Raw genomic sequence first — 60,948 nt, 5'->3', positions numbered from 1 at the left:
ATGTTGCGTAACTATAGACAATTACACAAATTATGTAACTGAATATGTACAACAAATTGGCATTGAACGTTTAGCAATCGGAAGGTCTGGACATAAATGGTATATAAAACTGTATACACTTAACAATACTAATCAAATGGGAGTGCATACGTCGGTTTCACACTTCAAATACAACAAACAGGATATAGCATAAACACTTGTTACAATTAGCATAATTAGCGTGAAAAATGTATAAAAGATGAACCTAGTGTATATAAAATAAGGAACTTTATATTATGCATAAAACTTGAATATTGAAACAATATGATAATACAAATAAGCCAAACATTGGAAGCAAAACGAGTAACCAACTCACAAACTGGAGATGAAAACAGCATAGAATTTGTTAACAGAAAACATAAATAGACATTCTGGTAACAATTATGTTTGACACACTTCAGATAGAAACTGATGCGAAGTAGCATAGACATTAGACACATTGAACATAAGTGGCACGCGGAGTATCAAACACATGATCATAGGCCTGACATAAGTGACTTAACAAGTAACATAAACAGTTTTGTGGATCCCACAGGGAATCATGTTCAGCTATGCTATCTAAGTCTTGGCTTTCAAACAGCGGCGTCTCCTTGGAGAATACTTGAAAGGCAGCAGTTCTGCAGGAAGGGGGGCAACCATGTTGTTGCGATGAAAAGTAAGGTAATGCAGAACAAAGGCACGTTGGTCCATTGGTTCATCCTGAAATAGCCATAATATCAAATTAATGGTAGAATAAAATCTGAGGAGTAATATATGCAAGATTAGAAGACTAATTTAGTGACATACCGGAGTATAAAATTCTGATAAGTCGCCATCATCAAAATCGTAGTAGCGGAGGAAGTTTGCGACAAAAAAACCACAATCATTTGACCCTGGTGTCATGGTTGGACAATTGGGAAGGAGCCCAATCTTGTAGTTGCCAAACTTTGGTACAGTTGACTCAGGTCGAGCTTCATGTAAGGCAATGCTAAGTCTTCTCATTATTAATCTGGACCAAGGTATCTTCGTTCCATTTATCATTATTTGATCATTATGGATTTGTTTCCATGTAGTGCCTCCAAGCAATGTACCATAAGAATTTGAATCTAAGATGTCTATTCGACGACGTTCAAAATTGATTGCATAAAGGGTCCAGTGACTTCGGCGTAGCATAGGAACCAGGATCTGTTAAATATATATGTAAAATTATGAATGATTTATACTATGCATATGAAAAATTAAAACTAATAGAACATAAAACTAGTGACCAAAAGAACATTCTAACATTTGTACAAATGAAACTGATAAGAACTCACCAATTTAATCTGGTTCAGAACATCATTTGAAGGAAGGGTCGGTTCAAGATGTTCTTTAAGAAGTGATGTTGTGAAGGGCTGTGGATTTGAACTGTGTTGTTCAAACTCCTCGATATTCAAAACGGTCTGGATAAAGAAAATAAATTGATTAGTATTATATATTTATACAGTAAGTGTTGCAATAAGGTACAAAGTTGTGGAGAAAAAATTACCCCAACGTTGACATTCAGTATTAGAGTGTTGATTACAGAATCTGGATTGTATAATACATCATCCTGACGAATACAGTCGATAAATCCCTGCATGAAAGTATTCTCAAGACATTTGTTGGGACCAAACGACTGGACAACATCAAGGACAGTCCCTCCAAATCCTCCAAAATTAATGATAGACCTGGGGAAAAAACTTTGATTACAATTCTTCTAATTATACTTAATTGGAATTTGAATAAATAATACATACATGCTCGGATCTAGTTTTCCTGACAAAATGAACTTAAGCAGGTTCCCACTGACAATCTATAATGGAAACAACTGAAATTTGAGTAAACAGTAACTTGTATGCAGAATAGAATATATGCATTGTATATATAGTTTGTATGAGAAAACTTACATCATTTAATACTTTGATATGATCAGTAGGAACATGGCTTTCCTGGTCATGTTGCTGTTTATCAGGTGTTGGAGCAGTTGGTGTGGATACTGGATCATTTGTTGGAGTCATTGAGGTAGTGGGGGGTTATCTACATTTGGAACATATAATAATATAGTAGTTGTTACTGAAATATAACTGCATTATAAATGTATCGTTATAAAAAAATGGTTAAACATACACATTTGCAAACTACATCAGTATACTATCAGGATGCATAAATAAAATACAGTTTTCAAAAAATGAAATACACTGAAAAAATATGTTGCTGCTTGTATGAGTATAAATTAATATATAATTTGTATATACAAAACTGCATATAATAAATTATTTGAGATCGTATAAGTATATATTATTTTCCAGGAAATAATTCGTGAACTTGATTAGTTTAAAAAAATAAACATAAATACTAAAACCTTCTGGCTGTGAATCGCGCTGCGTTGCAGCTCTCAGAACTTCATCGATCATTTCACCAAATGTTTCAGAGAGTTCAATCTGCTTCGAAACCATCATCTGATGGCTCAGCTGAAGGGAATCACAGTATTTATCCACCTCTTTGTCATGAGCATCAAACAATGATTGAAACATTGGACGCTGCTGGGAGGGCAAACATTGCAACTTGTTGCCAATCAAATTATTGATACGTGGCACATATATGTTGAAAACGGCAGAAGCAACACGTTTCTGAACGGCTACGAAACTGTATAAAGTAATATAGAACAGTTAGCAGTAATAATATTTTAACATCTGCATAACAGGACAAAAAGTTGTTTATGTCTAACCTCTGCATATCCGAATGGTTCACCAGTTTTACGGGGGGCGCCTGTCACCACGAGCCAACTCTTTTATGGTCTCATTGTCAAAAAACTTAATGCGTGGAGTACCATATTTGTTAACAGGAGATGCAGGGTGATGTAGGTGATCAAGGTAGTAAATCTGAAAAAAGGAATGCACAAATATATAAAAGTAGTACATAACAACTATTTGCATATCATATATATGCACATTAAACAAAAAAATACTTACCAGAACAATGAGTGAGCATCCATATATTGTTGCTGTGATGTTTGTTTTGTTCCTTTTATGCCAACGTGCGGCAGCATCACACAAATCCGTGTAAACTAGTTGACACCAGTCAATATCAGACATTCGGGCCATGTTTGAAGTCATGAGTACCTCATTGTTTGTAATGCCCCAAGAAGCAGAAGGAAAAAGAAGCCGATTGAATAGAATCAGAAAAAAGCATCTAATTGATAGCTCATCATCGTTGCCAAGCACTATCTTGTCTTGAAGCTTGACAACATCAAATTCTTCTTTACCAACATTGAGATCACGTCTCAGTTTTGCAGCAGCATCCACTTCACCATACCAATCAGTAAACTCCCTGCCTCCTCCAGCACATGGCAAACCCAAAATCAGATGAACCGTATCTTTTGTTATCTTCAGTTCCTTGCCAGCCCCTGGGCGTATGGTCATGTCATGTGGGTCCAATTTATCCATCAACCACCTGATGAGTGATCTGCTCTCTAAGGCATCAGTTCGCAAATCAAATATGCTTGAAAATCCCAACCTAGCGACAGCATCGCGCTGCCGATCGCTCATTATCCAAGATGATACAATAACATCATAGGGAATGCAGCGGATGTTCAGTTTCTGGAAGCATAAATGAATATGCATTAATACACAAAGTATATATATAGTTAGAACTAATGATACAATATTTACAAACAAGGGATAATTATTACATGCTTGTAAATAACTAGTCTACAACAATAAAAAAAAGTAAACACCATATTTGTTGATAATAATATACATAAATTTAAAGTGGGGGAAAATACAAACATGATTGGACACCAAAATTAACACATGAATAAACATAAATATATACATGTTACCTGTGATTTTCTAGGAGTCTTCTGTTTAGGAGAGTTTTTTTTGTAATGATCTTAGACTTTGGACTTCTTTTCACGCAAGGAACTTGAGGAGAAGGTACTTTTAACTTCTTTGCACTGATTTGTTCTGAAGGAGAAGGTGAGGCAGATCTGAATTGGCGCTTCAACGATGGAGCATCCATGAAATCGTCGTCGGACAGTGTGGATGGAGCAGGAGGTTTTCTTTTTAAACGACAAGCTAACGCCTTTCTGCGAAAACGATGGATTGGGGCTGGCTGTGGCTCATTCTGCTCCTGATTTTGGGGAATATCATCTTGGTGAGCTGAGCTGCTGGATCTTGTACGTCTGGAAATGTCTATTGAAAAAACCTCCTGACTGGATTCAATGGTTAATCTTTTTGGATTACTGGGCGGGCGATCAACAGACTTCATGATTAAATACTGAATAGATCTGTAGAAAAAAAAGTTGTTTTTAAATACATTGATTTATGCATGAATATATGCCAAAAAAAGAACTAATTTTTACTATAACTATCTGAAATGCATACTATATAATGCTAAGTGGAATTACATAACTTAAACTACCTTTTACATTTATGCGATAGCATTTAATGAACAATGGTTATATACAAGCATAAAGATTGATTTAATATTTCATATAATTGTAAATGGATCAGGATAAAATAAGAGCCTTTTTGCATCAACTAACTATACAACATATTTTAATAACTGGTTCATAGTAATAAAAACATTTAGCTCAAATAACATGAATATTTAAATAACATTTGCTTAAATAACAGTATCTGTATGTATTTATATATAATGAACAGGAGTGTAAACTAATTATGCAAGTAAATATAACAATTCAAATATGCTTAATATATGTTCATAAACTTGTGTATGAATGAGCATACACATTACTGCCAATATGCATATATATCAAATCCAATGAGTATATTTTATATATAATAAAACAGATGTGTACACAAATGATTTAATTGAATGGACATAAAAAGTACTGAGGATATGCATATAAATGAAATAGAATAAGCATATTAGATAATTAAATAGATGTGAAAACAAATCATTAGAGTAAATGTGCATAAAGAATACTGACTATATGCATGTATAATAAAACAAATGTGTAAACAAATGACACAGGTGAATGTAGATAAACAGAACTGGGGATATGCATATATATCAAATACAAATAAGCATATTTGATAATAAAATAGATGTGAAAAAAAATCATTAAAGTAAATGTGCATAAAGAGTACTGACTATATGCATATATAATAAAACAAATGTGTAAACAAATGACTCAGGTGAATGTGCATAAACAATACTGAAGATATGCATATATATTACATACAAAAAGAATATATGTGTTACTTGGGTTGTATAAGAGTACTCTCTGCTAACTCATCAGTAAATACCTAATCCACAGCCTTTGTCTAAATCTATGAATGTCGGGCGATAGTGGGAATATAGAATAAATACACATGCCTTAATATCGGGGACCCTGTAAACAAAAAAGAGATGCAATGCGCGATGCAATGACCCGATTACAGTGATGTCTAAGCGGATACAAATCACACATTTAGCTGGAGAATAAGGGTTACAATCAAATCCACTTCAATCGACCGATAGGCTTCAAGAAATCGACGACAAACTCGGGGTATTTCAATGTTGGATTACCTGGAACTTCTTGAATCGGGCTCCAATGCTGGGAGATTGAAGGATGTAAGGTGGAATGGAAGGGCGCTGGATTGGAGCGGCGGTGGATTGGCGCTGCGCTGGTTTGGAGGCGCGGAAATCGCCTGGGGAGTCGCCTCCGACGAAAGGAAAATCTGCGCGGCTGGGGTTTTCTTCAAATGGGCGCTGGTTTGTCTCCGTTGAATGCGCGACTATGGTTTTAGAAACATGAAACGTGGGAGAGGTGACTGGCTGACGGGGGTAACGGCGCCGTGACTAGGACCTGTTGACTCGGTGTGGTTCAACCAAAATGACCATGTTGACTAGCCTGGACTTCCTCTATTATTGGAAGTCCGGGGCTCTTAATATATATATATATATATATATATATATATATATATATATATATATATATATATATATATATATATATATATATATATATATATATATATATATATAGGGTAAACAATTGTCAAAGGATCTATGCCCTTTGGCAAATTTGCATGTCGAAATGCAGCAGGATTCAATATGTCAGGAAGTCCAATCTTGCAATTTGGAATGGATGAAGTCGAAGAGGGGCTAAGGGCTCCTCAACTTCCTAAAAAAAACTAAAGGCTCCTCAACTTCCTAAAAAACCAAGGGCTCCTTTGGTGACAAGGAACTGAGAGAGAATAGAGGAGATTGAGAATTGAAATATTTTTTCTCTCAACCCCCTCTGATTCCCTTATCACCAAACCTTAAACGAAAATACACATGATACAAGGGCCTGACTGCAAAGCTGCTCTAGCTCAGAGACCAAACAACACACAGCATGCAAAAGTAATCTGGGGAAAACCGAAGGCAATTATTGTCCTAGATGAACAAGAGCAAAATACGGTTTCAAAGTACAGGAGTCGGGCACGTTTGCATTGCACCCCGTTATTATCCTACAGACTCCACAGATTAAACACACACACACACAGCATGAACAGAAGGATCATGGCACTCTAGTCTGGATGGAACATACAGGGGGGTCTAGAGGCTCGCTGAATCGACGCCGCAGCAGCTCCTCGACGGCGAGGACGCGGGCGCCGCCGACTACCAGGGCCTCACTTCACAGGCCAGCAGTAGCACTCGCCAGCGCCCAGCGGCCGGCCTAGCCTATCTGCCTATGTGAGGTGGACGGTGCACTGGCTCTTCCGCGGCCCGCCCCATTTCTCCTGCTCCTCCAGCTGCAGCAGACAGTGGAAGAACCGACCCCCGGCGGTGAGATGACAGACAAGACGGACGGACTCAAGGTTCAAGAGCAGAAGGGGGTTCGCTCGCAAACCTGCTCGATCATGAAGTGGGGCACGTGCACGCGCTTCGACCCGTCGGCCAGCCGCTTGCAGGGCAGCCGGGGCTCGGCGGCCGCGAACTCGTTCAGGACCTGGTTCCTGACGGCGCCGATCAGCATGTCGCGGCACCCGCTGACGTGCACGTCCTTCAGCTTGGGGCACTGGATCAGCAGCCGCTCTGAAACAGAATCGTTACGTAACGACGTTAAGTGCATGGAAATTTACTTGTTACGCGCAGCCTGAGCTTCAGGATCCTGAAGAGGACGAGAGAATGGGCATCGCACCTGGATGAAGGTTCGTGCACGCGTTGAGGTTCAGATCGACCAGCTCCGGGCAGTTCACGTACAAGGCCTGTCACAGGTGGAGAAGCGGCAATGAGCACGGAGCTGTGCAATGGAGATGAACCGGAGCAACGGTGTGTTAAGGATCACGTAGCCAGACGCAGCTATTTGACACTCACGTCGATCGCTGAACAGCCCCACAGGCTGAGCTTCTTCAGGGCGCCGTGCTTTATGATCAGCTTCTGGCAGGCAGCCTGCTGCTGCTGCTGCTTCTTCTGGACAGGTAACTTAGAGCAGAACTTGATCCCGCCGGTCAGGTCGCCGAAGTAGGATCTCCCAGCTTCAGGCTGGGGGTTGGCGCATATGCTGTTGCCGCAGTCCATGAGACGGAGGAGCGGCAACTGTGCTGCAGCCACCTGGACACCAGCTGTACATCAGGAGTGAGCAGAGTTTGTTAGCATGTCTGCGGGTATGGGCATTGGAAACTTTGAACAAGTGGATGGGAGGAGACTTACACGACGTGATGTTGGGGCACAGAGCCAGGAGCAGGCGTGTTAGGGTGTCAGGGAATGCTTTGCTGATCATCCCAAGCCCGTTGTCGGTAATGCCAGATCTGAAAGATAAGCGTGCGAAATTAAGGAACCGTTTCCATGCAATGTAACTTCCCAATAGAACAAAAACTAGTAACTTTGTTAATAGGAATATAAGCGTGCAAAATTAAGTCATCAGCTTGTGAAGATATAGAAGTATCTGGCCCTCATAAGGCGGTGCTTACCCACTTAAATCAAGCAGCTCCAAGCTTGAGTATGAACGAACAATAGATGCAACAGCTGCATCTGTTATTTTTGAACCTAGAACCAAAGACAGCATGCATAGGCCCCTGGTGAAAGGAGGAAGAAAAAAAGAAGGTTAAACATGCAGTTGAGATCAAGATACAGTTGGTTCATAGCAAAGATTCCATTCAGCATAGTTCAAAAAACATTATGTAATGATCATGGCAACATGTGATGAGCCGAAAGATACCTGAGATTGGCGCTTTCTAGAGCAAACACGGCTTCGTTGCATAAGCGGATCGACGAGACGTGCATGTTTCTCAAGTTTGGGCACGTGCGGCCCAGACTATCAATTAGAGCAGCCAGGTCGGTGGAATCGTTATTCTGTTTGGGGAAGTCCAGTGATAGCTCGGTCAGATTTGGGCAGTTCATGACCTGCAAGTTGGTAGCCCACTGAGTTTATGCAAGGTACAAGATCAGGGAACCGCGTAGTGAATAGATTGCAGGAATGTCTCGACGTACCGCCTTGGTAAGGGAACAAAGACCTGACATCCAAAGTGTTGAGAGGCTTGAAGAGCTGATGTTGAGAAAACCAAGGCTGCTGCAGCCATCTAGTTTAAGAACTGACAGAGATCGCTTCTCTGAAACAAACCTAGATAGCTCATCCCTGCATAGAACAGGGAGCACTAGTTAGATACACCATAACGCCAAAACTTAAAAATGTCCATTTAACATTACTGATGTGCAGGTATCTTTTGAGATGGATTATGGTGACAATAAACCCCAAAGGTGCTTAAAGAAACAAGAAACACTGAAACTATATATATTTAGGCAATGGCAGTAAGGTTGGTACTGCACATTTGCAAAGGGATGTGCACTAGACACTGATCATAAACTTTCATGTTCCATTCAACATGCAGCAATGCAAACCATACACAATTATAAGCAAGAACAAAATGTATAGAAAGATGAATGGTTTAGTAGTGGGAGTCTTCAGCATACCCAGTTATCCTGTTGACCGCGCTATTGGCCATGCTGATATCCAGGGACTGTAAATTGGGGCAGGAAAATGCAATGCATGCCAGCATTGTGGCATCAACATCACTGAAGAAATGTAAAAAAAGAACATCTGGTCAGAACATCAATCCTCACAACTAAGAGATTGAAACATAAAGTCAAGGGCTAGAACTAGATGAACTATCCACCACCAGAAGACCCAAGACAGGATTTCAGCTTTCCCCGAATTATAATTGTGCAAGCAGGCAGAAAACATCTGCATTTTGCTCCTCATCAGAACTATAGGAATACTAACAGGAAAAACACTAGGGGCATGTTTGGTTTGTGGAATAAAATAGTTCATCATCTCATTCTTTAGTTTTTTGTTTAGTTTGTAAAATAAATTGAGTTGATCTAGCATTACCTCATTCCACTAAATTTGAAAAATGGACTAATGATGCATCACACCATCTAAAATGGGTTGATTCCTCAAACCAAACACTTTATAAATGTACCAAATGACACCCCTACTTGCCATAAAGAAGGTAACAAGTCCCTCTTAGATCAGCAAACGAAGAAGGTTGTTCTTCAAAAGGTCAGCCTAACTCTGCATTGGAGTATTTTTTTTCTATCATCTAATAAAACTCAAAGCAAATCTCTTGCTGTTCCTTCTAAAATACTTCTGCAGAAATTGCTCGAGTCTGTTAGGCAATGCAATCAGAGATTCATGAGGCTTTTACCATCACTACCGATTTATCAGTCACAAGGGCAAGTAGTGTTTCACTATCTAGATTCAACCACGCACAGATTCTGCATCGGAGATGCAAGATAACAGATCCGTGCTTCCTGCTCTCAGATCAGAGTAGATCTCACAGCAAGATGACTAGAACTCCCCTAGGAAAGTCCGACCAGATAAGATCGACACTTAGAATTCCCTCGGCAAGCGCCCGTGCCAACTTTGCTATCCATTTGCGACTTGCCCGTGCTGCAGGATGTGTATTTAGACTCCAACCAAGCACCGATCAAGGATCCACGAGCAGGATCTCACGGCACCAGATCAGATCACACCTGCACTGCACCCAAGAGCAGCCATTCAATCCCAATCCACTAGTACAGTCATGTTTAAGTTGAATTACTAGGTGGATTTCGGTGTTCGTTCGTAGGTTCCCGTTCCTCCCGTTTGGATCGAGCAGCGTTCTATAGATCGAGCTCCATGCCGTCAATTGCGCGCCGATCCACTAAAAGCGCTGCGCCGCGCCGCCACATGCATAGCATAGATCAGCTCTGGACCTGTCCTCACCTGTCCATGCGGAGCACGAGCCTGGCGAGCGCGGGGCACCGCGCCATGAGCGCGCCGACGGGCCCGACCCCGGCGGCGCGGAGGCGGACCTCCTCGGCGGCCCTCCAGACGCGGCGCGCGCATTCGCGCCAGCCGCGGCTGACACCGGCCGCGGCCGCCACGGCGCGCGGGGGCATGCGCCGCAGCACCTCCACCAGCACCTCCCCGGGCGCCCGCCGCCCCGCGCCCGCCTCGACCCACCAATCCAGCGGCGGCGGGTCGTAGTCGCCGCCGCCATCCTCCTCCTCCTCCACGTCCACGGCCTCCACCCTCGCCTTCTTCCCCGGCGCCGCGGCCGCCAGCGGCACGGCGTCCAGCAACACGTCCGACGCGGCCGGCGGGTCGTCGAACTGCAGCGCGCGCCGCGGCTTGGTCTGCGGCGGGGGTGGCGGCGGCTGCTGCTCCCCCGCCTTGTCGCCGCCCCCGGCGGCGGCCAGCCTGGGGACGGTGCAGACGTGGCCCTTCTTGGGTAGCCCGCATCGGCCGCAGTTATAGCTGCCGCGGCGCTTGGGCTGCGCGGCGGCGGGGGCGGGGGCGTCGGAGGCCATGGCGGGAGATCTGGCGCTGGGGAGTGGGGAGGAGGGGAGGGGCAGCTGGGCTGAGCTGAGCTGGGGTAGGGACGGATTGGGATTGGGAGGCGAGGATGGGGTGGGGAAATAGAGGGAGGGAGAAGAAGGCGGGAGATTGGCGCGCGCGAGCTTGGCGCCATTTCCTCCTGCGCGCGGCCCTGTGTGTTTTCCGCCGCTTTTCGCTTGCGGGGTTTTGCGGGTTGGCGCCGGCGGGCTTTGCCTTAGCTTTCGTTTCGTTTGGGCACGGGTTGCTCGTGGACTCGGTCCTCGGCTCTGGCGGGTGGCGGCGGAGGGCCTCTCTGACGTGTCGTGTGCGGTGCGAGTAATGCCGACCAAGCTCATCGCGCTTCGTACCAAACCGGTTAGGGATAGAAAAGTCCAACAATTTTTTGGGTCGTGCCGTGTCAGCCCGAAGTGTAAAAACAGTGATCTAACCTGGCCATAAATCATGTCGTGTCTTCGTCGAACCGTGCTGGCTCAAGACCGGCCCATATATTTGACCACATAAAATCAAAATATTACAACTATATAAAGTTTATAGCTTACTAAATTAAAGATATTAAACAATTATAGCATAAAGAAATTAAACATATTGGGTTTAATTAGGCCGTGTCGGCCCAAACCCGGCCCATCTATACGGGCCGTGCCGGGGGCCTGACTGGCCAGAATTTAAGGCCCGGCGCATGCCTGTCTTCGGGCCGTACTAGCCCGGCACATATTATTTCGTGTCGGGTCGTGCTTTGGGCTCCTATTTTCGAGTCGTGGTCGTGCTGGCCCAAAAAGCACGGCCCATATTCCGAGCACTACGTGCGAGTGAGCACTGCAGAAGGGTTGTTTTGGTCTCTTGGAGTTGGGTGGCAGTTGAGATTGAGCCTATTGGGCATTGTCGGTGTTTTGGACCCGCGAGGACCGTCAATCGACCAGTGAATTTATTGATGCGTGCCCCTGCCCAAATGGGTTGATGCAAGATGGAACACAAGAGAGAGAATAAGGCTTATATTATCTTGCACCAGGGTGCTCGTAGTAGGGGTTACAAGCGTCGCGAGAGAGCGAGGGCGAGAGCGAGCGAGAGAGAGGGAGAGAGAGGGAGTCTAGCCCTGAGGTGAGGCATCTGAGTCAGCCTTCACTGCGTCTCTCCTACTCCACCTGTCTCCCTCCGCTTGCCCTGTCCTTGCGTTCCTGCGTATGCGTCCCTTTGTGTGAACGTGCCTTAGGAAGACCCTGGACATCCCCTTTTATAGATACAAGGAGATGGCCCAGCTGTACAATGGGGGTGTAGCTATGTGCTAACGTGGCTGGCGGACAAGTGCCTTGAGCCCTGTACATGTGCTAACGTGGTCGTCGGAGAAGTGCCTTGAGCCCTGTGGAAGAACAGCTGGCGGTGCGGCATGGACCCTGCTGACGTTTCCTTGCTTCCGTAAGGAGCTGGGAGCCATCGACGTCATGGTGGCACGCGGGGAACCATCATTACCTGCTATCGGAGTAGTTTGATGTGACTCTGGTCTTGTTCCTTCGTAGCAAAGGGTGGCTAGTGAAAGGGAAATAGGCTTACACCTTTTCCTAATTGATTTTGGTGGTTGAATTGCCCAAACACAAATAATTGGACTAATTAGTTTGCTCTAGATTATGAGTTCTACAGGTGCCAAAGGTTCACAACAAACCAATAAAAAGGTCAAAAAAGGATTCAAATATAGAGAGCAAAAGTTAGCCGAAGGGTGCCCTGGTCTGGCGCACCGGACTGCCCGGTGAGCCACCGGACAGTGTCCGGTGCACCAGGGACTCCAACTCCGAACTGCTCACCTTCGGGAATTCTGGGAGCCACTCCGCTATAATTCACCGGACTGTCCGGTGTGCCAGCGGAGCAACAGCTACTTCGTGCCAACGATCGTCTGCAGAAGGCATTAAATGCGCTACAGTGCGCGCCAGAGTCAGAGCAGAGCCAGATGGCGCACCGGACACTGAACAGTGCCTGTCCGGTGCACCACCGAACTGTCCGGTGGCCCAGAAGACAGAAGCTCCAACGGTCGGAATCCAACGGCCGGGTGACGTGGCAGGCGCACCAGACTGTCCGGTGCGCCATGCGACAACAGCCTTCACCAAACGGCTAGTTTGGTGGTTGGGGCTATAAATACCCCCAACCACCCACCATTCATTGCATCCAAGTTTTCTGACTTCCCACACCTTACAAGAGCTATAGCATTCAATACAAGACACACCAAAGAGATCAAATCCTCTCCCAAGTCCATAGATCATTCCCAATCAAATACGGGCTGATTGGTTGCCGGCTTCGCTCCTGCCTGGATTACGCCAGCCTGGGCCAGTAGATACGCTCCCGTCTCACGTCTCCACGCATGCAAGTAAACAGATGAAAAAACACCTAGACTGCACACGTGCATACAGGTTGGACTCATGCCATGCAGGTAACCATTCATAAGCCTAAATACAGTCAACGCACAGACTGGACCTGAGCGCGGCTGACCAGGTAACCAATCAGGCGTATAATGACTAGTGAGAGAGACTTGTGTTCATTTGAGCTCTTGCACTTGGATTGCTTCTTTTTCTCATTCTTTCTTGTGATCAACTCAATTGTAAGCGAGGCAAGAGACATCAATTGTGTGGTGGTCCTTGCGGGGACTTTGTGTCCCGTTTGATTGAGAAGAGAAGCTCACTCGGTCTAAGTGACCGTTTGAGAGAGGGAAAGGGTTGAAAGAGACCCGGTCTTTGTGACCACCTCAACAGGGAGTAGGTTTGCAAGAACCGAACCTCGGTAAAACAAATCCTTGTGTCTCACTCTTTATTTGCTTGTGATTTGTTTTTCACCCTCTCTCTCGGACTCGTTCATAATTCTAACGCTAACCCGGCTTGTAGTTGTGCTTAAGTTTATAAATTTCAGATTCACCCTATTCACCCCCTCTAGGCGACTTTCAATTGGTATCAGAGCTGATGCTTCATTAAGAGCTTAACCGCTCAAAGTGATGTCGGGAGATCACGCCAAGAAGATGGTGATCGGTGGAGAGAAGACCGCTACAAGCCACGGGAAGGCTCCATCGAGGGAGTCCGCCAACAAGAAGGATGAATCCCCTTCACGCATTTGATCACACAAGAGTGGCGAGAAGAAGAAGAAAATGAAGAAGGTAGTCTACTACGAGACCGACTCTTCATCGCCCTTTACATCCGGATCCGACGCCGCGTCCGTCACTTCTAAGCGCCAAGAGCGCAAGAAGTATAGTAAGATTCCCCTACGCTATCCTCGCATTCCTAAGCATACTCCATTACTTTCCGTCCCATTAGGCAAACCGCCGATGTTTGACGGTGAAGATTATTCTAGGTGCAGTGATATGATGAGATATCACCTAACCTCACTCCACAAAAGCATATGGGATGTTGTTGAGTTTGGTGTACAGGTACCATCCGTAGGGGATGAAGATTATGATGAGGACGAGGTGGCCCAAATCATGCACTTCAACTCCCAAGCCACCACTATACTCCTCACCTCTCTAAGTCGAGAGGAGTATAACAAGGTGCAAGGATTGAAGAGCGCCAAGGAAATTTGGGATGTACTCAAGACCGCACACGAAGGAGACGAGGTGACAAAAATCACCAAGCGGGAGACGATCGAGGGGGAGCTCAGTCGCTTCCGGCTTCGCCAAGGGGAAGAACCATAAGAGATGTACAATCGGCTCAAGACCTTGGTGAACCAAGTGCGCAACCTCGGGAGCACAAAATGGGATGACCATGAAATGGTCAAGGTTATTCTTAGATCACTCGTTTTTCTTAACCCTACACAAGTTCAATTAATATGCGGTGATCCTAGATACACACTAATGTCTCCCGAGGAAGTAATAGGAAAATTTGTGAGCTTTGAATTGATGATCAAAGGCTCAAAGAAAATCATCGAGCAAGATGCCTCCTCCACGCCCGAAGCACAACCGGTCGCATTCAAGGCGACGGAGGAGAAGAAGGAAGAGTCTACATCAAGTAGACTCCACATCGACGCCTCCAAGCTCTAAGAAGGGGGAAGGACTACAAGAGCTCATCAACAAGAGCTTTCGCCAAATCCTCAAGCAACGGAGGGGGAAGGACTACAAGTCCCGCTCTAAGAAAGTTTGCTACAAGTGTGGTAAGCCCGGTCACTTTATTGCAAAATGTCCTTTATTAAGTGACAGTGACAGGGATAACGACAAGAAGGGCAAGAGGAGGGAAAAGAAGAGGTACTACAAGAAGAAGGCCGGCGATGCCCATGTGTGCCGCGAGTGGAACTCCGACGAGAGCTCCTCCGACTCCTCCTCCGACGAGGACGCCGCCAACATCGCCGTCACCAAAGGGCTCCTCTTCCCCAACGTCGGCCACAAGTGCCTCATGGCAAAGGACGACAAAAGGAAGAAGGTAAAATCAAAATCCTCCACTAAATATGCATCCTCTAGTGATGAAGATCATTCTAGTGATGAGGAAGATAATTTGCGTACTCTTTTTGCCAATCTTAACATGGAACAAAAGGAAAAATTAAATGAACTAATTAGTGCTATTCATGAGAAGGATGAACTCTTGGACACCCAAGATGACTTCCTAATTAAGGAAAACAAGAAACATGTTAAGGTCAAAAATGCTTATGCTCTAGAAGTAGAAAAATGTGAAAAACTATCTAGTGAGCTAAGCACTTGCCATGATATTATTGCCAACCTTAGAAATGAGAATGCTAAATTAATTGCTAAGGTTGATTCAAATGTTTGTGATGATTCAATTCCTAATCTTAGAGATGATAATGTTAGTTTACTTGCTAAGATTGAAGAATTGAATGTCTCTCTTGCTAGCCTTAGAAATGCGAATGAAAAAATAATTGCTAAGGCTAAAGACTTAGATGTTTGCAATATTACCATTTCAATCTTAGAAATGAAAATGACATTTTACATGCTAAGATTGTTGAACTAAAATCTTGCAAACCCTCTACATCTACCGTTGAGCATGTTTCCATTTGCACTAGATGTAGAGTTATTAATGTTGATGCTATTCATGATCACCTAGCTTTAATTAAGAAACAAAATGATCACATAGCTCAACTTAATGCCAAAATTAATGAGCATGACTTAGAAAATGAAAAATTTAAATTTGCTAGAAGCATGCTCTATAGTGGGAGACGCCCTGGCATCAAGGATGGCATTGGCTTCCAAAAGGGAGACAATGTCAAAATTAATGCCCCTCCTAAAAGATTGTCTAACTTTGTTAAGAGCAAGGCTCCCATGCCTCAGGATAACGAGGGTTACATTTTGTACCCTGCCGGTTATACCGAGCACAAAATTAGGAGAATTCACTCTAGAAAGTCTCACTCTGGCCCTAATCATGCTTTTATGTATAAGGGTGAGACATCTAGCCCTAGGCAATCAACCCGTGCAAAATTGCCTAAGAAGAAAACTCCCATTGCATCAAATGATTCTAACATTTCATTTAAAACTTTTGATGCATCTTATGTTTTGACTAACAAATCCGGCAAAATAGTTGCCAAGTATGTTGGGGGCAAGCACAAGGGGTCAAAGACTTGTGTTTGGGTACCCAAAGTTCTTGTATCTAATGTCAAAGGACCCAAAACCGTTTGGCTACCTAAAATCAAGAACTAAATTTGTTTTGTAGGTTTATGCATCCGGGGGATCAAGTTGGATCATCGACAGTGGATGCACAAACCATATGACAGGGGAGAAGAAGATGTTCTCCTCCTATGAGAAAAACCAAGATCCCCAACGAACCATCACATTTGGGGATGGAAATCAAGGTCATCGCCGTCACCAAAGGGCTCCTCTTCCCCAACGTCGGCCACAAGTGCCTCATGGCAAAGGACGGCAAAAGGAAGAAGGTAAAATCAAAATCCTCCACTAAATATGCATCCTCTAGTGATGAAGATCATTCTAGTGATGAGGAAGATAATTTGCGTACTCTTTTTGCCAATCTTAACATGGAACAAAAGAAAAAATTAAATGAACTAATTAGTGCTATTCATGAGAAGGATGAACTCTTGGACACCCAAGAGGACTTCCTAATTAAGGAAAACAAGAAACATGTTAAGGTCAAAAATGCTTATGCTCTAGAAGTAGAAAAATGTGAAAAACTATCTAGTGAGCTAAGCACTTGCCATGATATTATTGCCAACCTTAGAAATGAGAATGCTAAATTAATTGCTAAGGTTGATTCAAATGTTTGTGATGATTCAATTCCTAATCTTAGCGATGATAATGTTAGTTTACTTGCTAAGATTGAAGAATTGAATGTCTCTCTTGCTAGCCTTAGAAATGCGAATGAAAAAATAATTGCTAAGCCTAAAGACTTAGATGTTTGCAATATTACCATTTCCAATCTTAGAAATGAAAATGACATTTTACATGCTAAGATTGTTGAACTAAAATCTTGCAAACCCTCTACATCTACCGTTGAGCATGTTTCCATTTGCACTAGATGTAGAGTTATTAATGTTGATGCTATTCATGATCACCTAGCTTTAATTAAGAAACAAAATGATCACATAGCTCAACTTAATGCCAAAATTAATGAGCATGACTTAGAAAATGAAAAATTTAAATTTGCTAGAAGCATGCTCTATAGTGGGAGACGCCCTGGCATCAAGGATGGCATTGGCTTCCAAAAGGGAGACAATGTCAAAATTAATGCCCCTCCTAAAAGATTGTCTAACTTTGTTAAGAGCAAGGCTCCCATGCCTCAGGATAACGAGGGTTACATTTTGTACCCTGCCGGTTATACCGAGCACAAAATTAGGAGAATTCACTCTAGGAAGTCTCACTCTGGCCCTAATCATGCTTTTATGTATAAGGGTGAGACATCTAGCCCTAGGCAATCAACCTGTGCAAAATTGCCTAAGAAGAAAACTTCCATTGCATCAAATGATTCTAACATTTCATTTAAAACTTTTGATGCATCTTATGTTTTGACTAACAAATCCGGCAAAGTAGTTGCCAAGTATGTTGGGGGCAAGCACAAGGGGTCAAAGACTTGTGTTTGGGTACCCAAAGTTCTTGTATCTAATGTCAAAGGACCCAAAACCGTTTGGCTACCTAAAATCAAGAACTAAATTTGTTTTGTAGGTTTATGCATCCGGGGGATCAAGTTGGATCATCGACAGCGGATGCACAAACCATATGACAGGGGAGAAGAAGATGTTCTCCTCCTATGAGAAAAACCAAGATCCCCAACGAACCATCACATTTGGGGATGGAAATCAAGGTTTGGTCAAAGGATTGGGTAAAATTGCTATATCTCCTGACCATTCCATTTCAAATGTTTTTCTTGTAGATTCTTTAGATTACAACTTGAGTTCAGTTTCACAATTATGTAAAATGGGTTACAACTGTCTTTTTACGGATACAGGTGTTACTGTCTTTAGAAGGAGTGATGATTCAGTAGCATTTAAGGGAGTGTTAGAGGGTCAGCTATACTTAGTAGATTTTGATAGAGCTGAACTCGACACTTGCTTAATTGCTAAGACTAACATGGGCTGGCTCTGGCATCGCCGACTAGCACATGTTGGAATGAAGAATCTTCACAAGCTTCTAAAGGGAGAACACATTTTGGGACTAACAAATGTTCATTTTGAGAAAGACAGGATTTGTAGCGCATGTCAGGCAGGGAAGCAAGTTGGTGTTCATCATCCACACAAGAACATCATGACAACCGACATGCCACTTGAGCTACTCCACATGGATCTATTCGGCCCGATAGCTTACATAAGCATCGGCGGGAGTAAGTATTGTCTTGTGATTGTGGATGATTATTCTCGCTTCACTTGGGTGTTCTTCTTGTAAGAAAAATCTCATACCCAAGAGACCTTAAAGGGATTCTTGAGACGGGCTCAAAACGAGTTCGGATTAAGGATCAAGAAGATAAGAAGCGACCATGGAACGGAGTTCAAGAACTCTCAAATTGAAGGCTTTCTTGAGGAGGAGGGCATCAAGCATGAGTTCTCTTCTCCCTACACGCCACAACAAAATGGTGTAGTGGAGAGGAAGAATCGAACTCTATTGGAAATGGCAAGAACCATGCTTGATGAGTACAAGACTTAGGATCAGTTTTGGTCCGAGGCGGTCAACACCGCCTGTTACGCCATCAACCGGTTATATCTACACCGAATCCTCAAGAATACATCATACGAACTCCTAACTAGTAAAAAGACCAATGTTTCATATTTTAGAGTCTTTGGTAGCAAATGTTTTATTCTTGTTAAGAGAGGTAGAAAATCCAAATTTGATCCTAAGGCTGTAGAAGGCTTTTTACTAGGATATGATTCAAACACAAGGGCATATAGAGTCTTTAACAAGTCCTCTGGACTAGTTGAAGATTCTTGTGACATTGTGTTTGATGAGACTAACGGCTCTCAAGTAGAGCAAGTTGATCTTGATGAGCTAGATGATGAAGAGGCTCCGTGCGTCGCGCTAAGGAACATGTCCATTGGGGATGTGTGTCCTAAGGAATCCGAAGAGCCTCCACAAGCACAAGATCAACCATCTTCCTCCATGCAAGCATCTCCGCCAACTCAAGATGAGGATGAGACTCAAGATGATGAAGGAGAAGATCAAGAAGTTGAGCCACCTTAAGAGGAGAGCAATGATCAAGGGGGAGATGCCCATGATCAAGATGAGGAAGATGATCAAGTTCCAAGACCGGCACATCCAAGAGTCCACCAAGCAATCCAACGAGATCACCCCGTGAACACCATCCTCGGCGATATTCAAAAGGGGGTAACTACTAGATCTCGTGTTGCTCATTTTTGTGAACATTACTCGTTTGTTTCCTCTATTGAGCCACACAAGGTAGAGGAAGCACTTCAAGATTCGGATTGGGTGGTGGCGATGCAAGAGGAGCTCAACAACTTCACTAGGAATGAGGTATGGCGTTTAGTTCCACGTCCTAACCAAAATGTTCTAGGAACCAAGTGGGTCTTCCGCAACAAGCAAGATGAGCATGGTGTGGTGATAAGGAACAAAGCCCGACTTGTGGCCAAGGGATATTCACAAGTCGAAGGTTTGGATTTCGGTGAAACCTATGCACCCGTAGCTAGGCTAGAATCAATTCGCATATTACTTGCCTATGCTACTTACCATGGCTTTAAGCTTTACCAAATGGACGTGAAGAGTGCCTTCCTCAATGGACCAATCAAGGAGGAGGTCTATGTTGAGCAACCTCCCGGCTTTGAAGATAGTGAGTATGCTAATCACATATATAAACTCTCTAAGGCGCTTTATGGGCTCAAGCAAGCCCCAAGAGCATGGTATGAATGCCTAAGATATTTCCTTATCACTAATGGCTTCAAAGTCGGAAAGGCCGATCCTACACTCTTTACTAAAACACTTGAAAATGATTTGTTTATATGCCAAATTTATGTTGATAATATCATATTTGGGTCTACTAACGAATCTACATGTGAAGAGTTTAGTAGGATCATGACACAAAAAATTGAGATGTCTATGATGGGGGAGTTGAAGTACTTCTTGGGATTTCAAGTGAAGCAACTCCACGAGGGCACCTTCATTAGCCAAACGAAGTATATTCAAGACATTCTAAACAAGTTTGGGATGAAGGATGCTAAGCCCGTCAAGACACCCATGGGAACCAATGGGCATCTCGACCTCGACACGGGAGGTAAATCCGTAGATCAAAAGGTATACCGGTCGATGATAGGTTCTTTACTCTACTTATGTGCATCTCGACCGGACATTATGCTTTCCATATGCATGTGTGCAAGATTCCAAGCCGATCCTAAGGAAGCTCACCTTAGGGCCGTAAAACGAATCTTGAGATATTTAGTTTATACTCCTAAGTTTGGCCTTTGGTACCCTAGGGGATCAACTTTTGATTTAATTGGTTATTCGGATGCCGATTGGGCGGGGTGTAAAATTAATAAAAAGAGTACATCGGGGACTTGCAAGTTCTTGGGAAGGTCTCTGGTGTCTTGGGCTTCAAAGAAGAAAAATTCCGTAGCTCTTTCTACCGCCGAAGCCGAGTATATTACCGCAGGCCGTTGTTGCGCGCAATTGCTTTAGATGAGGCAAACCCTTAGGGACTATGGTTACAAATTAACCAAAGTTCCTCTTCTATGTGATAATGAGAGTGCAATCCGCATGGCGGATAATCCCGTTGAACATAGCCGCACTAAACACATAGCCATTCGATATCATTTCTTAAGGGATCACCAACAAAAGGGGGATATCGAGATTGCATATATTAACACCAAAGAACAATTAGCCGATATCTTTACCAAGCCACTAGATGAACAAACATTTGACAAACTTAGGCATGAGCTAAATATTCTTGATTCTCGGAATTTCTTTTGATGTTTTGCACACATAGCTCATAAATATACCTTTGATCATATCTCTTTCATGTGCTATGACTAATGTGTTTTCAAGTGTATTTCAAACCAAGTCATAGATTGAAAGGGAAAAGAAGTCTTCGGCGAAGACAAAGGCTTCCACTCCACTCCATCCTTCGCCGTCGCTCCGCACCCCTCTCCATCTTTGGTATAATCTTCACTCATATGTTATTTACCATAGGGAGAGTTCTAAGGGCTTATATTTCACTCAAGTATCCGTTTTTGGCGATTCATGCCAAAGGGGGAGAAAGTATTAGCCCAAAGCAAAAGGACCGCACCACCACCATTTTCAAAAATTTGAGTTAAGAAAAGATTTATCAATTGGTGATTTTTCAATCGGTATCTTACTTTTGATAGAATTTCAATTTGGTACAACCCTTTCAAAACTAATATCTGAAACCCTCTTGAACACTAAAAGGAGGATTTGATTGAGGGGGAGTTTTGTTTAGTCAAAGGAAAAGCATTTGAAACTGGGGGAGAAAATTTCAAATCTTGAAAATGCTTCTCATAATCTTATTCATTTACCTTTGAGTATTTGCAAAAGGACTTTGAAAAGAATTTACAAAAGAATTTGCGAAAACAAAACATGTGGTGCAAGCATGGTCCAAAATGTTAAAAATAAAGAAATCAATCCATGCGCATCTTATGAGAATTTTTTGGTTCAATTCTTAGTATCCTTTGCACTTACATTATGCAAACTAGTTCAATTATGCACTTCTATATTTGCTTTGGTTTGTGTTGGCATCAATCACCAAAAAGGGGGAGATTTAAAGGGAAATACGCTTACACCTTTTCCTAATTGATTTTGGTGGTTGAATTGCCCAAACACAAATAATTGGACTAACTAGTTTGATCTAGATTATGAGTTCTACAGGTGCCAAAGGTTCACAACAAACCAATAAAAAGACCAAAAAAGGATTCAAATATAGAGAGCAAAAGTCAGCCGAAGGGTGCCCTGGTCTGGCGCACCGGACTGTCCGGTGTGCGACCGGACCGTGTCCGGTGCACCAGGGACTCCAACTCCGAACTGCTCACCTTCGGGAATTCTGGGAGCCACTCCTCTATAATTCACCGGACTGTCCGGTGTAGCACCGGACTGTCCGGTGTGCCAGCGGAGCAACGACTACTTCGCGCCAACAGTTATCTGCAGAGGGCATTAAATGCGCTACAGTGCGCGCCAGAGTCAGAGCAGAGCCAGATGGCGCACCGGACACTGAACTAGGGATGTTCCTAAAACATCCGAATTGTATCACAAATCTAATATTTTAGCATAGATACACATATAATTTAAAGCTATTTTTTGGCAATGTTATGAAGAATATTATGAAGTATTTAAATAAATTTTTGTATACTTTTTTTATGTACATTATTTTCTCCCTACAACAAAAAAGGTGAAAAAACATCCGAATCCGTATTCGGATAGACATCCGAATTTTATATCAATTATTTAAAAATATCTAGAACGAATTTAATGTTTATTTTTTGTGAAGATTAATAACCTCAATGCTAAAAACAAGAATATAAATTTACATAGCAAATTCTATATGTTATTTGTTCACAATCGAAGAAAGAAGACCAAAAAATTGACATCCGAATAAATATCCGGATCCATCCCTACACTGAACAGTGCCTGTCCGGAGCACCACCGGACTGTCCGGTGGCCCAGAAGACAGAAGCTCCAACGGTCGGAATCCAACGGCCAGGTGACGTGGCAGGCGCACCGGACAGTGTCCGGTGGCGCATCGGACTGTCCGGTGCGCCATGCGACAGCAGCCTTCACCAAACGACTAGTTTGGTGGTTGGGGCTATAAATACCCCCAACCAACCACCATTCATTGCATCCAAGTTTTCTGACTTCCCACACCTTACAAGAGCTATAGCATTCAATACAATACACACCAAAGAGATCAAATCCTCTCCCAAGTCCATAGATCATTCCCAATCAAATAGTGACTAGTGAGAGAGTGACTTGTGTTCATTTGAGCTCTTGCGCTTGGATTGCTTGTTTTTCTCATTCTTTCTTGTGATCAACTCAATTATAAGCGAGGCAAGAGACACCAATTGTGTGGTGGTCCTTGCGGGGACTTTGTGTCCCGTTTGATTGAGAAGAGAAGCTCACTCGGTCTAAGTGACCGTTTGAGAGAGGGAAAGGGTTGAAAGAGACCTGGTCTTTGTGACCACCTCAACGGGGAGTAGGTTTGCAAGAACCGAACCACGGTAAAACAAATCCTTGTGTCTCACTCTTTATTTGCTTGCGATTTGTTTTTCACCCTCTCTCTCGGACTCGTTCATAATTCTAATGCTAACTCGGCTTGTAGTTGTGCTTAAGTTTATAAATTTCAGATTCGCCCTATTCACCCCCCTCTAGGCGACTTTCAGCTAGCTAGCGATAGGGTAATGATGCCTCTCCTGTAGCGTAGTCGGTCCGAGACCGAGGTCGGGCGAGGCGGAGTCTTCTTCTGAGGCCGAGGTTGAGGTCGGGTGAGGATGTGACTCCTCCCGAGGCCGAGGCTGAGGCCGAGGCCCGAGGTCGGGCGAGACAGGGACCTTTCCCCGAGGCCGAGGCCTGGGGGAAGGGCGAGGCGGAGACCTTCCCCGAGGCCGGGGCTAAGGCCAAGGCCTGGGGTCGGGCGAGGCGGAGACCTTCCCCGAGGCCGGGGCTGAGGCCAAGGCCTGGGGTCGGGCGAGGCGGAGCTCCCTGTCGTGCCCGAGGCTGAGCTCGGGAGTGGTTGTGACTTACTGTTGTTAGTCTTGCCCATGTGGTTGGCACAGTAGCCGGAGCGGGGCGAACAATGTTGTTTCCTTGTCAGAACGATCAGTAAAAGGGCAAAGTGACTGCGGTCACTTCGACTTGCCGACTGAGGCGCGCATGTCAGGATAAGGTGTCAGGCGATCCCCGCATTAAATATGCATGCGATACGGTCGGTTGGTAGGGCGTTTTGACCGAGGTCGCTGCACGACAAAGTTCGCCCGAGCTTAGCCTCGGGTGAGACAGGGGTGTGTCTGCCGACTGAGGAGGCCCTCGGGCGAGGCGGGAATCCGGCCGGGACTACTGTCCTTGCCCGAGGCTGGGCTCGGATGAGGTCGCGTCCCTTGGTAGACAAGGCCTTGACTTGAACCTTGCTTTATCAGTCGTTTATGGTTTGTTCTGAAGATGTTTTCCAGCCGTGTTTAGGAGTATTGGGGGTACCCCTAATTACGGTACCCGACAGTAGCCCCCGAGCCTCGAAGGGAGTGTGGGCACTCGCTTGGAGGTTCTGCCGGATTTTTGCATGGGGACTGGCCTCTTCCAGTTATGTTTGGTTCCGATGGGTGCGCGCGAGCGCACCCGTCGGGTGTAGCCCCCGAGGCCTCGGAGGAGTGGTTTGACTCCTCTGAGGTCTTAATTCTTTTTGTGATGCCTCGGTTGGCCTTGTTGTTCCTTCATGCGACCTGGTTGTAGCCTGGGTGCACGGCCAGGCTCCGAGTTTTTACGCTGGTTTTGTTGACGTGGTCAATAGTTTGGCCATAGCCTGGTGCGAGAGCAGTCCCCGAGCCTCTGCATGGAGCGAGAGGACGATCAAGGACCGTCTCGACTTTTATTGTATGCCCCTTCGTTGCCTCTCCGCAAGGAGGAAGGGGGGGAAGCGCTGTGTTACCCTCGGGGGCACCGAACACGGTGTTTCCAGTGAGTTGCTAACGGGTGATCCGAGTGGACGCCCGAGCCCCGTTCGATAAGGGTCGGCTAGTGGCCCGGAGGCGCGCTTCAAAAGTACCTGCGGGTGATTTGCTGGACCGGACCCATTCGATAGGGTCCAAGGGCTCGGTGCCTCCCTCCGGTGGGATTCCATTACAAATCGTTCCCACTGGTCTCGGAAATGTCCTAGGGTACCTCGGGAGCGTAGCCCGAGCCTCGGCCATGTAACGGACATACCCAGGGTCATCCCTGACTCTGCGTGCTCTGGGGCGGCTGTCGAACCCTTCCGAGGGGCCAGCCTTCGAACCCCTGATCAGTAAAGGGCTCGGAGCCCGAGTGCTCTGGGGCGGTTGTCGAACCCCGGAGGGCGCAACCTTCGAACCCCTGATCAGTAGGAGGGCTCGGGGCCCGTTTCCTTCGCCTGGAAGGATCCTTTTTGGAATATCCCCTTTCCCGGTCCCTGTGGCAAGAGAGAGAGAGAGAGAAAAAAAGGAAAAGGATATAAATTTAAATAATGTGGCACACCTTTTTTGATGTGGTCATCATGACGGAGGTGAAACGGCGCCCGCTTCGCCTGCCGGAGGTGTCGCTTGCCCTGCCAAGGAGTTAATGCGACGGGACGGGCGATTCGCGGGGCGGCTGTTGCGCGTGCGCGAGTCGTTCGAGGAACGGAACACGGGTGCGTCGTCTTCACGTTGTGGGAGAGGGCTCCTCTGCCGCTTCAGGAGAGGATGCGAGCCTGTAGGTGATTGGACCGCTGCTTCCGCACGTCTGTTGCCGCAATTACTACCGACCCGCCTTTGGTCACATCAACTGCCATGCCTATCCTTGTGGCTGAGTGACCCGTGATCGTTGCACTTAATTGGCACAGTTGGGTCACGCGCAGGGCTGCCTCGAGTCGCGGCACTGGTTCTGCAGTCGAGAAGACGCGTCATTGGCGCAAGTGGCGGTGCAGTTTCCTTGCACGTAGCAACCAACGCGCCGGTTACATGACATGTGGGCCCGGGCCTCCATGCTGGACTGTCGGATGCGATGAAGCTGAAAGGGTGCACAACCGCGGTGCGGTTGCATGTTTCTTGCGTGGTGGTCCGCTCTTTCGCCCGCTGGTTCCGGCGAGGATGAGGGAGCGCTTATAACCGCGGGGCGGTTACATGCTTCGTGTGCGGCGGTTTGGCTTCTTCTGTTTCGGGTCAGCTCGCATGACATGTGGGACCCAGCACCCGTGTCGGAGGGTGAGAACCCTGGAGCACGTCGGTGGAGACCTTGCCCGTGACGCTTGGGGGTGCAAGTGAGGAGATCCGCCTTTAAAAAGGGATCGATCCCCTGGGCAGTAGCCATGCCTTCACACTCCTCTCATCCATCGCGCCCTTCCACCTTCCGAGCCCCTAGATGGGGTGCACCTGTGTTGCCTTCTTTTTGCTGCTGTTTGAGGAGCGTGACCCCATGGAGGTTGGCGCTCTTCAGTCGTTGCTCAGCTTCAAGGATTTTCATCATGTAGCCCGGCTGCAGTCCCCCACCGGCGGTCACCCAGGATGATGACCGCAGACCTTGTGGTGGGGAAGAGCGAGCCAGGCCGTGGCCTCCCCCTACCCTCAGCTTCAAGGATGTTCATCATCCGTGCTGGGGAGGAGGGTGCATCGAGTTGGGGCCCGCCTCCGTGTGGGTAGCGGCCCGCTCCTTCCCTAAGTGATCTGGGGAGAAGGGCGTTCGTCGTCCGTGGCGCTGGCAGCTGCCGCGTGTCTGGCTCCCTGGCCTGAGCGGCTCTGGCGCTGCTTCCGGTGCCGCCTCCTACCGCCGGGGCGGAGCGTGGCTGCCCGTCTGCCGTACGGGCGTCGGTCGCGCCACGCGCGGGTCAGCCATGTCTAGGTCCTCCCTGCGCCGCCGGCTGTACCGGGGGGTCGCACAACACGTCGTACGCCGCGAGGGCAGTGTTCGTGTTCTGGGACGGTCCCATTCTCGTTCCTGTGGCGAGGACGGGAGTGAGGACCTGCCAGTGCGCTTTGGGGCGGCCGCCGTTCGCCGGTGCGGTGTTGGTGGGCAGGTGGCCGCTGTCGTCGGTGCTGAGGTGGTAGTCGCCATAGGTGAGGCTTCCTCCTGCAGAAGCGGTTGCCTCCGCCGACGAGACCGTCAGTGCCACCTGCGCTTCGGACCTCCGACTCTTTGGCTTTAATGGCTGGTTCTCGTCCTTCGTGGGCGAGAGCCTTTTCGCAGTAGCGTTTGCCCTGAGGCCATCGCTGCAACTGTCTAGCCGCCCGAGACGGAGGTCGTTGTCGCGCTGCTGGTGCAGTGGTCGCCGGCGAGCCACCTGGAGTTTGTTATCCCGCAGGCCTTCTGGTGTGGAGGTTGTTCATTCCCGCGGGAATGGAGCCGGAGTCCCGTTTGTAATGGTACTTGCTTGAGAGCGAGATGTAATAGCTTTAAGTACTAAGACATCTGCCGCAAGTCGGGAAAATCGCCGAGGGTGCTGCCGACGTCTAAGTCTAGGTACCACTGTTACCCTTAGTATGTGTGTTTGTTCTTTGTGGCTGCCGAGGCCTGAACATTCGGGTATTCGAGTATAAAGCCGTGTTTCTTTCCTTTTGTTCCGAGCATTACGACTTGTTCGTCGGTAGCAGAATCACTTATCCTAGCGTGAGCTACCTTTCGCGGAAGGTGACGAGTGAGGTATTCGTATCCCGGAGGCGTAGGAGTCCCTCGGCTCGGTCGGCCTTGCCGTTCAAGGTCTCTCTCGCTCATCATTAGGATTCCACTATCGACGCAGTCGAAAGGCACGAAAGTAGTTTTGGCGGAAAACTTTTCCGAGGAAAGTTTTGACACAGAGGGGGCTTCCCCCTTTCTAGACCTGAGGCGACCGCTCGGGCCGGGACCCTTGCGGAGGGCCTGGCTGTGGTCGTCGGGTCTGCCCGGTCTGCCCGAGCCATGGCCTCACAGCAGCGTGACCGGGCCGAAGGTATGTTTTACCCGCTCTGTGACTTTGTTTATGTCTCCATTCTTCTCCTTTCGTCTGAAGAATGTTGTCCTGCTGTCTATAGGGTTCGAGACGGCTCTTAACGAGGCCGTCAAGAACTGCAAGGCGCTTGCCGAGGCAGCTGAGCAGAAGGAGGCCGAGCGTGTGGCCATGTCCGAGGCTATCTCGGCCCTTTGCCAGGCCTTCGGCCTCAACGGCGTCCCCTCGGGTAGCTCCCCCCAGAGTCATATGCGGGCCTTGGGCGGCCATGTGCATAGCAGACTCCGCGGGGCGCTGCACCACGACGTTAGGCGGCCCTTCGCCGTGCTCGCTTCCCACTACGACGTGGATCTGGAGCGGGTCAGCGAGGGGTACTGCTTACCCGACGAAGAGGAGGCTGCCTTAGCCGAGGTCCAGAGGCTTGACGCGGCTATCGAGGGCCCAAGTGCGGCACTGGCTTCCTCCTTTGAGGTGGAGATCCTTCCGCCCGTGTCGCCGTCTGAGGCCGTGCCAGATCCTGTCGAGGGTGGAAACGATGCCGAGGGTGCCGCTCCTCCCCCTGCCACTGTCTGAGCCTGCAGGAACAGTTTGCTTTAAGTATGCGTATGTTTATTGTGGCCGCTGTGGCCTAAACATTTTAATTGTCGGATTATAAAGCTATGTTTTCTTTCCTCTCGTTTCGAGCGTTAAGACTTGTTCGGTAGCAGAATCCCTTGTCCGAGCGTGAGTTACTTTTCGTGGAAGGTGATGAGTGAGGTATCCGTATCTCGGAGGCGTAGGAGTCCCTCGGCTCGGTCGGCCTTGCCGTTCAAGTGTCCTCCCGCCGTTTTTGGGATTCCGTCATCGATATAGTCGACAAGCATGAAAGTCGTTTTGGTAGAAGAGTTTTCGAGCGTTAGGACTTGTTCGGTAGCAGAATCGCGTATCTGAGCGTGAGCTACTTTTCGCGGAAGGTGATGAGTGAGGTATCCGTATCCCGGAGGCGTATGAGTCCCTCGACTCGGCCGACCTTGCCGTTCAAGGTCTCTCTCGCTCGTCTTTAGGATTCTGTTATCGACGCAGTCGAAGAAGCACGAAAGACGTTCTAGTAAAAAACTTTTCCGAGGAAAATTTCGATGCAGAGGTGGTTCCCCCCTTCTAGCCCCCGAGGGAGGGTCGGGCTTTGCCGAGGAAAGTCTGATACTTCCTTGATGGTTAGACTTTATTTATGCATGTAAAGAAAGCAGGATACATGAACGACTTGAAACATTTTAAGGGTAAAAGCGACGTAGCTGTTGGATGTTCCAAGCGTTGCTGTAGACCTCGCCTTGATCGTTGGCCAGCTTGTATGTCCCGGGCTTCAAAATCTTGGCGATGATGAAGGGCCCTTCCCAGGGAGGAGTAAGCTTGTGGCGTCCTCGGGCGTCTTGTCGTAGTCGAAGTACCAAGTCTCCCACTTGGAAGCCTCGAGGCTGAACCCTTCGGGCGTGGTAGCGTCGCAGAGACTGCTGATACCGTGCTGAGTGTAGTAAGGCCACGTCCCGAGCCTCTTCCAGCTGGTCCAATGAATCCTCTCGGCTGGTCTGGTTGCTTTGGTAAGATGGTCTCGGTCCCATAGACTAGAAAGAACGGCGAGAAACCCATGGCCCGTCTCGGTGTCGTCCTCAGACTCCAAACCACCGAGGGTAGTTCTTTTATCCACCGCTTGCCGAACTTGTTGAGGTCATTGTAGGTCATCGGCTTTAGTCCCTGCAAAATCATACCGTTGGCGCGCTCTACCTACCCATTTGTCATTGGGTGAGCTACGGCGGCCCAGTCCACACGGATGTGGTGGTCTTCGTAGAAATCCAGGAACTTTTTCCTAGTGAACTGCGTGCCATTGTCGGTGATGATGGAGTTTGGGACCCCAGATGGATGATATTTGTGAAGAACGCCACCGCCTACTCGGACCCGATGCTGGTTAAGTGTCGAACCTCGATCCACTTGGAGAATTTGTCGATGGCGACCAGGAGGTGCTTGAAGCCCCCGGGTGCCTTCTACAAGGGACCGACGAGGTCCAGACCCCATACGGCAAATGACCAAGTGATGGGTATTGTCTGTAGGGCTTGAGCGGGCAGGTGCGTCTATTTCGCGTAGAATTGACACCCTTGGCAGGAGCGTACGATCCTAGTGGCGTCGGCCACCGCGGTCGGCCAGTAGAAACCTTGTCGGAAAGCGTTTCCCACGAGGGTCCGAGGTGCTGCATGGTGACCGCAAGCCCCCGAGTGTATTTCTTGTAACAACTCTTGTCCTTGGGCGACGGATATGCATCGTTGGAGGATGCCCGAGGGGCTGCGGTGGTATAACTCTTTTTCATCGCCCAGTAAAACGAACGACTTGGCGCGCCGAGCCAGTCGCCGAGCTTCGGCCTTGTCGAGGAGCAGCTCTCCTCGGAGGAGATATTGCAGGTACGGGGTCTGCCAGTCTTGATTTGGCGCAGCTCCATTATGCTCTCCCTCGATGCGCAAGGCCTCACCCTCGGCGGCTGAGGGTACCTCGGGCTGGGCCGAGGTCTCCTCGGGTTCGGGCGCGTCATCGAGTTTCACGGATGGTTGATATATGTCCCTGGAGAAGACGTCCGGGGGAACCGTCGTTCGCCCCGAGGCTATTTTAGCCAACTCATCCGCGGTCTCGTTGTACCGTCGAGCAACATGGTTGAGTTCCAGCTCGTGGAACTTATCTTCCAGGCGTCGAACTTCGTCGCAATAGGCCTCCATTTTTCGATCGCTGCAGTGGGAATTCTTCATGACTTGGTCAATAACAAGCTGCGAGTCGCTGCGAGCGTCGAGGCGCCGAACCCCTAGCTCGACTGCGATGCGCAACCCATTAACCAAAGCCTCATACTCGGCCACGTTGTTTGACGCCGGAAAATGGAGGCGAATCACGTAGCGCACATGCTTCCCGAGGGGTGAGATGAAGAGCAAGCCAGCACCTGCTCCGGTTTTCATCAGCGACCCATCAAAGTACATGGTCCAAAGTTCGGCCTGGATTGGAGCCGTCGGCAATTGGGTGTCGGCCCATTCAGCCAGGAAGTCTGCCAAGACTTGCAATTTTATGGCCTTCCAAGGGGCAAACGAAATTGTCTCGCCCATGAGTTCCACTGCCCATTTTGCTATCCTACTCGAGGACTCTTGGCACTGGATGATCTCTCCCAGGGGGAAGGATGACACCACAGTCACTGGATGAGACTCGAAGTAGTGTCGCAACTTTCGCTGTGTCAGAATTACTGCGTACAGTAGCTTCTGGATTTGTGGGTAGCGGATCTTGGTCTCGGATAGCACCTCGCTGATGAAGTAGACCGACCTCTAGACGAGCAGTGCATGTCCTTCTTCTCGTCTCTCGACTACGATCGCGGCGCTGACCACCTGAGTGGTTGCGGCTACGTAAATCAAGAGGGCTTCTCCTGCAGCGGGGGGCACCAAGATGGGCGCATTAGTAAGGAGTGCCTTTAAGTTTCCGAGGGCTTCTTTGGCCTCGGGGGTCCAAGTGAAGCGCTCGACCTTCCTTAAAAGGCGGTACAGGGGCAATCCTTTCTCGCTAAGGCGCGAGATGAAGCGGCTCAGAGCCGCAAGGCATCCCATGACCATTTGTACTCCTTTTAAATCTTTGATGGTTTCCGTGTTGGTGATGGCTGCGATTTTCTCTGGGTTGCCCTCGATGCCTCTTTCAGAGACGATGAACCCCAGGAGCATGCCTCGGGGGACTCCGAAGACACACTTCTCGGGATTGAGTTTTACGCCCTTCGCACGCAGGCACCCGAAAGTTACTTCGAGGTCGGAGAGGAGGTCAGAGGCTTTCCTTGTCTTGACAACGATGTCATCGACGTAAGCCTCGACCGTTCTGCCGATGTGTTCTCCGAACACGTGGTTCATGCACCTTTGGTAGGTTGCACCTGCATTCCTTAAGCCAAATGGCATGGTAGTATAACAATACATGCCAAAGGGTGTGATGAAAGAAGTCGTGAGCTGGTCGGATTCTTTCATCTTGATTTGGTGATAGCCTGAATAGGCGTCGAGGAATGACAGGGTTTCGCACCCAGCACTGGAGTCCACAATTTGATCGATGCGAGGCAGAGGGTAGGGAACCTTTGGACATGCTTTGTTTAAACCAGTGTAGTCTATGCACATCCTCCATTTCCCACCTTTTTTCTTTACAAGCACAGGGTTAGCTAACCATTCTGGATGGAATATCTCTTTGATGAACCCTGCAGCCATTAGTTTGTGGACCTCCTTGCCTATGGCCCTGCACTTTTCTTCATCAAAGCGGCACAGGTGCTACTTCACGGGTCAGGCACCGGCTCGGATGTCTAGTGAGTGCTCGGCGACATCCCTCGGTATGCCTGGCATGTCCGAGGGACTCCACGCAAAGATTTCGGCGTTCACACAGAGAAAGTCGACGAGCACTGCTTCCTATTTGGGGTCGAGCCTGGAGCCGACCTTGACTTTCTTGCCAGCGTCGTTGTTGGGGTTGAGGGCGACGGACTTAACCGCCTCGGCCGGTTCAAAGTTGCCGGCGTGGCGCTTCTCATCAGGCGCCTCTTTGGAGAGGCAATCCAGGTCGGCGATGAGGGCCTCGGACTCGGCGATGGCCTCAGCGTACTCCACGCACTCCACGTCGTACTCGTAAGCATGGCGGTACGTGGATCCAACGGTGATGATTCCCTTGGGGCCCGACATCTTTAGCTTGAGGTACATGTAGTTGGGGACGGCCATGAACTTGGTGCAGCACGGCCTTCCCAACACCACGTGGTAGGTCCCTCGAAACCCAACCACCTCGAAGGTGAGGGTCTCCTTTCGGAAGTTGGAGGGAGTTCCGAAGCAGACGGGCAAATCAAGTTGCCCAAGGGGTAGGACACGCTTACCGGGGATGATCCCGTGAAAGGGTGCTACACCGGCCCGGATCGTGGACAGCTCTATCCCTAAGAGCCCTAGGGTCTCGGCGTAGATGATGTTGAGGCTGCTGCCTCCGTCCATGAGGACCTTGGTGAGCCTAGCATTGCCGATGACGGGGTCGATGACGAGCGGGTACCTTCCTGGGCTTGGTACGCAGTCAGGGTGGTCGCCTTGGTCGAAGGTGATGGGCTTGTCGGACCAGCCTAGGTAGACCGACGCCGCTACCTTCACCGAGCAGACCTCCCGGCGCTCCTGCTTGCGGTGCCGAGCCGAGGCGTTCGCCACTTTCCCACCGTAGATCATGAAGCAGTCGCGGACCTCCAGGAACTCCTCTTCCTTGTCGCCCCCCCTTCTTGTTGTTGCCTTGGTCCTTGCCACCTTCTGCCGAGGGTCCGGCCTTGTTGAAGTAACGCCGGAGCATGTCGCACTCCTTAAGGGTGTGCTTGACGGGACCCCTGTGATAGGTGCATGACTCCTTGAGCATCTTGTCGAACGTGTTGACTCCTCCGGGAGGTTTCCGAGGGTTCCTGTTCTCGGCAGCAGCGACGAGATCCGCGTCAAGGGCATCGCGTTTCGCTTATGCCTTCTTCTTGGCCTTCTTCTTCGTGCCACGCTAGGCGGACGCCTCGGGGGCGTCTTCCTTCTGTCTTCCCTGAGGCTGCTTGTCCTTCCGGAAGATGGCTTCGACCGCCTCCTGACCAGAGGCGAACTTGGTGGCGATGTCCATCAATTCGCTCGCCTTGGTGGGAGTCTTGCGTCCCAGCTTGCTCACCAGGTCTCGGCAAGTGGTGCCGGCGAGGAATGCATCGATGACATCCGAGTCGGTGATGTTGGGCAACTCGGTACGTTGCTTGGAAAACCATCGGATGTACTCTCACAGGGATTCCCCTAGCTGCTGGCGGCAGCTTCGGAGATCCCATGAGTTCCCAGGGCGCACGTATGTACCTTGGAAATTTCCAGCGAAAGCCTTGACCAGGTCGTCCCAGTCGGAGATTTGCGCAGGAGGCAGATGCTCTAGCCAGGCTCGGGCAGCGTCGGAGAGGAAAAGGGGGAGGTTGCGGATGATGAGGTTGTCGCCATCCGTCCCTCCCAACTGGCATGCCTGTCGGTAATCCGGAAGCCACAACTCCGGTCTTGTCTCCCCTGAGTACTTGGTGATGGTAGTCGGGGCTCGGAACCGGGCCGAGAACGGCGCCCGTCGTATGGCTCGGCTGAAGACTCGCGGACCTGGTGGTTCGGGCGAGGGGCTCCAATCCTCCTCACTGTCGTAGCGTCCTTCGCGCCTAAGGTGGTAGCCTCGGCGCACCCTCTCCTCGAGGCGGGCACGACGGTCGCGGCGGGGTTGCTCGTCGCCGAGGCGACCCGGGGCCACGGGCGTCCCGTCCTGTGTGCGCTCGGTGCGGACCGAGGCCTCCTTTATGCGTCGGGAGGGCGTTGCACGATGCTCCGAGGGGCACCTTTGCCTTCAGGAGGCAGAGCTCTCGGCTCATCGGACTGCAGCATCTTCCATGAGATCCTTGAGTTCGCCCTAGATACTCCGTCCCTCGGTGGTGGATGGCTCCAGCATTGTTCGGAGTAGCATCGCTGCTGCAGCTAGATCCTGGCCGGCCCTGCTGAAGGCCGGGGCAGCCCCGCCCTGGCATCGTCAACGATACGGCGCTGGACGACCCGGGACCGATGACGCGCTCCTCCGGCGAGTGCCTGGCCTGCCCACTCCTGCTCGATGTTTTGTCGGAGCTGCACAAGCCGCCCTGCTTCTTCGTCGAGCTTGGCCTGCATCTCGCGGAGTTGCTCGAGCTGTGTGTCCTGACCCCCCCCCCCCACAGGGACTGGGACCACAGCTAGCTCCCGCGGGATCTCTACGCGAGATGCAGGCACAAGGGCATTGTCATCTTCCGGCATGCCGAGGTGGTTGTCCTCGCAGTGATCCCCCTGATTGATGTGGAAACACTCGCGACTTGGGTCGTAACCCTCGTCGCTGAGGCTGTGGCCATCGTTAGAGCAGTCGGAGAGGCAGTAGTCACATGCGGACATGAAGTCTCGCATGGCACTGGGATCACGGAGTCCGGAGAAATCCCAACCGAAGTCGGGGTCCTCGTCTTCCTCGGAACCCGCGGGTCCGGAGGTCGAGATGGCCGTCAGTCGGTCCCAGGTTGACCACATATGATACCCTGGAAGGTTAGGATATGCCCTTGCGAAAGCGCTCACCGAAGCGGGATCGCTTGGTGGATCGAAGCTGAATCTAAAAGGGACAGGGTGGAAAACGGACGGTACCTCTTGGTTGATGGACGGTGGCGAAGTCGTGTCGGAGACGGAATGCACCGTTATCTCAGGTACGAGGCTAAAGCCCAGCAAGTCCTTCGCGAGGGTGCTGGCGTCATCAGTCCGCTTGGAGTTGGCGTGTTGCGGGGAAGCAACACCCGTCGTTGTCTTAGGTGCGAGGAAAAAACCCGACATGTCCCCCGCAGGGGTGCCGGCATCATCGACTCGCTCTGGCCCGACAGCCGACGAGGTGCCGCCTCCTGCATGGCCACGGTTGCCCCGTCTCCTCCTCCTCAAGCGAGGAGGGTGGCGGGGCAAACCCGGGTGTTCCTCTTCTGCCACGGGGATAGTCGTCGTCGAGTTCGCCGCCGCCGGGCGAGCCGACGACCGTCGTTGTTGTCGTGCTGCGAGAGGAGTACCATGTCGTAGCTGCCGTCGCGGGACATGAACTCGAGGCTCCTAAAGCGGAGCATCGTCCCCGGCTGAAGAGGCTGCTGAAGGCTACCCATCTGGAACTCAACGGGAAAGTATTCGTTAACACGCAGCGAGCCCCTACCTGGCGCGCCAACTGTCGGCGTTTCGGACCCGCGAGGACCGTCAACCGACCAGTGAATTTATTGCTGCGTGCCCCTGCCCAGATGGGTTGATGCAAGATGGAACACAAGAGAGGGAATGAGGCTTATATTATCTTGCACCAGGGTGCTCGTAGTAGGGGTTACAAGTGTAGCGAGATAGCGAGGGCGAGAGCGAGCGAGAGAGAGGGAGAGAGAGGGAGTCTAGCCCTGAGGTGAGGCATCTGAGTTAGCCTTCACCGTGTCTCTCCTACTCCACCTGCCTCCCTCCGCTTGCCCTATCCTTGCGTTCCTGCATATGCGTCCCTTTGTGTGAACGTGCCTTAGGAAGGCCCTGGACATCCCCTTTTATAGATACAAGGAGATGGCCCAGCTGTACAATGGGGGTGTAGCTATGTGCTAACGTGGCTGGCGGACAAGTGCCTTGAGCCCTATACATGTGCTAACGTGGCCGTCGGAGAAGTGCCTTGAGCCCTGTGGAAGCACAACTGGCTGTGCAGCATGGACCCTGCTGACGTTTCCTTGCTTCCGTAAGGAGCTGGGAGCCATCGACGTCATGGTGGCACGCGAGGAACCATCATTACCTGCTATCAGAGTAGTTTGATGTGACTCCGATCTTGTTCCTTCGTAGCAAAGGGTGGCTAGCTAGCGGTAGGGTAATGATGCCTCTCCTGTAGCGTAGTCGGTCCGAGGTCGAGGTCGGGCGAGGCGGAGTCTTCTCCTGAGGCCGAGGTTGAGGTCGGGCGAGGATGTGACTCCTCCCGAGGCCGAGGCTGAGGTCGAGGCCTGAGGTCGGGCGAGACGGGGACCTTTCCCCGAGGCCGAGGCCTGGGGTTGGGCGAGGTGGAGACCTTCCCCGAGGCCGGGGCTGAGGCTAAGGCCTGGGGTCGGGCGAGGCGGAGCTCCTTGTCGTGCCCGAGGCTGAACTCGGTAGTGGTTGTGACTTACTGTTGTTAGTCTTGCCTGGGTGGTTGGCACAGTAGCCGGAGCGGGGCGAACAATGCTGTTTCCTTGTCAGAACGATCAGTAAAAGGGCGAAGTGACCGCGATCACTTTGACCTTGCCGACTGAGGCGCACGTGTCAGGATAAGGTGGCAGGCGATCCCCGCATTAAATGCGCATGCGATACGGTCGGTTGGTAGGGCGTTCCAGCCGAGGTCGCTGCACGACAAAGTTCACCCGAGCTTAGCCTCGGGTGAGACAGGGCTGTGTCTGCCGACTGAGGAGGCCCTCGGGCGAGGCGGGAATCCGGCCGGGACTACTGTCCTTGCCCGAGGCTGGGCTCGGATGAGGTCGCGTCCCTTGGTAGACAAGGCCTTGACTTGAACCGCGCTTTATCAGTCGTTTATGGTTTGTTCTGAAGATGTTTTCCAGCCATGTTTAGGAGTATTGGGGGTACCCCTAATTACGGTACCCGACAGGCATACATTCGAACCATCTGATCCAAGCCCAAAAAATCCGGTCCGTTTAAATTTTGGGTCCGGAGTCTGTATTTATTTCAGGTTTTGTGAGGTCAGTCCACTAGCTTAGTCTCGGTGTATGGCTTAGCATGTAACTGTTTAAATGTGTCGGACTCATTTTAAATGGACTAAAATTAATTTCCTGACCCGAAATTAATATCAGAGTCCAAAATTCAAAGTAGATTTAATAAAAAATAAAATAAATAAATTTAACCAAATGTATTTACGATAGTGAAAGTGCATTCATCCCTTTTGTGGGTTTTGGTGATTTGGATAATAACACATTTAAATGTCTAACAAGTTTGCTAAGTGTTGATCAGTAAATTCAGTATGATGAACATACTTGAATAGTGTATAATGATAAGTGAACAAAGATTCAACATAATGTTAAATAACCAATGATACAATGCAATGGATATAATATGGTCTCTATATTGGTTTCAATATATGGACAAGACCCGAGAAATCACTGCATACATATGATCAGAATAGAGGTTGAAGTGATTAAGAGGATTGGTCAAGCTAAAGTGAATAAGATATGAGGAATCGTGAATTGTCTTGACCATATTACTATTAGTCCATATATGCTTCTATGATAATCAAACTAGAGCTTGATTGATCTTAGCATTTATATCTAGATGACATTCAAGCAAGGTTCATAATATCGAAGAAATGATTCTCTCAATGGATGCTCAATATGATGTGACTTAAAAATGACTTGATAGGGTGAAGATAGCAAGGAAAGGGCTTCGAGGAACTAAGCAAAGGTGAAGGCCAAGCGACGGCTTTGTGGACCGAGGTACCATTGCTAAGGTGAAGAAGAGAGTACTTGCACTAAGTCGATGAACTAATCAGCAATGAAGAGTTATATTGTGTTGATGCATCAGTAAGGTGATTTGAAGCCATGAGTTGAGCTCATATATGGTGAAATGGTTCAAGTCACAGGCTCGATTTGTGTTTGCTTCAAAAGGTGAGACAAAGATGTATGTGATCCTTATGAAGCAACGCCATGGAGAAATCACACATGAGACACCAATGACTCAAGGAGTTTACTTAATTGCATTTTATTTAAATTGAGTATAGGAATCGTCGTACTATCAAGGGGGTCCAAAAAGAAGGTTGGTGTTGGTACTAAAGCTCAAAATCCTTGATCCAAAACTTCTATTTTACCCTTGTTAATCCTTAGTGAAAGTATGTAGTACAACCTTTTTAAGTCTATCTTGGCCAAAGTTGCTCTTTGGAAAATACTGGTTCAGCTGGTTTTCAGGCTGGTTCAGCTGGTTTTCAGAAACTAGCTCAGCCGGTTTTGGACCCGCTCAGCCGGTTTTGGCTCCAGTCCACCCACCTACTCAGCCGGCCACTGAACCGGAATTCAGTCTACTGAAACCGGTTCAGCCGGTTTTAAAACCGGCTCAACCGGTTTTTGAGCAGAAAAGTCAAAACGGCTAGTTTTGGAGCCCCACCTATATATACTCACTTCTACCTCTCTCCCCCACACAAGAGCACGACTCAAACTCCATTCCTAACCTCAGAAACACCTCCCACTCTCTCTCATGCACACACCTCTTGCCTCTCCCATTTCAAATCTTTGGAGAGAAATCATTGAGTGCGATTGAAGAGCTGCAGTTTTTTGTGCTTCATCTCTAGATTCTTCTTGATTTTCTTGATTCGAGCTTTGGTACTACATCGAGTTCTTTGTGGATTAATTACTCTTGGAGCTTCTAGCTCCTAGATGACTAGGTGTCTCTTGTGAGTCTCCAAACCTTGTGTAAGACCACAAGAAAGTTTGTATTACCAGCTCGTTTGAGCAAAGATTAGTGTGTGGGCTTGGCCTTTGTGGTCGGCAAAGGGAGGATTAGGGTTGAAAGAGACCCGAATCTTTGTAGGCGCCTCAACGAGGAAGTAGGTCACCTTGGTGGTGTGATCGAACCTCGGGATAAATCTTGTGTCTCTTGTGTTCTTGCTCATTATGTTTGTTTGTGTTCTTCGTTCTCTCACCATTCCGTGGAAGATTTGTTTATATCTTTTTGGTGTGTGGATTTTGAGAAGTGCCCTTCTCAGATCTACTACTTTGAACCCTGTGGATCATTTGGAACATCTCATTTCCAAAGTTAACTAGGTGAATTTCGATATCAATTCAGTTTTATATCTCATTATTTAGTTGAGCTCGTGCAAACCGGCTGAACCGGTTTTACCCAGTTCGTTTCTAGTTTTTGTTGAAAAAGTTTCTGCTTGTCTATTCACCCCCCTCTATGCAACTTTCAGTTGGTATCAAAGCCTAATCCTCATTCTAACGCTTAACCGCGTGAGGAAAAGAACATGTCGGGGGGACTAGGAAACGAAATTGCTTCTAAGCTTGAAAAAGTTGAGGTTGCCACGACTTCATCTTTTGGTGAAGATGTTGATCCTAGGGCAATAGACCTTGCCACGAGAATCGTCGAAAGGATGTTCCTCAAAATGAAGGAACATGAGCCGAAGAACAAGATTGAAGAAGAAGAAAATGATCGATGGAGACCAAACGACGAATCCACCTCTTCACAAGGTTCGTCTTTCAAATCCACTTCTCATATGTGCTTTGTCGCTAATGAGAGTCACAGTGAAAGCGACAATGAGGATGAGGATGAACATGAAAGTGATAGTGAAGATGAGAATGGTCTTCAAAAATTCTTCGCTCAACTAAGCAAGAAGAACCGGATGAGCTTTCTCAAACTCATGAAAAGAGCGGAAGAACAAAAGGAAATGCTTCATAAGCAAGAAGACATCCTCATCGAAAAAATCAAAGACTTGGAGAAGTTGACCAAAGAGCACAATAGCAATGGATGCTATGGTAACTTCACACCTACCCGTATGTTTATATAGTGCCGCGGGTGGGAAGGTGAATCGTCAAGTCTTCCGCACCGGACGAACAGTCGCCCGCACCCACTGAATGGTGGGCCACAGAACCCGAGAAGGTGAATCGCCAGGACGCGCGTACCCGTTGCATGGTGGGACCATTTCACGCTCGGAATATTGTGATCGTTTATTGGCAACAAGCTCAGGGAAGGTGTTTTTCGGATCTTCAGCTCTCCGAAGCCTAGGAGACTTTTTCACGGATCAAGCTCGTTACGAAAAACAATCTAGCACCGCGAAGGGGCTACTGTTGGGGGTATGCTTCGTCGCCGAAGATCCTGTAAGAAGAAACACCTTCGGCAGATCCTTTCAAAAGCAGTGCCGAAGCTATCATCCATAAAGCTTCGGCATAGTGGCATATCTCAAGACGAAGGATTGCACCGACTTAAAGATGAAATGACCGATTGATCCATGAGAGTCTGTGTCATAATCGTAATCTTTTGTAAAGGGCATGAATGTAATATCTCACAGGCTGTGCCCTGTTCCTATAAATAGATGAACAGTACCCCCGTACTGTAGAGGCTATCTTGTAATCGCTCGCACGTAATACTTGAATTCTTGCCTTCTGTCAAACCGAAGGTATAAATGTAATTAAATATTGTATTCTAATATTCAAGTTCGTATGATGAGATATATGGATGATATTATGTGCTTGTTTATATTATCTTTCATGTTTCATGTTTCATATATTTCATCTTTCATTACCTTATAACTTTGATCACGATGGTATGTCATTCATGACTTTCGTCCGAAGATCGTTATATCCTAAGGGGAATAATGCTTCGAAGGATGAAGGGCATTAACATTTAATACTCCGTGTTGCCTTGTTCTTGACTCTTAGCATTTGAGAACAAGTCCCAACATACCTTTCTCAAAACAGCATCAGTTAGTCCTAACACATGTTCTCCCTTTAGAAGCTTATGAAGATTCTTCATTCCAACATGTGCTAGACAGTGGTGCCAGAGCCAACCCATACTAGTCTTACTATTAAACATGCATCTAGATCGACATTCTCTTTAGAGAAATCAACTAAATAGAGCTTGCCATCTAATACACCTTTAAAAGCTAATGAACCATCACTTCTTCTAAAGACAGATACATCAACATTTATAAATAAATAATTATATTCCATATGACATAATTGACTTACATAAAGTAAATTGTAACCAAGCGATTCTACTAAGAACACATTAGAAATTGAATGCTCGGTAGTGATGGCTATTTTACCCAAACTTTTGACCTTGTATTGATTCCCATCTTCAAATATGATCGTGTCTTGGGAATCCTTGTTCTTGACGTAGGAAGTGAACATCTTCTTCTCCCCCGTCATGTGGTTTGTGCATCCACTGTCAATAATCTAGCTTGTGCCCCTGGATGCATAAACCTACAAGGTAATTTAAGCTTGGGTTTTAGGTACCCAACTCTTGTTGGGTCCTACAAGGTTAGTCACATAAGACTTTGGAACCCAGATGCAAGTTTTGTCTCTCTTGCACTTAGGCCCCAAATTTCTAGCAATTACTTTATCATTTTTGAACATAAGCACAAATGAAGCATCATAAGTATGATAAAGCATAGTTGGTCCATTAGATGCATTCCTAGGCGCATGAGAAGCAACATGATAAACATGGTGCCTAGGTCTATTCCTACCATGAGCATACGAAGAGCTAGATGATGCAAACATGGCATGAGAATCAAAAACAACATCATGACGTACATGTAAAACAACATGATTATAACAACCATCATGATGAGCAATGTTAGAGGCATTCTTAACATGGGCATACAAATAAGCATGATTCTTTCTACCTTGAGAAGAATGAGAGCTACTAGCCATAGGAGCCTTCCCTTTCTCCTTGTTGAGATTGGAGGTTCTTTGGATTGTTAAGTTCATGGTTCCCTTTTGGAAACCAAGTCCATCCTCAATGGAGGGATGTCTACTAGTCGTATAAGCATCCCTAGCAAATTTTATTTTACCATTTTCATTCTTGCAAGTCTTAAGTTGAGCATTAAGACTTGCAATACCATTGTTCAACTTAAGAACCATGGAAGCATGAGCATTGTAAGCATCAATATCAAAATCTTTGCACCTATTACTGATAGACGCATGCTACATAGAAGAACTAGTAACATTCACTTTTTCTAGCTTAGCATTTAAATCAACATTTAAACTCTTAAGGGTAGATATAGATTCATTGCAAGAAGATAATTGAGAAGACAGAATGTCATTCTCTTAACTTCTAAAGCAAGAGATTTTTCAGCACTAACAGGCTTATCACGTTCTTCGTATAGAATGACTTCTTGTTTTTCTATCAACCTATCTTTCTCATTAAGAGCATCAATCAATTCATTTATTTTATCAACTTTAGTTATGTCTAAACCTTTAAATAAATCACTATAGTCAACATTGTCATCAGATTCCTCATCACTAGAAGAAGTCTACGTTGGGGTATCTCGTGTACGTACCTTCTTCTCCTTAGCCATGAGACACGTGTGATGTTCGTTGGGGAAGTGGGAGGACTTATCGAAGGCGGAGACAGCTAGTCCTTCATTGTCAGAGTCGGATGAAGAACAGTCAGAGTCCCATTCCTTGCCAATGTGTGCCTCGCCCTTCGCCTTCCTATAGTTTTTCTTCCTCTCCTTCTTCCCTTTCTTTTATTGTGCTTGGTCATTGTCATTATCGGGACATTGTGCTATAAAATGACCAGACTTACCACATTTGAAGCAGGAGTGCTCTCCCCTTGATTTATTCTTGTTGGGATACTCCTTGCGTGTAACACCCTAGGTGTTACCTTGGCTAGAGCCCACCTTGATACTAAAGGCTATGATCACATGTGGAAGAACTTAAGGGACAAAAGCATGAGGGCCTTGGAAAGCTAGATGTTAACCAAGGATTGTGAGTAACCAAAAGCATTACTCTAGTCCTTGCACACTTACTACCTTGGATAAGAGGGGAGAAGAACCCTAGACCTCTCTTAAACCCTATCTCCCAAAACCCTAGGTAAGAGGGGAAAGAGAGTGAACAAGTGTGCAAAGCATGAGTAATTTTTACCCAAACCTTAACTAACCTTGTAACCATCAATTAGGGGAGGGAAATATTGCAAAAAGACCCCTGGAGAAACCCCAATTCAAATCTCCAAGTGGAGAGAGAGCTAGAGCTCTCTATTTCCCTCTAAGTCAAATTCTAACCCTAATCCAAAGACCCACCGTGTTCACCTTGAAGATGGCACCAAAACCACTTAGGTTCTATACCAAAAATGTGGTATACCACCTAAGGCACCCCCTGGAAAAAGTGGAAACCGAGACTTTGACGTTTGGCAGGTTTTGGCATCAGTTTTGTCGCGGTGTGGGCAGTGAGACAAGCCAGATTTGGCGCCCGTCTATCTCCTGATCTAGGGCGTATCCTCCATTGGAACTCACACATGTGAGATAGCCCTAGGTGCCAGGAAGAGGTCTGCGCCGGATTCATGGCAAGATTCACACGTTTGCGATCTCTGGAGACGTTTGAACAATGGAAGAAACACACCTCCACGTGTTCGACGCTTCCTGCCCGCGCCAGAGCACGCTCGCGCGCGCCCCCGCATGCCCAACGCCGCACCCGAGCCAAGCCAGCGCCATGGCCCGCGCCCGCGCCTATAAAACCCTCCCAGGCTTCGACTGCACTCTTCCGCGCACCCTCAAACCTCACCGGAGTCTAGCTCGCCGCCGTTTGCCCGTGCGCAGCGTGTCCGCGGCCGCCCAATCCCTCTGTCACCGTAGACCGGCCGATAGAGCCATTCCCAACCCCGTCCAGCCCTCGGAGAAGACTGTGCACACCTCCGTGAAGCTCCCCGAGCAAGGAATCGGAGTTTGCTTCGCCGGAGAGGCCAGTCCACGCTCGCCGGAGCTCTCAACCCCGCCGGAGTACGTGGACCGGGTAATCCACTCAACCATCCTTCGATTCCTTGTGCACACGATCACTACGTTACCCCGTGAAGCTCACCGTGCCCTTGGATTGAACCAGTTCGCCGTGGTTTGGCCGGTACACTCGCCGCCGACGAGGACACCCGCCTGCGCGCGTGGACCGGGCGATTCCGGCCATCCCCGATGTCAAGCCGTACCTCGACGTGACCGCCAGAGTCTCCCCGAGCCAACCCCACCCTTCACCGGACCTCCCTCGCCGCCGGTAAGCCGCGCCACCCTTTTCTTTCCCGCGGTTACTGTTTGCATAAGGGGTAGGACTGCGGGTGAGAGGGAGAGAAGGTCAGGGGGTTTTGTGAAATGTCAGAGACATAGGGGAATAGTGGTGCGAGGGTAGATTTGCGAAGGTTGATTTAGTTTAAACCCAGGGACCTCGGTGTAAACTGTTTTTCCAGAAAACCTTTATTAAATTTGTTTTTAATTTGAACAGAAACTTTGAAAATCCATAACATCTATTTAGTTCATCCAAATTTGGTCAAACCAATTTTGTCAGACTCTAAATAATGCAACCTACTTAAGAAAAATATAAAACCCCCTATGTACTATAGAAAACTTTAAAGCTCTGATTTAATTATAGTTTTGACCAAAAGCTCAATAATAAGGCCAAAATTAGTTGCACTATTTGACTGGGGTTAGAAAAATTTTGAGAAGTTTGTATCTACCTACTAACCCAGATAAAAAATGTTAAACCTCTCTGTCCACTCCATTAAGTTAGTTTTTACCCCTTATTCTATAATATGCTTAAGGATAAGAAAAATAGAAAATGTAATTTAAATAATAAACCAGAGAGTACCTCTATTTTTGTTAGGATACTTATTTAATGTAGTTCACTGAAAAAATATATCATACCCTGGTTTAGTATAAAATAGGTAGGATACCTTTTATTTTAATAAAACAAGTGAAACTTAGAAAAACTCTACAAAAATAACCCCAAGGTAAAAACACCCCCACCCTTGGGATAACTAATGTTTTATTAATGAGAACTTAGGAAAAATATGAAATCTGCTGTTTGACATTTTTCAAATAATAATGTAGTAGAAAGTGCCCTTTTGACATTAAGCTTAAGAAAATCATAACTAAATAACCACCCCTTAGTTTTCTGTGATTTTTAGCACAGAAGCCTATTGTTACTATTGGATGCCAGCAAAAATAACCTTTAGGACAAAACCCACCCCTAACCAAGAGATGTAGTGTAAAGTGGCCCATTTTGCATAACTCTTGTTATTTTTGTTTAAAGCCTAGCCTTTGTACTTTGAGCCTCAAATTCTTAAAACAAGCTAGAATAGCAAATGACAACCCACTGTAATTTTTACAGAATTTTTGGGAATTATTAAAACACTGTCGTAGTTCAAACCTACACTAGAAACCCTAAATGGAAATTAAAGCAAGGAAAATGAATAATGCAAATCAATGTCATCCTAAAACCTTTGTAATCTGTCCACTAAAATGTATCAAGGCAATACCAATCCACTATGTTACCTTCACTGAAAACCCAAGCCTAAAGAGTAATAAGCCTAACCCACTGGAAGCCCCGCATGACTAAGAAACCCTAAGTTACTTCTTAACTTAGTTCTCTTTAGCATAATATTATTAAATCCTGCATAATCATGACATACATGTTCATTGCATTTCGATAGACTGTAACCTTGCTGACGGAGAGTACATCCTCATGCCGGAGCAAGGAGCTGCTCAGGAGGTAGCCCCGGATCCAGCACCCGAGCCTGCACCAGAGGACCTGTCTGCCACTGCTTTGGAAGGCAAGCCCCGGTTTTATGCATAACCTGTTCTATATGCTATTTTACTGCACTTAATGTTTGTAGGATTGTACTGTGCACTTAAGTGTAGGAGTTGATTGAAACCCTAGTTGCATGATCTCAGGAATCCTTTTGAGATGAATACTAGTATGATAGGACGAGTAGTTGCTTTATTTAATTAGGATCTCGGTAGAAGACGAGTGATTTTTCTAGCACTCGCGCGAGATCAGGAAATTGATTGTACCCACTTTCACACTATCATGATACTAGTTGGTGGACAACAATCCACGAGGATTGGTTGTTTACGAGATGGAAAATGGAATAAGGATTAACGTGCGGATACCTGTGTCAAGCGTTTGAACGTACTAAACACATACCGAGATATATGGTAAATTGGTAAGCCTAGTACCTGAGTGAACCTGCCCGCAGACATATCCCCTCACGCGACCTGAGACGAGGTGTCCCATTCCGGTTATGGTGGGTACAAGTGCGGTCACTGCACGACGGCCAGTCGGGGTCAGTGGGGCATTGTACGCCAAGGCGGTGAGCCCTGATCTGTTGCCAGGGAATCGATGGGGACGGTTGATGTGTGTGGGGACGGAGTGCCCCTACATGTCGTGTGTTTAGGTTTACCTTGCAAGGATAAAAACTCGATTCGAATCGTCTGCTTCTCGTAGCTAATGAGACTGCTTGATCCATTGTACTTCATTGAGTAACAAGTGGAAATATGATGAGTTGATATAAGATATTGATTGGTAATAATGCTTGCTACCATGTATGAATAGATAGTCTACTTTTAGCCTTAAGAGAGTCACACTTAATTTTGACCAAGTTAAAATCTTGACTTAGAAACTCAGCTAGTGCTTTTGGCAACCAAACCCCACAGCCAAACAGCTGCATGTCTAGAGGTAGAGGAGTAGACTCCTCACACCGGGTAAGTCTAGCTGAGTATTAGTATACTCAGCCTTGCTTGTGGCATAATTTTTACAGGTTCTCTGGAGGAAATGGTTGCTGGAGTGACTTGGCCGTCCATCTTGCCACCGGGTTGGACTGTCGAGTGGGACCCTGCCTCGGCTGAGGAGGAGCATGAGGAGTGATGGGACAAGCTTCCCCATCTCTCTATTTATTTACCGTTAGTTTATTTCCGCTGCACTTCGAACAATGATGGTTACTTTCGCAAAAACTCCGATGATGATGGTGATGTAATAATTTAATACTCTGACATGTATGGTTTTATGCTTTATTGTATTTGCTCTGTGACTCACCTTCGAGTGGGATTGTGGTACTTGATCCTGTCAGTGGCCGTGTCGGACTAGATCCGAGGGATTGACGGGTTATTCCCATTTAAGTGTGGTCTAGCCTCTAAGGCGGGGCATAGGCACTTAAGTTGGAATAATTCGGGCAGTTCCGCCACAGCTGGTATCGGAGCTTGTACCACCACAGAGGAATCAATAAAATGTAAATACCATCAATTTTCCAAGTAAAACTTGATAGAAACAATATTGGATAGATAGTAGGACGAGCAGGATAGACCTAGGACGTGAAGCCTTAGGGTAATAGAAGGGTAGCTAGGTGGCTAAGTAACTAGGCCCTACAGGCCGCTTTTACAGGATGGGAGTCCTTCCCGATTCCTTTTATCTTTGTGAGGTCATTCAGGACAAGCATGCATGCATTCTTAATTAAGCAAATGGATAACTGAGTAAAGGACTTAAAAACAAGATAACAACCAACTAGGTCCCCAGTGCCTTTTCATTTAACTAGAGAAAGGCTGAGTTTTATTTTTCCTTGTTCTTTTTATAATTCTTTTTCTTTTACTTACGCTTAACCGTACACAGATGACTTCCCACGGATCCTCCGATGACGGAAATGCACTGACCCACACTGACGGACTTGCACGAGAGGGCTTTCCCCGCATTTTGTGGGAGGTACTTCAGGGGGCCGGATACACGACACCCCTCAGTACACGGTGCAGCAGTTCGAGAAGCACCGAGTGCCTCGCTGTAGAGTGAGGATGACTTTGGAGCCTCATCCCCTGCAGCCAGGCTGGCGCTCTTTGGACTCCGAGTCTTTCGGATACCGAGCAGAGGACACGATCGAGGCGATCGCTCTGCATGGATTGACTACTTTCTGTGGATTCCATCCATTGGAGCTGGCTACCCACCCAATTGGCTTGTTCCCCGCTGAGAGGGAGGACGACCCAATGTGGAAGGATCGGGTGGAGCATGCCAAGGATATCTGGGCCATCTACCCAGGACAGACCGCGCACTTGACCGTACGGTGCATGAATGCTCTGTACCGTCTGCAGGTGATGCGCGGTGAGGCGATGTCCCATCTGATGGCACTGCTGGAGGCAACAAAGATTACGTTGGACAACAGAGAGGAACTCGTGGTTGACTTGTCTCAAGAAATGGTGGAGAAGGACTTGCAGGTGGAGCAGCTATCCACTGATATTCAGGAGTTGGAGGAGCTAGTGGGCACCAGGGAGAACACCATCGAGGTTCTAGAGGATCAGCTCATTAACACTCAGCAGCAGCTTGCTGAGGCTAACGAGCACCTGGATATGCATCACCAGGAGATCCAGGACCTGGAGGCCAACGAGGACGTCGACATCGAGGGAGGAGATGAGCCTGCCTCCAGTGTGGACACTGCTGGCTCGGGAAGACCACCTTCCCCCGAGTCGAGTGTTGCTTCGTTCGCTCACTAGGTTTCAGGATAGGATTAGAAGTTGGATGGTCGGACTCCTCGCAGCTAGCTTAGCTTTTGCACCCTTGGGGTACTAGGCTAGATAGAGTTGAGTCATTTTGGGACAATTGATGTAATCATGCTAAACTCTCTTGAAAGCTTGAGTGATGGATGCTGTCATCAGTTTAAATTTGGAAGGAAGAATTTGTGCCTTTTAAAATCCTTTTGTTGAAGCCGGAGTCTATCATGTTGTTTTAACTTTTTCCTTCGCGATAAACTTCTTGAACTTGGGAATAAGGTGTTAAGTATGTGATTTTTCAGATGGCCGGGAGGCAGCGTCGTGGCCAGAATGAGCACGTTTCTCCACCGCCACCGCCACCCACTCTGCAGGAGCTCATGGCTCAGCAGAATGAGATCTTGAGACAGCTGGCTCAGCGTCAGCCACCACCTCAGCACTATGGTGGTGGAGACCATCAGCGTCACCCCGCGGTGGCTACCTATCAGGAGTTCCTCAGCACCCAGCCTCCATTGTTCACAAGGGCAGAGGACCCGCTTGATGCAGATGTGTGGCTGCGAGTGGTGGAATCCAAATTCCCACTGCTCCATGGAGCTTGCTCAGAGGTCACCAAAGTCAGGTTTGCCACCCAGCAGCTTCGCGGACCCGCAAGGACTTGGTGGGATCATTTTCTTGCTATGCAGCCAGAGGACCGAGAGGTGGAGTGGAGGGAGTTCAAGGCAGCTTTCAGAGGACACCATATACCAGCCGGGATCATGGACCGGAAGCTCAATGAGTTTTTGGCACTCACTCAGGGCAACAGGACAGTGTTGCAGTATGCCCAGACCTTTAATGACTTGTGCCAGTATGCTGGGTATCATGCAGATACAGATGAGAAGAAGAGAGACAGGTTTAGGAGGGGGCTCAGCACTAAGCTCCGTGACCGTCTCAACACCGTCAGGGCCAACAGTTACAATGAGTTGGTCAACATGGCTATCTCCCAAGAGGACTGCATTACAGCTAGACAGGTAGAGAAGAAGAGGAAGACCCCTGTGGCAGGACCCTCAGCTCAGCCAGAGCGCTTAAGGATTGTGTCCGACACCCAGGGCAGGGGACCCCAGCAGCAGCAAGGGCGATGGGTGATCCGACCTCAGCAGCAGCAGCAGCAGGCGCCCAACCGCACCCAGTTTCCAGCTCAGAGGAACAATCAGCAGCAGCAGCAGTACCGCCAGGCAAATGACAATAGGTGCTTCACATGTGGCAACACCGGGCACTATGCCAAGAATTGCCCCAGGAATCAGCAGAGGCAGGGGCAGAATGCTAATCAGAACCAAGGCAAGAGGCAAAAGGTGCAAGTGAGGCAGGGCAGGCTAAACTTCACCACCATGGCTGATATTCCAGAGGGAGCACCCGTCATGACTGGTATCTTTACAGTTTTGAATTATCCTGCTATTATTCTTTTTGATTCTGGTGCATCGCATAGTTTTATCAGTGCCAAGTTTAGTGCCAAGTGCCAGTTACCTTTTCGCCACACCAATGGAGGTATCACAATTTCCACCCCCGGAGGCAGGGTTGCCACCTACCAAATTAACAAGAATGTGCCTATAAAGTTTGGTAGTCTGATAATTAAAACCAACCTCCTCATTTTAGGGTTGGATAGTGTGGATATCATATTGGGAACTGACTGGTTGACCAAACATAAGGCTGTGATTGATATTGCAGCTAGGGCCATTGAGGTGCACTCACCAATTTGTGGTGAAACTACACTATATCTGCCTGACCAGGGTTGTACCCGTTCTTATGCTTTCGTCATGATAAATTCCCCAGTGGAAAAGATCCCAGTGGTCCGTGACTATCCGGATGTTTTTCCGGAGGAATTGCCAGGGATGCCACCTGACCGAGGTATTGAGTTCGCCATCGAATTGCAACCCGGGACCGCTCCTATCTCCAAGAGACCCTATAGGATGCCTCCCGCGGAATTGGCGGAATTGAAAAAGCAATTGCAAGAGTTGTTGGACAAGGGGTTTATTCGTCCAAGCACTTCACCATGGGGATGTCCAGCATTATTTGTGAAGAAAAAGGATGAGAGTTTGAGGATGTGTGTTGACTACCGCCCTCTCAATGCGGTGACTATCAAGAACAAATACCCACTGCCCCGCATTGATGTTCTGTTCGATCAGTTGGTAGGAGCTAGAGTGTTCTCCAAGATAGATCTTCGCTCAGGATACCATCAAATCAAGATCCGTGCCAGTGATATTCCCAAGACGGCCTTCTCAACCAGATATGGACTGTATGAGTTTCTAGTGATGTCTTTTGGGCTGACCAATGCCCCGGCCTATTTTATGTACCTGATGAACTCAGTGTTCATGCCAGAGTTGGATAAGTTCGTGGTCATTTTCATTGATGATATTCTAGTTTATTCCAAGAATGAAGCCGAGCACACCAAACATTTGCATACTGTACTTCAGAGACTGCGTGACCATCAGTTGTATGCTAAGTTGTCTAAGTGTGAGTTCTGGCTAAAGGAGATTAAATTCTTGGGTCACACAATTTCTCAGGATGGGATATCAGTTGATCCTGAGAAGGTACAAGAGGTAATGGATTGGAAACCCCCGACTACAGTGAAGCAAATTCGCAGTTTTCTGGGATTGGCAGGGTATTATCGACGATTTATTCCGGATTTCTCCAGAATTGTCAAACCAATGACTGAACTGTTGAAGAAGGGAGTCAAATTTGAGTGGAGCCAAAAGTGTGAAGATGCCTTTCATACCTTGAGGCAGCATTTGACAACAGCCCCAGTGCTGGCCCAACCTGACAACACCAAGCCATTTGAAGTTTATTGTAATGCTTCTGGTACTGGATTGGGATGTGTCTTGATGCAAGAAAACAGAGTCATTGCTTATGCTTCCCGAGCACTCAGGCCCCATGAGCAGAACTACCCTACACATGATCTAGAATTGGCAGCTGTAGTTCATGCTCTAAAGATATGGAGACACTACTTGATGGGAGCCCACTGTAACATCTACACTGATCACAAGAGTCTCAAATACATCTTCACTCAGGCAGATCTGAACATGAGGCAAAGGAGATGGTTGGAATTAATCAAGGATTATGATTTGGAGGTGCATTACCACCCTGGTAAGGCCAATGTTGTGGCAGATGCTTTGAGCAGAAAGGGCCAGTGCAATTGTATGAGCATGGATGCAAGAGTCACCACCCTGTGTGATGAGTTGTGCAAGCTAAACCTGGAAGTTGTTTCTTCGGGTGACTTAAGTTATATCTCGGTGGAGCCCACATTGCAAGAACAGATAGTCAGGGCACAGGTTGAGGATAAGGGTGTTCAGGTTATCAAAGATATGATCAAGCAAAAGGCAGAAAAATACAAGTGTTTCCGACAGGACAGCAAGGGAATTCTATGGTTTGGAGATCGATTGGTTGTTCCCAAGGACCCTGAGCTCAGAAAGAAGATACTGGATGAAGCTCACCTCTCCAAATTCTCCATGCACCCTGGTAGCAACAAGATGTACCATGATCTCAGATCTCTATATTGGTGGACTAGAATGAAAAGGGAAATTGCCAAGTACATATCCGAGTGTGACACCTGCCAGAGGATCAAAGCTAGTCATTTGAAGGCAGCAGGCCCTCTGCAACCCCTTCCCATACCATCTTGGAAATGGGAGGACATTTGCATGGACTTCATAGTGGGATTACCCAATACCTCCAGGCACCATGATTCTATTTGGGTTATTGTGGACAGGTTGACCAAGACTGCTCATTTCTTGTCGGTGCACACCACCCACAAGACAGAGAAGTACGTAGAAATTTATGTTGATCAGATAGTAAGATTGCATGGTATTCCAAAGACCATTGTATCTGACAGAGGAGCACTGTTTGTGGCACGCTTTTGGGAGAAGGTGTAGGACCCCACTAAATTGGTCTCAAGCAGGAGAAAGGGAAATTTTTGGGCCAGACTTGGTACTCGAGGCAGAGGCAAAGGTCAGGGTTATTACCAAGAACTTGGAAGCTGCTCAGGCCAGGCAAAGGAGCTATCATGATAAGAGGCGGAAGCCTCTACAGTTTGAGGTGGGAGATCATGTCTATCTTAAGGTATCACCCACCAAGGGTGTCCAGAGATTCGGGATCAAGGGCAAGTTAGCTCCTCGCTACATTGGACCCTATGAGATCAAGGCAAGTTGTGGACCCGTAGCCTACCAATTGGAATTACCACCTCACATGTCAGCGGTTCATAATGTGTTCCATGTATCTCAGCTGCGGAAATGTGTTCGTCTACCCACTGAAGTGCTACTGGAACCAGACCTTGAGATAGAACCAGATTTGTCCTACCAAGAGTACCCCGTCAAGGTATTAGATCAAAAGGAAAGATCAACTCTGGCAAGGTCGGTCAGAATGTATAAAGTTCAGTGGAGTCACCATTCAGCAGAAGAAGCTACATGGGAGACTGAGGATTTTCTACGCTCTCGCTTCCCCGACTTTCTGCCCAAAGGAGTCGGTACGTAACCCCAAAACCCCACCCCCACCTGCCCTTTGAATTCAATTATAAGAAAAACTTAGATAACAAGGATAGTCTAAGTTGTGGATTTAACTTAAGAAGGGCTTCCTTCTGAAGTTGCAAAGAGGATGACATTCGAAGAGCAGTTAATAAGAGAAACTTAAGTGTAAAGGAAAAATAACACCAACACACCTTCAAGCACCCTCCAAGGGCCTCTACCTAAAATCTCGGGACAAGATTCCTTTAAGGGGGGAGGGTTGTAACACCCCAGGTGTTACCTTGGCTAGAGCCCACCTTGATACTAAAGGCTATGATCACATGTGGAAGAACTTAAGGGACAAAAGCATGAGGGCCATGAGACACGTGTGATGTTCGTTGGGGAAGTGGGAGGACTTATCGAAGGCGGAGATAGCAAGTCCTTCATCGTCAGAGTCGGATGAAGAACAATCAGAGTCCCATTCCTTGCCAATGTGTGCCTCGCCCTTCGCCTTCCTATAGTTTTTCTTCCTCTCCTTCTTCCCTTTCTTTTATTGTGCTTGGTCATTGTCATTATCGGGACATTGTGCTATAAAATGACCAGACTTACCACATTTGAAGCAGGAGTGCTCTCCCCTTGATTTATTCTTGTTGGGATACTCCTTGCATGTAACACCCCAGGTGTTACCTTGGCTAAAGCCCACTTTGATACTAAAGGCTATGATCACATGTGGAAGAACTTAAGGGACAAAAGCATGAGGGCCTTGGAAAGCTAGATGTTAACCAAGGATTGTGAGTAACCAAAAGCATTACTCTAGTCCTTGCACACTTACTACCTTGGATAAGAGGGGAGAAGAACCCTAGACCTCTCTTAAACCCTATCTCCCCAAACCCTAGGTAAGAGGGGAAAGAGAGTGAACAAGTGTGCAAAGCATGAGTAATTTTTACCCAAACCTTAACTAACCTTGTAACCATCAATTAGGGGAGGGAAATATTGCAAAAAGACCCCTGGAGAAACCCCAATTCAAATCTCCAAGTGGAGAGAGAGCTGGAGCTCTCTATTTCCCTCTAAGTCAAATTCTAACCCTAATCCAAAGACCCACCGTGTTCACCTTGAAGATGGCACCAAAACCACTTAGGTTCTATACCAAAAATGTGGTATACCACCTAAGGCACCCCCTGGAAAAAGTGGAAACCGAGACTTTGACGTTTGGCAGGTTTTGGCATCAGTTTTGTCGCGGTGTGGGTAGTGAGACAAGCCAGATTTGGCGCCCGTCTATCTCCTGATCTAGGGCGTATCCTCCATTGGAACTCACACATGTGAGATAGCCCTAGGTGCCAGGAAGAGGTCTGCGCCGGATTCATGGCAAGATTCGCACGTTTGCGATCTCTGGAGACGTTTGAACAATGGAAGAAACACACCTCCACATGTTCGACGCTTCCTGCCCGCGCCAGAGCACGCTTGCGTGCGCCCCCGCATGCCCAGCGCCGCGCCCGAGCCAAGCCAGTGCCATGGCCCGCGCCCGCGCCTATAAAACCCTCCCAGGCTTCGACTGCACTCTTCCGCGCACCCTCAAACCTCACCGGAGTCTAGCTCGCCGCCGTTTGCCCGTGCGCAGCGTGTCCGCGGCCGCCCAATCCCTCTGTCACCGTAGACCGGCCGATAGAGCCATTCCCAACCCCGTCCAGCCCTCGGAGAAGACTGTGCACACCTCCGTGAAGCTCCCCGAGCAAGGAATCGGAGTTTGCTTCGCCGGAGAGGCCAGTCCACGCTTGCCGGAGCTCTCAACCCCGCCGGAGTACGTGGACCGGGTAATCCACTCAACCATCCTTCGATTCCTTGTGCACACGGTCACTACGTTACCCCGTGAAGCTCACCGTGCCCTTGGATTGAACCAGTTCGCCGTGGTTTGGCCGGTACACTCGCCGCCGACGAGGACACCCACCTGCGCGCGTGGACCGGGCGATTCTAGCCATCCCCGACGTCAAGCCGTACCTCGACGTGACCGCCAGAGTCTCCCTGAGCCAACCCCACCCTTCACCGGACCTCCCTCGCCGCCGGTAAGCCGCGCCACCCTTTTCTTTTCCGCGGTTACTGTTTGCATAAGGGGAAGGACTGTGGGTGAGAGGGAGAGAAGGTCAGGGGGTTTTGTGAAATGTCAGAGACACAGGGGAATAGTGGTGCGAGGGTAGATTTGCGAAGGTTGATTTAGTTTAAACCCAGGGACCTCGGTGTAAACTGTTTTTCCAGAAAACCTTTATTAAATCTGTTTTTAATTTGAACAGAAACTTTGAAAATCCATAACTTCTGTTTAGTTCATCCAAATTTGGTCAAACCAATTTTGTCAGACTCTAAATAATGCAACCTACTTAAGAAAAATATAAAACCCCCTATGTACTATAGAAAACTTTAAAGCTCTGATTTAATTATAGTTTTGACCAAAAGCTCAATAATAAGGCCAAAATTAGTTGCACTATTTGATTGGGGTTAGAAAAATTTTGAGAAGTTTGTATCTACCTACTAACCCAGATAAAAAAATGTTAAACCTCTCTGTCCACTCCATTAAGTTAGTTTTTACCCCTTATTCTATAATATGCTTAAGGATAAGAAAAATAGAAAATGTAATTTAAATAATGAACCAGAGAGTACCTCTATTTTTGTTAGGATACTTATTTAATGTAGTTCACTGGAAAAATATATCATACCCTGGTTTAGTATAAAATAGGTAGGATACCTTTTATTTTAATAAAACAAGTGAAACTTAGAAAAACTCTACAAAAATAACCCCAAGGTAAAAACACCCCCACCCTTGGGATAACTAATGTTTTATTAATGAGAACTTAGGAAAAATATGAAATCTGCTGGTTGACATTTTTCAAATAATAATGTAGTAGAAAGTGCCTTTTTGACATTAAGCTTAAGAAAATCATAACTAAATAACCATCCCTTAGTTTTCTGTGATTTTTAGCACAGAAGCCTATTGTTACTATTGGATGCCAGCAAAAATAACCTTTAGGACAAAACCCACCCCTAACCAAGAGATGTAGTGTAAAGTGGCCCATTTTGCATAACTCTTGTTATTTTTGTTTAAAGCTTAGACTTTGTACTTTGAGCCTCAAATTCTTAAAACAAGCTAGAATAGCAAATGACAACCCACTGTAATTTTTACAGAATTTTTGGGAATTATTAAAACACTGTCGTAGTTCAAACCTACACTAGAAACCCTAAATGGAAATTAAAGCAAGGAAAATGAATAATGCAAATCAATGTCATCCTAAAACCTTTGTAATCTGTCCACTAAAATGTATCAAGGCAATACCAATCCACTATGTTATCTTCACTGAAAACCCAAGCCTAAAGAGTAATAAGCCTAACCCACTGGAAGCCCCGCATGACTAAGAAACCCTAAGTTACTTCTTAACTTAGTTCTCTTTAGCATAATATTATTAAATCCTGCATAATCATGACATACATGTTCATTGCATTTCGATAGACTGTAACCTTGCTGACGGAGAGTACATCCTCCTGCCGGAGCAAGGAGCTGCTCAGGAGGTAGCCCCGGATCCAGCACCCGAGCCTGCACCAGAGGACCTGTCTGCCACTGCTTTGGAAGGCAAGCCCCGGTTTTATGCATAACCTGTTCTATATGCTATTTTACTGCACTTAATGTTTGTAGGATTGTACTGTGCACTTAAGTGTAGGAGTTGATTGAAACCCTAGTTGCATGATCTCAGGAATCCTTTTGAGATGAATACTAGTATGATAGGACGAGTAGTTGCTTTATTTAATTAGGATCTCGGTAGAAGACGAGTGATTTTTCTAGCACTCGCGCGAGATCAGGAAATTGATTGTACCCACTTTCACGCCAGTCGGGGTCAGTGGGGCATTGTACGCCAAGGCGGTGAGCCCTGATCTGTTGTCAGGGAATCGATGGGGACGGTTGATGTGTGTGGGGATGGAGTGCCCCTACATGTCGTGTGTTTAGGTTTACCTTGCAAGGATAAAAACTCGATTCGAATCGTCTGCTTCTCGCAGCTAATGAGACTGCTTGATCCATTGTACTGTATTGAGTAACAAGTGGAAATATGATGAGTTGATATAAGATATTGATTGGTAATAATGCTTGCTACCATGTATGAATAGATAGTCTACTTTTAGCCTTAAGAGAGTCACACTTAATTTTGACCAAGTTAAAATCTTGACTTAGAAACTCAGCTAGTGCTTTTGGCAACCAAACCCCACAGCCAAACAACTGCATGTCTAGAGGTAGAGGAGTAGACTCCTCACACCGGGTAAGTCTAGCTGAGTATTAGTATACTCAGCCTTGCTTGTGGCATAATTTTTACAGGTTCTGTGGAGGAAATGGTTGCTGGAGTGACTTGGCCGTCCATCTTGCCACCGGGTTGGACTGTCGAGTGGGACCCTGCCTCGGCTGAGGAGGAGCATGAGGAGTGATGGGACAGGCTTCCCCATCTCTCTATTTATTTACCGTTAGTTTATTTCCGCTGCACTTCGAACAATGATGGTTACTTTCACAAAAACTCCGATGATGATGGTGATGTAATAATTTAATACTCTGACATGTATGGTTTTATGCTTTATTGTATTTGCTCTGTGACTCACCTTCGAGTGAGATTGTGGTACTTGATCCTGTCAGTGGCCGTGTCGGACTAGATCTGAGGGATTGACGGGTTATTCCCATTTAAGTGTGGTCTAGCCTCTAAGGCGGGGTATAGGCACTTAAGTTGGAATAATTCGGGCAGTTCCGCCACATTGCGTTCCTTCAAAGCGGTTTTGAACCGCTTGATCACAAGCACCATTTCGTCCTCATTTAGCCCGACAGCCTCCACTTGTGCCACCTTGTTAGGTAGCGCCTCCTTGCTATTTGTTGCTTTGAGAGCAACGGGTTGCGGCTCATAAAGAGGAAGCGGTCCATTTGCAATATCATCCACATACCTTGCTTCTTTTGCCATCATGCGTCCGCTTACAAATTTTCCAAGAATTTCCTCGGGCGTCATCTTGGTGTATGATAGAAGACGCGACCCGATCTTCCGTGAGATACGATAACTTGATTGAGTGGAGATCTCGACGTTGATGATCCAAGGCTCCGAGCGAACAGTTCCTCGCAATCACTACACCATGGCTCCGTTGGTTATCACCCATGACACACGAGTGACCTCGCCACGATGGCTTATCCCTGCAAGCGCAATCAAGAACACAAGCAAGAACAAGAAAGAAATGCAACCAAAATTGTATTGATTACGGAATGGGGTCTCACAAATCGATGATGGCGACACTGTTCGATGACAGAATTGATCTAAGCAAAGCCCAAACCTAATATGGCAGTGGCTGCTGAATAAATAGAGTATTAGGGCGTGCGTGACCCCTAGACTCGCCCCTAATGGGCTCCGACGCGATACACGACCTAATGGCCCAACAGACGGTGTCGCAGCACCAAAACAGAATCTAAACGCTAAATTACTTCGACGATTCTCGTTGACTCTAGATGAATTTTAAGATGGAACCAGTTGGGTTGGTTAGATAATCTCTTTGTCTTTCCAACCATATCAAGTTCGTCGCAATCGGAGTCCGGATGCATCTTGGGCATCCATTTTAGTGCAGACTGGTCCTGGACCCCGAGATGGAGTCGCAGCCGAGTCGGACTTGATCTCCTTCATGTTGTGGGCGCCCTTGCTGCTCCTCCTCAACACCTTCACCTTTCCCAAGTCCTTGCTGGTTCTCTCCAAGGTTCCTAATCATCAAAACACCTATGGCCCCAAGCGTAAACTCTGAAACACAATTGACTAGGGTAGAACGTACTTGGAGATTTAGCTGTCGTGCACGCGATCGTGTTATCGGTCCATTCATTGTATGTATAGAAGTGATGTCCACATCATCCTCCCCCTCTTGAATTGGAGTCGTCATCGACTCGATCTCATCTTCGTCACCCATATATGACTTCAAATCTGAAATGTTAAAGGTGGGACTAACCTCAAAATCTGGAGGCAACTCAAGTGTATATGCATTATCATTATTTTTTGCAAGAATTTTATAAGGACCAGCAGCTGGTGGCATAAGTTTAGACTTTCTCAAATCAGGAAACCTATCCTTTCTCAAATGAACCCACACCAAGTCACCAGGTTCCAATTTCATTTCCTTCCTGCCTTTTTTAGCAGCAATACGATACTTTTCATTCATCTTTTCAATTTGCAACTTAGTTGTTTCATGTAACTTAAGAATGAATTCAGAACGTTGTGTAGCATTGAAGTTCACTATTTCAGAAGTTGGTAAAGGTAGCAAATCAATTGGAGCATGAGGATTAAAACCATATACTACCATAAATGGACTAAGCTTGGTTGTGGAATGAATTGATCTGTTATAAGCAAACTCAATATGTGGCAAACATTCCTCCCACAACCTCAAATTATCCTTCAAAACAACCTGCAACATGGTATATAAAGTGCGATTAACAACCTCTGTTTGCTCATCAGTTTGGGGATGACAAGTAGTAGAAAACAACAAATTTGTTCCCAATTTAAACCACAAGGTTCTCCAAAAATGACTTAAAAACTTAGCATCCCTATCAGAAACAATAGTATTTGACACACCATGCAAATGCACAATCTCAGTGAAGAACAAATCAGCAACATGTGAAGCATTATCAGTTTTGTGACAGGGTATAAAATGTGCCATCTTTGAAAAACGATCGACAACGACAAAAACACTATCACTCCCCCTCTTTGTTCTAGGCAATTCCAAAACAAAATCCATAGAAATATCCTCCCATGGTGCACGAGGAACATGAAGAGGCAAATAAAGACCATGGGGGTTAAGTCGGGACTTAGCTTTGTTGCACGTGGTGCAACGAGAGACGTAGCGCTCAACATCAAGTCGCATCCAAGGCTAATAGAAATGAGTAAACAACACATCCTCAGTCTTCTTAACACCAAAATGTCCCATCAAGCCACCTCCATGTGCTTCCTGCAAGAGTAGAAGACGAACGGAGCTAGCTGGAACATACAACTTGTTAGTACGGTAGAGAAGGCCTTCACGCAGCATAAATTTTTCCCACGTTCTTCCCTCTCTGCAATTTTCAAAAGCATCTTTGAAGTCCAAATCAGCGGCTTATAATTCCTTTATAGTCTCCAAACCAAAGATTTTATGATTAAGTTGGGACAACATAATATAACGTATAGATAAAGCATCAGCAATCACATTATCCTTTCCTTTTTATGCTTAATAATGTATGGAAATGATTCTATGAATTCAATCCAATTAGCATGTCGTTTGTTTAGATTAGATTGTCCCTTAAGATACTTCAAAGATTCATGATCCGAATGTATGACAAATTCTTTAGACCATATGTTGTCATTATGTGAACTAGGATATTAAACATAATATTTAATTACATTTATACCTTCGGCTTGACAGAAGGCAAAAATCCAAGTGTGGCGCGCGAGCAATTACATGATAGCGTGAACAGTACAGCGGTATTGTTCATCTATTTATAGGCACATGATACAACCTATGAGAAATTACAATTATGCCCTTTACAAAGGTCTACAATTATAATACAAATTATCATGGGTCGATTGGTCATTTCATCCTTAAGTCGGTGCCTTTGGAAATGAACTCCGAAGCCTTCTGATTGGTAGCTTCGGCTTTGTGTCAATCTTTTCGAAGGTGTTTCTTCTTATGGGACCTTCGGCGACGAAGCAAACCCCCAACAGTAGCCCCTTCACGGTACTAGATCGTTTTTTGTGACGAGCTCGATACGTGAAAAACTCTCCCAGGCTTCGGAATGCCGAAGGTCCGAAAAACACCTTCCCTGAGCACGTTGCCGAGAAACGATTAAAATACTCCCAGTGTCGGGTGGTCCACCGTTCAGTGTATACGAACGATCTAGCGATTCACCTTGCAGGCACCGATTGGTCCACCGTTCAGCGGGTGCGAGTGACTGTTCAACGGGTGCGAGCGGCTTGACGATTCACCTTCCCACCTGCAGCACTATATAAACAGACAGGTAGGTGTGAAGTTACCACAACATTTACTGCTATTGCATCGTTGTGCTGCTAAAAAATTGACCATAGCCGAAGCTTGCTCACTGCATTCTGAACCGAAGGATCATCTTGCTCTAGCTTCG

The 60,948-nt window shown here is 47.1% G+C and overlaps 2 protein-coding genes across 3 annotated transcripts; both read right to left on the bottom strand.

Annotated features, from left to right (window-relative positions):
• Positions 1 to 386: 386 nt before the first annotated feature.
• Positions 387 to 4,345, bottom strand: LOC103640571 (uncharacterized). Of its 2 annotated transcripts, XM_020547193.1 has the most exons (10): positions 3,881 to 4,345; positions 3,012 to 3,638; positions 2,768 to 2,921; positions 2,402 to 2,685; positions 1,947 to 2,076; positions 1,797 to 1,852; positions 1,547 to 1,727; positions 1,335 to 1,460; positions 826 to 1,203; positions 387 to 738 (listed from the first exon to the last, which is right to left on the bottom strand). In XM_020547193.1, exons 5-10 carry the CDS (start codon positions 2,055 to 2,057, stop codon positions 598 to 600), a joined length of 993 nt encoding a protein of 330 aa, XP_020402782.1. In that variant the 5' UTR covers positions 2,058 to 2,076; positions 2,402 to 2,685; positions 2,768 to 2,921; positions 3,012 to 3,638; positions 3,881 to 4,345; the 3' UTR covers positions 387 to 597. The 2 variants fall into 2 exon arrangements, with proteins under 2 accessions (XP_020402782.1, XP_020402783.1); XM_020547194.1 differs by lacking the exon at positions 1,797 to 1,852 and having other exon boundaries at positions 3,881 to 4,344.
• Positions 4,346 to 6,390: 2,045 nt separating this feature from the next.
• Positions 6,391 to 10,987, bottom strand: LOC103640570 (F-box/LRR-repeat protein 17). The gene is made up of 10 exons (XM_008663663.4): positions 10,241 to 10,987; positions 8,947 to 9,048; positions 8,467 to 8,611; positions 8,195 to 8,379; positions 7,947 to 8,051; positions 7,687 to 7,784; positions 7,351 to 7,598; positions 7,175 to 7,241; positions 6,884 to 7,068; positions 6,391 to 6,785 (listed from the first exon to the last, which is right to left on the bottom strand). Exons 1-10 carry the CDS (start codon positions 10,825 to 10,827, stop codon positions 6,723 to 6,725), a joined length of 1,785 nt encoding a protein of 594 aa, XP_008661885.1. The 5' UTR covers positions 10,828 to 10,987; the 3' UTR covers positions 6,391 to 6,722.
• Between the last annotated feature and the right edge of the window lie 49,961 nt (positions 10,988 to 60,948).

This window comes from Zea mays, chromosome 1 (genome assembly GCF_902167145.1).
Source record: "Zea mays cultivar B73 chromosome 1, Zm-B73-REFERENCE-NAM-5.0, whole genome shotgun sequence".
In the NCBI taxonomy this organism is placed as follows: Eukaryota; Viridiplantae; Streptophyta; class Magnoliopsida; order Poales; family Poaceae; genus Zea; species Zea mays.
This window is presented reverse-complemented; position numbering and strand designations above follow the sequence as displayed.

Bases quoted from the DNA above. Each gene is read 5' to 3' on its own strand.
- LOC103640571 (XM_020547193.1), bottom strand. From the start codon at position 2,057: ATGACTCCAACAAATGATCCAGTATCCACACCAACTGCTCCAACACCT. The intron at 1,461-1,546 runs GTAATTTTTTCT...TTCTTTATCCAG, and splicing joins TACTGAATGTCAACGTTGGG to ACCGTTTTGAATATCGAGGA. The intron at 739-825 runs GTATGTCACTAA...TGGCTATTTCAG, and splicing joins TATCAGAATTTTATACTCCG to GATGAACCAATGGACCAACG.
- LOC103640570 (XM_008663663.4), bottom strand. From the start codon at position 10,827: ATGGCCTCCGACGCCCCCGCCCCCGCCGCCGCGCAGCCCAAGCGCCGC. The intron at 8,052-8,194 runs GTATCTTTCGGC...TCCTTTCACCAG, and splicing joins CTAGAAAGCGCCAATCTCAG to GGGCCTATGCATGCTGTCTT. The intron at 7,599-7,686 runs GTAAGTCTCCTC...CCTGATGTACAG, and splicing joins GTGCCCCAACATCACGTCGT to CTGGTGTCCAGGTGGCTGCA.